The sequence below is a fragment of the Lissotriton vulgaris genome, chromosome 7, assembly GCF_964263255.1.
Source record: "Lissotriton vulgaris chromosome 7, aLisVul1.2, whole genome shotgun sequence".
NCBI lineage: Eukaryota > Metazoa > Chordata > Amphibia > Caudata > Salamandridae > Lissotriton > Lissotriton vulgaris.
The window spans coordinates 1,626,961,016-1,627,033,104 of record NC_141695.1 but is presented as its reverse complement, the minus strand read 5'-3'; the positions used below and the strand labels follow the sequence as shown (position 1 = coordinate 1,627,033,104).

The 72,089-nt window shown below is 46.8% G+C and overlaps 1 protein-coding gene across 1 annotated transcript; it reads left to right on the top strand.

Moving 5' to 3' along the window:
* The first annotated feature begins 13,584 nt into the window (after nt 1-13,584).
* Nucleotides 13,585-51,925, top strand: ZSWIM3 (zinc finger SWIM-type containing 3). Its single transcript, XM_086932574.1, has 2 exons — nt 13,585-13,942; nt 47,380-51,925. Exons 1-2 carry the CDS (start codon nt 13,788-13,790, stop codon nt 50,450-50,452), a joined length of 3,228 nt encoding a protein of 1,075 aa, XP_086788700.1. The 5' UTR covers nt 13,585-13,787; the 3' UTR covers nt 50,453-51,925.
* The last annotated feature ends 20,164 nt before the right edge of the window (nt 51,926-72,089 follow it).

Genomic DNA, 72,089 nt, shown 5'->3' with positions numbered 1-72,089 from the left:
TGACAAGACGCAGCAATGGCAAAATAAGACTACGCATCTATCAGGATTGGCTGTAGCTCAAGAATAAACAAATAGCCACTAACCTTTTCCAAACGCCAATCGGAGACAACGTGTGATGAAAGTCCCCTAATCCCCCGAAACACGACCCCCAACAAAGGCAAAATAAATACCTCTGCGTGAATTCGTGCCCCCAGGGAAGAAGGGAAAAGGGAAAAAATAATAAAGTAGCTGTGGTCTTGGTGTATCACTTGTAGTCCTGGCCAATCATCAGCGAAGACCCCAAAGTTGTGCACACTACAGGAGGATGACAAATAATGGGTATAAGTAATGTGAAGGAAAACCACTGGACTCTTATATTTTCTATTCTCCTCTCCCTACTCACCCATAGCTCACAGACTGTCTCTTGAATAATGCTCTCTGTTCTATATATATATTCAGGAACAGAAGACTTCCACTTAATCCAACTTCAGAAATATACTCTTCGAATTCTTCAAAACATAAACAGTCATTAAACAGCATAATAGACTAACAGCATTTCTTTCTTCATGAATGGTATTTTGTCATACCACACTAAACAGTTTTCGGCGTTGCTGAAGCCTTTCTCACTTGCACAATAATCTTCTTTCCAGATAATGTTTTAGTTAACTTAAACAAACAAAGTCTGCCACGGTACTAAATGCCTTGCAGTTCTGAATCTGTTTTATTTCCACTAAGAAAAGTGTTACAACAGAAGGCGTCTTTGCCTCAGACGCCCCTCTGATAACACTTTCACTATTTTCTCGCTTGCCCTTTTAAAACGTGTCTTCTGCGTTCAAAGCACAGTGGCTGCTCGGGACCTTTGTCAGTTGCAAAACTATTTAAAAAATGATTGCTTCCTCATGAAGCTTCCTTCCGACTCGAATACCTGGCAATAAACAAGTTCTACGCAGTCCTCCAGGAAACACAGTTCAACAGGTCGAAAAACACTAGGACATGGCTTTTCTTCAAAGTGAACTCCGGCGGGGAGCACCATCCGCCATTCCAAAACCTCGAGGTAAAATTGACAAGCACTCTCCTGTTCCCTGGGCGGCCCTTAAGTGTGCAACGCCTTCACTCTTCGCCAAGTCAAGCCCAGGGATGCTGGGACATGTAGTTTTGTGCACTTTTTCCCCAATATTGCGTTTTTGCACAGAATAACGGTGATGATGTTTCATACAACGCCAGGAAATCGCTACAGAACCCCCTCTTGAGGACCGCCGACCCGGCGGTCGACCTGGTTTACCAGGATACATAGCATGAAAGCTGTCCACCAACTCAGGACAATGCAAGTTACCCACAGGTTCCCATGTCCTTTCTTCAGGCCCATATCCCTTCCATTCCACCAGATACTGAACTCTACCCCTCACCATACGGGAATCAAGGATAGACTGAACATCATATTCCTCTTCCCCATCAACTTCAATTGGAAGAGGTTTCTCCTGTAGTCTCATACCAGGAAGACAGGGTTGGAGAAGAGAAACATGAAACACAGGATGAATCTGCCAAGACACCGGAAGGGACAGTTTCATTGCCACAGAGTTAATGACCTCCACTATATTGTAGGGACCCACATATCTAGGTTTGAGTTTGGATACCCCCTTGATATGGAGATTTTTTGTGGAGAGCCAAACCTTATCCCCCACCTTGTAGGTTGGTTCCTCTGTTCCGTGCCTATCAGCAAAATGTTTCTGAGATGTTTGTGCGGCAGCTAAACTACGCTTGGCTGCAATTAGTACTGCCCTTAGATGTGCGTGATGCTCATGTATGCTAGGCACAGGGGAACGAACAGGCATATCAAAGGGTAGTGAGTTAGGGTGATAGCCGTGTAAACAGAAAAAAGGGGAGCAACCCAATGTGGAATGTTGGGCATTATTGTAGGCGAATTCAGCCATCCATATCAACGTAGTCCACTCCAATCCGTTTTGCTGAGTAAAACACCTAAGGTACTGTTCCAGCGTCTGGTTCAGGCGTTCCGTTTTACCATCTGTCTGAGGGTGGTAGCTGGTGGACAGACGGGCATCAATATCCAAGGTCTTGCAAAGAGCCCTCCAAAACCAGGACGTGAACTGGGACCCCCGATCCGTAATCAGCACACAAGGAATACCATGAGCTCTCACTATGTGTTGAAGGAAGACTGCCGCTAGTTCAGCTGCAGTCGGTAAGCCAATCAAAGGAATAAAATGCACAATTTTCGTCAAATGGTCAACCACAACGAGGATCACTGTTTTTCCATCACAGGGTGGCATTTCAACTATAAAGTCCATGGACAATGTGTGCCAAGGTTGAGGAGGGATAGACAATGGTCTGAGGAGTCCAACAGGTTTTATGTGGAGAGCTTTTCCTTGCACACAAATAGCACAGTTCTTAATGTACAGCCGAACATCTTCACGGAGTTGAGGCCACCAAAAAGAACGCTCCATACTGGCAATAGTTTTATATATTCCGAGATGTCCACCCAAGGGGGAATCATGGGTCCAAGCCAATACTTGTTGCCAAAGAGTATCAGTCGGAACGTAAATGGCAGTGTGATGATATGCAAGGTTGTCTTTTTCTGAACGATGTTCTGGATCATCCTGTATCCATTCATGGACATCCATCTCTGCCACAGCCACTCGTACGTCTTCCAGAAATTCATGGGAAGATAACAAGGCCACTGACTGCAAAGGCTCCTCCACTTCAGTTAGTATCCGGGGAGGTTCCAAGTCTTTGATCTCTCTCTGTTCTCCTGTTTCACCAATACGGGAGAGAGCATCCGCCTTCCCATTTTGGGGTCCTGGTTTGTACTTAATTACAAAGTCAAAATCAGAAAAAAACAGGGTCCATCTTAACTGCCGGGGAGTCAGGGCCTTGGCTGTTTTTAAAAACAACAAGTTCCTGTGGTCAGTATATATTTCAACGGTATGCACAGCTCCCAAAAGGTAGTGACGCCATTCCTCACAAGCTCTTTTTATAGCCAAGAGTTCCTTGTCGGAAACGGAATAGTTGGCCTCACAAGGAGTGAGTTTCTTTGAGAAAAAGGCAACCGGATGTAATTGACCTGACACAGGATGGCGTTGTGACAGAACCCCTCCAACTGCATATTGAGATGCATCGGTTTCCAGTACAAAAGGGATCTGGGAATCAGGATGACGGAGAATGGGTGCCTGTGTGAAACGTTCTTTGAGATACCTGAACGACTTGTCTGCCTCCTCACTCCAGACAAAAGGAACGTTCGTTCGCAAAAGACATGAAATAGGATGCAGGGGTGGGGAATTCCTATCTCCCGACGCCCGAGACATCTAGATTTCTTAGGAGGGCAAGAGGTTTTAATTTGTATTTTGTCCAAAGGACAAGTAGACAGTTTTATGGTAATCCGATACACAGCTGTTCAACCCTGTAGGTCACAGCCAGTTAATAAGATGCTCTGAGCAGTTTATTGGCAGTGAAAGGGTGAATGCAAAAGCTGGGGCCTGCGCTTTAATTTCCCCAGAACAGAACAACAAAATAATAAAGCAGAGCTCGAAGTTGGAAATAGCTCGTGCTCGTGTAGCTTCCAGGCCCCATGTAAGAGGCTGCCTTATCTGCCTCTTGGCCCCTTGCTCTGACTTGAACTGTTTGACCCCTGCCTTGTGTTCTCTGCTCCACTCCTGGGCCTCATCTTTAACTCACTTTGCTTTCCCTTGTCATGCACCCCCTCCTTTGCACTTTGCCTTTCCTGTACACCTTATGTTACACCCGGTGCCTGAACCTGCTCACCCCACCCCCCTTAGCCGCCCTCTCTGACATCTCTGACCCGCTCCCCTTGGCCTCTCATATCTTACACATCGAGGGCTTACATTAAAGCTCATTAGTTTCCCCATGGGCTTTCATGCAGGCCTAAGGCCACCCCCAATTCTGTCCTTGCACTAGGCCTCTCATGTCACTTTGTGCCTGCACCAGGGGCATTGTGAACACACTGCTGTAGAAACTACAGCAGCTGTGAACTTTTTGATGGGCCTCTTCAGTCTGCTGGTCCGCAGACAAAGGCCCATAATGGACTTGAAAGGGTGGGTGGGTGAGTGAGCGAAAGGGTGGATATACAGATGCATGGATGAATACGTGCAAGAGTGGATGATAGATGCATAAATTAATGAGTGAAAGGGTAAATGGATAGATGCATGTATGAATAACTGAAAGGGTGGATGTATAAATGCATGGATGAATACGTGCAAAAGTGGATGATAGATGCATACATTAATGGGTGAATGGGTGAATGGATAGATGCATGGATGAATGAGTGAAAGGGTGGATATACAGATGCATGGATGAATACGTGCAAGAGTGGATGATAGATGCATACATTAATGAGTGAATGGGTGAATGGATAGATGCATGGATGAATGAGTGAAAGGCTGGATGGATGGATGAATGAGTGGAGCGTAAGGGTGGATTTTTAAATCCATAAATGGATGAATGAGTGACTGGGTGGATGGATAGGTGCATGTATGAATACGTGAAAGGGTAGATGTATAGATGCATGGATGAATACGTGCAAGAGTGGATGATAGATGCATACATTAATGAGTGAAAGGGTAAATCGATAGATGCATGGATGAATGATTGAAAGGCTGGATGGATAGATGGATGAATGAGTGGAGTGAAAGGGTGAATGGAAAGATGGATGAATGAGTGGATTGATGTAAGGATGGATGTGTGAGAATGGGAGGAAAAGAGCAAGGGTGAATGAAGGGATGCGTGAGTGAATGGATAGGTTGAAAGTGGATTGATGAGTGAAAGGATGGACGACTTACTGAAAGGGTGGATTATTGGTTGAGAGAGTAGATGAATAGATAGCTGACTGGGTGAGGGATGGATGGATGGCTGGGTGGAAGGGTTGACGGATGGCTTGGTGGGTGGAGAGTTAAGTGTAAAGGTGGATGGAGGGATTAGTGAAAGGGTGGATGGATATATGAGCGAAACGGAAGATGGATGGGTGGATGGATGAGCGAAAGCATAAATGGATGAAGTGAAAGGGTAGGTGGATAGATGAGTGAAAAGGAGGATGGATGGGGTGAATGGATAGAGGGATGAGTGAAAGGATGGATGAATAGGAGTGAAAAGGAGGATGTGTGGGGTGAAAGGATGGATGGATGAGCAAAAGGATGGATGAGTGAAAGGAAGGCGGGATGGATCAATTGGATCGATAGGTTTGGAGATGGCAGGATAGGCTTTAGCAGCTACAGTAGAGGTGGTGGAGCTCTTGATGGGCCTCTTCTGTCTGCAGCTTGACAGACAAAGACTTGTAATTAATTTGAAAGGATTAATGGATGTGTGGGTGAAAGGATGAGTGAGTAGAAGTGTGGCTGGCTAGATGGATGGATGGATGGATGGATGAATGAGTGACCGGGATGGTGGATGGACAAAGGATGTTATAATGAAGGAAAGGGTGAATGAGTGGATGGGTTACAGGGTGTAAGGATTAGAGAGCGAAAGGATGGATGAATGTAAAGGATAAATGGATGGATTGATGGATGGGTCGAAGGGTGGGTGGAAGGATGAGTGACAGGGAGGGTGGATATATGAAGTGAATGGAAGGGTATATAGATGGAGTGAAAGGGAGGGTGTATGGATGAGCGAAAGGATGGATGGATGGTTGAAATGGATAGGTTTGGAGATGAATGGGTAGGTTTGGATATGGATGAGTGGATCGAGAGACAGATGAACAGATTGATGAACAGATTAGTGAAAGGTAATGGATTAAAGAATGAATGGGTGCCAATGTAAAGGTGAAATGCTAGATATCAGTGGGTGAAAGGATGAATGGATAGATGCTTGGATGGAAGAGGCAAGAGAGCTATTGTGGAGAGGATTCCAATTACTTTTTTTCGCTTGCTTGGTGTCATAAGAACTTTGAATCAACGTGGGGGGTATTTAAATGTTCTGATTACTCACTTGGCCTACATTGTGCTCCTTTCTCTACCTTGGGATTATCTGGTAGGCATAGTGCTGTTTGCCAGCGAGTTCTTACTAGACAGCTAGTATTTGGTCTCATAAAGGCCACATTGCCCTAGAAATTCCCGGCACTGAACAAAACTACTTTGTAAAAGAGCAGAATGCTGTCACACACAATGAAGCCAGCTCACAGATAGGAAGAGATAGCATTTCAATCAAAACAAAAGGTCTTGGTTAACTCAAATTTCATTAGGGGCTCAAATGTTAAAGTCACGAAAGTGCACCCATGATATATGTCCTTGTATTAAAGGAGATTTACGTTTTTCATGAATTCACATGAATTTCCTTAAGTAGGCCAGAAAACCGTAGTCCTAGAAAATATTTGTGAATTGCATCTTAGCATGAGCAAATATGAATATGCCCCAGCGGAAATCTGTTGAGTGTTTACAAATTCACTTTTTCTCCAACCACATTTTTCCCAGCCCTGGAAGAAACTACTTCTGCCGTTGTCAGGGGTAAATTTCCGACCTTTCTCAGTATGGGAAAAGATTAGAGAAGAGCTGGTGAAAACCTCCAAAATTCAAATCCTTCTATAGCATTAGCCTGACATAACCAGAGAGGCTATTATCAGAGCTCTTCTACAAAGAGATTGCAGCCATTATTTGACGGTGCACTACATGGCAACAAAGGGACAAGTGGATTTTGTTACAGGACAAGTAGATTTATGAAGGTACTTGTCCCATGGACAAGTACATATTTCAATAAATTCCACACCCCTGAGGATGTATGATCTTTGAAAAATCCTTAATGAATCTTCGGTAGTAATTAGAAAAAACGAGAAAACTCTGTACCGCTTTGACATTCTTGGGGGTGCACCACTCTGTTATGGCTTCTACTTTACTGCTATCCATATGGAAGCCATGGGCGTTAATCACATAGCCAAGAAATGACACCTCCTGCGCATGAAATAAAAATTTCTCGAGTTTTGCATATAGCGTATATTGCTGCAATCTTCCAAGCACAGTTTTAACATGTGTTACATGCTCTGCCAGAGTTGAAGAATAAACCAAAATGTCATCGATATATACGACGCAAAAGGTTTCCAGACATCCCCGCAGCACCTCGTCCATAAAATACTGAAAAGCGGCGGGGGCATTGCATAGCCCAAAGGGCATCACCCGATACTCGAACAGCCCAAACTTGGTCCGAAACGCCGTTTTCCACTCATCCCCTCTTTTAACCCGTACCAGATGGTAGGCTCCACGAAGGTCAAGCTTGGTAAAATATCGGGCTCCCTTCAGTTGATCCATGAGTACAGGGATTAAGGGGAGATGATACCGGTTCTTTATGGTCACGCGATTGATGGCTCTATAATCGATGCAGGGTCTCAATTCTGCACAATCCTTCTTCGGAATAAAGAACATGGGCGAGGAAGCTGGAGAGGTCGAATGTCGAATAAAACCTGTAGAAAGGTTTTCTTCAATATAATTCTTCAAATACTCCGTTTCCTTTTCAGTCAGTGCATAGACCCTGCTGCACGGAATGTCAGCCCCAGGCTCCAGTTCTATCCGGCAGTCATATACCCGATGCAGAGGCAAATGGGTAGCCTTTTGTTTATCAAACACAGGAGCAAATTCACTGTACTCCGCAGGAAGGATGGTGGAACAACAATACCGCTCCAGAGAACAGGATGAAGCCAGACATACAGAAGGATTGATACCAGTGAAGCTGGTACTAAACGAGTCTTGAATGCAATGCTCTTTGCAATATTCCGAGGACAATGTAATGGTGCGCGCTGCCCAGCTGACCTGAGGATCATGAAGTGTCAACCAAGGCATGCCCAGGATAAGTCGAAACTGAGGGGTATCAATAACATCAAACTGAATATATTCTTGATGATTTACACTGGTCTGCATTAAAAGAGAACGAGTATGATATGGCACAGGGCCGGAAGATAAAACAGTTCCATCCACCACCTTGACCAACTCAGGCTTTTCCTTCTTTATGCAAACGATCCCGATCTTCATTGCGTATTCTTGGTCGATGTAATTACCGGTTGCCCCAGAATCCAACAAGGCATCAATATTCAAGGAATCGTGTGAAGTGATCCAAAGCTTGACCTTCAAGTTCATATGGGCCACAGCTGGATGCAAGGTATTAGCAAGTACTGGTGAGATCGTTGGAGAGTGGGAACCCAAGGCAGAGACCTCTTCCTGATTTGGGTTCATCAGTTTTCCGCCGGCTCACGTGCTTGGATACTGGCTTGGACACGGGGAACAAAAGATTTTCCAGGTACTGCATTACGGGCTCCACAATCCTTAATGAAGTGTCCCCCTTTTCCACAATACATGCACTGTTTCAGTCTTCTTCATTTATCTCGTTCTTCCTGTGAAAGGGGGCCCCGAATACCTCCTATCTGCATAGGTTCAGTACCTTCAGTTACCTTAGGATGTTCCTCCGCCGGACTCCTAACTCGGGGAAAGAAATATCGACCATCCCCTCTATTTCTGTCCCCTTTCCGTTCTAAGAGACGATGATCCAACTGAACAGTTAGATCTATCAATTCTTCGCAGGTATTGGGAAGTTGGACTACTTGAGACAGGACGTCCTTCAACTCTCCCCTCAATCCTTGATAAAACAAGGAAATCCTTTTTGCAGGAGGCCATTCGGTTTCTACCACTAATCTATTAAAGGTGGTAATATAGGAAAGTAGATCTTGTGTTCCCTGCCTCAGGGTAATCAACTCCCTGTCTAAAGTCAACATGTGGGATTTCCTATCGAAAAGTTTTCGAAGCTCCAAACAGAAATTAGGAAAACTATGCAATACTGGATCGTTTCTTTCTAGTAAGGGTATCGTCCAACTTGCAGCGTTCCCTCCCATATAGGACATCATAAAGGCAGTCTTGGCAGAGTCATCCTGGAATACCCCGGGTTTGCATAAGTAATGTAACCTACACTGATTCAGGAAGGTTTCAAATTTACGTGCATCCCCAAAAAAACATTCAGGAGGAGCCAAGGGTATTCCCATATTTTGAATTACATGTACCGTCTGAGCAGGGTCAGTGGGAGAGGATGTTACTTGCGGCGTTACAAAAAACCCACCCCCTTCTGCACCTAACAGAGCAGGGTACGTTGCGGATACTGGAGGAGGCAACGTAGCAGGCTTTATATAGGGAACCCCCCCAGTGCTTACTCGAGAAAGTCCTGCTACCTCCCTCCGGAGAATGCCTACTTCTTTATAAAAGGCCTGATTCTCTGATCTGGAAGCATTCACCTCTAGCTGTAAGGCCGCTAAGCTTTCCACCACAGAGGTCAACACTGTCTCGATCTCCATCGTCCAGGCTGGCTATATATACTTGGGCTTGTCAATCTATCAGGATTGGCTGTAGCTCAAGAATAAACAAATAGCCACTAACCTTTTCCAAACGCCAATCTGAGACGACGTGTGATGAAAGTCCCCTAATCCCCCGAAACACGACCCCCAACAAAGGCAAAATAAATACCTCTGCGTGAATTCGTGCCCCCAGGGAAGAAGGGAAAAGGGAAAAAATAATAATGTAGCTGTGGTCTTGGTGTATCACTTGTAGTCCTGGCCAATCATCAGCGAAGACCCCAAAGTTGTGCACACTACAGGAGGATGACAAATAATGGGTATAAGTAATGTGAAGGAAAACCACTGGACTCTTATATTTTCTATTCTCCTCTCCTTACTCACCCATAGCTCACAGACTGTCTCTTGAATAATGCTCTCTGTTCTATATATATATATTCAGGAACAGAAGACTTCCACTTAATCCAACTTCAGAAATATACTCTTCGAATTCTTCAAAACATAAACAGTCATTAACCAGCATAATAGACTAACAGCATTTCTTTCTTCATCAATGGTATTTTGTCATACCACACTAAACAGTTTTCGGCGTTGCTGAAGCCTTTCTCACTTGCACAATAATCTTCTTTCCAGATAATGTTTTGGTTAACTTAAACAAACAAAGTCTGCCACGGTACTAAATGCCTTGCAGTTCTGAATCTGTTTTATTTCCACTAAGAAAAGTGTTACAACAGAAGGCGTCTTTGCCTCAGACGCCCCTCTGATAACACTTTCACTATTTTCTCGCTTGCCCTTTTAAAACGTGTCTTCTGCGTTCAAAGCACAGTGGCTGCTCGGGACCTTTGCCAGTTGCAAAACTATTTCAAAAATGATTGCTTCCTCATGAAGCTTCCTTCCGACTCGAATACCTGGCAATAAACAAGTTCTACGCAGTCCTCCAGGAAACACAGTTCAACAGGTCGAAAATCACTAGGACATGGCTTTTCTTCTTTTCTTCAAGCTGAACTCCGGCGGGGAGCACCATCCGCCATTCCAAAACCTCGAGGTAAAATTGACAAGCACTCTCCTGTTCCCTGGGCGGCCCTTAAGTGTGCACCGCCTTCACTCTTCGCCAAGTCAAGCCCAGGGATGCTGGGACATGTAGTTTTGTGCACTTTTTCCCCAATATTGCGTTTTTGCACAGAATAACGGTGATGATGTTTCATAAAACGCCAGGAAATCGCTACAGCATAAATGTAAGTCATTTGAATAATACTGTTGTTGTTGGTAAATTTCCGCTTCCTTAACATTCTAAAAGTTTTTGCTTTAGTGAAGGGTGCCAAATAGTTTACAACAATAGATTTATCAGAGGTGTACCACCAGGTTTCACAGCATGAAGATAGTAAACAATATACAGCCTTTATTATCCCAGTAGAATACTATCAATACAAAAGGATGTATTTTAGTCTAGCATCAGCCGCTGCAGTTTTTCAATATTAATATATCAATTGTTTGGCAAATTACATTTTTTTAAACTGTTTCCAAGATGACATTTTGATATTTGGTAGGGACAAGGAAGAACATGATGATATTTAGTAGAACGTTTTCAACACTAGGGAGGATAAAGGGTTAACAGTCTAATATTCCAAGTGTAAATTTGCTATGCAATCTGTAACCTATTTAGGACATGTCCTGTGTGAAAATGGCATTAAACCTAAACCATCATTTGTGGAAGCAAAATGTAAGGATCATGCTCCATCGAATAAGGATGAGATAAAATCCTTCTTGAGCTTTTCGGAGTATTATGCCAAGTACGCACAGGAGTTTGCATATGACTTTTAATATTAGACAACTGTTAAAAAAAAGTCAAAATTTGTTTGGAGTAAAGAGTGCCATTGTGATTTTGATAATATAAAGAATTCTATTGCTTGTGCCTCAGCACTGAACAGTTTTGATCCTGAGTTACTGAGTATTGTTACCACTGACTCCAGCAATAAAGGGTTGAGGTGTTCTTATGCAAATGAATGGTGATAGGAAAGAAGTGGCAATAGCTTTTGCCTCACGTGATTTAACTCCAGTACAAGAGAAGTACTCAGTTAATAAGAGACTTTGGCCTGTGAATGGCCTTTAGAACATTTCAGGTCATTTGTCTGAGATAAACAGTGTGTATTATGTAACAATCACAAACCTTTAGTGACATTGGTAACCACTAAGGTTATGGTTAAGGCTTTTACAAGGATTGCCAGAATGTCCATGAGATTACAAGGTTTTATCTACACTGTAGTAGCATATGCTCCCAGAAAGAAGAACGTAACCAAGGATTTATTTTTTTCTAGGATGCCCTTGGATATTGAGGAATCTATGGCAAATGAAAGGGAGGATTTTCATATTGCCTTAATACATGATCAGGGTATGCTTGCTATTAATGAGAATGAATGGAAGGAAGAATATAGTAAAGAATCTATCCGTCAGGAAACTATCAGCTATGTTTTGAATAGTCGGCCGAGTAAGAGTGATTTGAGCCCCGCCCTGAAACATGTGGGAAGTTATGAATTAACAGTTCATGGTTTTTGGCTCAAGAGAAGCGATAAGGTGGTACCCCCAGAAACACGAAAGTGAATATTAAGTTATGCCAAGAGGGGCATTTTAGAGTTGTAAAAACAAAACAAGATTTGAAATAGTTTGGATGACCTGGAATGGATGTCAGTTTTCAGACCCTTTGAGGGTTGTCAAAATCCTTCGTAATGCTGTCCAGTTAAATGATAGAAAAAGTGTGGATTCTCAAAAGGATAGCCTAAAGGGTGACATGAATGTGTATAGAAAGGAATGAGTAAAATGAGTGTGGATTGAAATAGAACTCTTTAAGGGGGAAGGAAGGTCTACAAGATGCAGCTAACAAGAGGTTGGAGAACTCTTCATGTATGTGATCCACAAAATCAATGTACTTAAGAGTAACATGGTAGATCATCAACCTTGAAATTAGTGATCTTAATTTTAGTGTTTCGATTGTTTTTCTGATCATCTTTTGTACTTTAATGTAAATGTTGTTTTGTTTATAAGGGATGGAGGTGTGTTATATTTTGATAATGCATGCAGTTACTGTATGCCTGCTCAGCTCATATCTCTCTTATAATTTTTAAACCTGCTCACCTCCACTACCCAGAGCCGTCATATTCTCAAAAGGTCATAGGTGCCCCGAGCCCTGCATAATTTAGTAGCACTGCAGACAGCAGCGATAGGCCGTTTTTTTGTTGTTGTTTTTTTTAAGGAAGATTGAGATTTAATATGCAAGCTTCCTCATTTTGACACATACATTATCAGTTACAGGCAATGATAAGACTGGAAGCATTATGGATTGTATACACTAGCAAGGCATCTATCATGTCTTAACTCCGGTTAGAAATAACACCTGTAGAATAATGGCCATAATCAATTTCAATATTTGCATCAACATGTCAGGTTTCACAAATCTGCTCATGCATTCGATAAAATACATGAAGGATTTTAATATATAGTATATCCATTGGACAGTTGACAATTTCAGTCCTTCAAGTCTAGAAAATTACAAAGTTCAAATATAGATTAGGCATCAATATTTTAGGGAAACATATCCTCAATTTGCCATTTTAAAATGAGGCGCTCTGTGGTGCAATCCAACAACATGATTTGCATAATACTGACTCAGAACAATTTAACAGCAAAGTGTTATCTTTTTGGATAGCATAATATAAATACTCGTTAGCTACTGTTTAGAGAATTTTACATGTAAGTGAACACCTTTACGTAAGCCAAATACATAGAAGTCAACGTTAATTTTCACAAATGTTTGTCACACAATTTATTGAACTAAATTAAAACATCAGGCTAGTTCCCTGCTTCGCTAAAAGACCAAAAGGGCGGGAAACCAGTAACAACACCTCCCTCAGCAGTGATTGGTCGGCTGTAAGCTGTGAACTGCCCACTCAGCCATTCGAGAAGTCGCGGCGGGAAACCCGTAATAAACACCTTCCTCCATACGCCCACCAATGAGCAGCGGGTGTTCCTAGGACTCTAGCAGATGTTATTACCCGTTTCAAGTTTTAATATCGCTTGAGTTACTCTGTCTCCTAGACCGAGTTGACTCCAAACTGTTATACGCCCACTACTTGACGGAAGTTGTCTGCTGTGATGTAAACCTCAGCGACACATGTAGACTTCAATAGCCAATGAATACTCGTGAGCTCAATACAGCGCACTTTGATTGGTTGAGTTGCCATCGATCTGCCAATCCTATATCTTCTTACACATTACAAGTCCACAGAGTGCCAAGGCAAAATAGAATATGTTCAACCGTCGGGTTGGCTGTTATACGACCCGGAAGTATTGATGTTAACGAAAATGGTGTCCAATAAGAGAGAAAGTTTACAGACGCTGGTCTGGGCTTTGCGGATGTCCGAAAGTAGCGGGCTGAATGGTCGTCCCTATGTGCTGCTATGCTAACTCACATTACGCTCTCTATGCCCTGGCCCCCATGAGGAGGTGGTACGTGGAACGTTGAAAGCGTTTTGTTATGGAAGTTGGCAACTGTTTCCGTGACTACGACGACTTTAAAGAAAGCTTTGTGTCTTTCAAGAAGGAATCAAAATGTCAGTATGGTTTACGAAACTGTGTAACCGTGAGATGCTACAACAGAAAAAATGGAACCTTCATCAGGGACGAAATCACGTAAGTACTGTCTTATATGTTTAACACAATTTTAAAAGAAAGCTACACTTCCTCGTTCACATCCCCGACGAGTGTCTTAACCGGGCTGAATCTGCATTCAGGACACACAATTGTTAGCTATAGTGTGCCTATCTCCCTTGGAGATGGGGCCTCAATGATCGCCTCTTACAACGTATTTTGCTGTTCATCCAGACATGGAAGTGCTTTAGAAAAAAGTATGTAAACTGCGATCCTGAGTGCAGTGGTAGCAGGGACGCAACATTTTTTTGTTGTCCTTTCACCGTTTGTGTAAACACATATAAAATATAACCTAGAGACCATCAATGAAAAATAAATGCATGTTGGAATCAATACCTTTTGAGTTGTTATAACTGTTGTTCATTTAATTCTGGTTGGTGCAGCGGAGAGTAGTGACGTGTTTTCATAGCGCTGCGAAGTTCCACCCTGTGACAGAAAGCACTATATTTGGGAAAATGGGGACCCCTACAAAAACAATAGAACTTCCTTGCCGCAGGGAAAATAACACTAGGGAGAAAGAAAGATGCTAAACGCAAGTTATTCAATAATTATAGGTTATGAGTTTCAGGCTACTTAACAAAATTGATACATAAAACAAGTGCATTAAACGTATACATATGACTGTTGTTAAAGTATATACGTTTGTCAAAAAACTCTTCAATGGATTTTTGTTGTGTACTGAATTTGTTGTTAATCAGTTTCAAAATACATTTTCATATAGATTTTCTGATAGATGATAATACATAAAACATATTGCAACATAATCACTTATCCATGAAAAACATATGTACAAACCTATAGAATCCATAAAACAACCGATTGACTTCATTATGTATTGGACATACAAATGGACAGAGAGGATGAACTGTAAACAATTGGAAGGCTGGCGGTTGATGGAAGCTACACGTGTTTTGGCTGGGGCGCCGTCATCAGGGGATAATCTCAACTTTCTCTGCATCAAATACATAATGAACGTGGACTCTGGAAACCTGCATAAAAAATGATCGTAGCCTGCAATAGAAACTCTTATGTGCGCATGTAATGCTTCTTCTAGAAGACGTAAACTTGTTCAGTGCAAATACTTCAAGGGAAAGTGACCCTATATACAGATTTAAAATATTGCTAAGATAAAAACACATGCCTCATTTTTGTATTTTTATTGTGCAATATGGCAAATAACACCACTAGTCACAGTGCTATACTGTTACAAAAATAGCTCCTTATATCCCCAAAGAGTGAGATGTTTTTGAACGATGCATCTCCGTGACATTGTGTACAGGCTGTTTATGGGCAACTGTCAAGGTCTGCACACTTATAACCTTGCAATGTATCCTTTTGTGAATCAAGATCTAAGGCAATTGCGTGTGCAGTTCATGCAGAGCGCTATGATTACAGAAGGGAATATTACCCATTTTCTTTCATATATATCGATCAGGAATCAAGATCGTTTCTTGCGGTTCCTCCCAGTCAATTTAACAACATATGAGAATAGTCCTGGGTACACGTGGTAAGGATATCATACAGTATGCGTGTCTCATGTAATAACAATGTGGCGGTCAACACCAGAGTATGTTTGAAAAAAGTATTTTATATATCACAAGGCTACGACTGTATTAAACCAAACAACCAGCCGACACGTGTTTCGTCACAAGGAGTGATACTGTGACTCTTCAGGGCTGTTCCGTGTTTGGAAACAAGAGGAGAGCAGGCACCATGTGACCAGTGATAATTCCAACCTGTTCCGGGGTGTGCCGAGCGTAATAGGATGGAGTTGTATGAAAGCAAAACCTGTTCGAGAGTCCCGCGTTGAGTTTCGTAAGCGGGTGCGACGTGGGAGCCCGAACAAATAAGTTGTTGGCCGAGGAATCCGTGGAATAAGTCAAGGCAGGTATGCCGATGCAACCGGTATGTGTAGGGCACCCAAGGATGCGTGTGTCTGAGGTCCAGTGTCCGGACGGGGAGCGGGGTAGGACGCCTGGTATTGGTGGTAGTGGGAACGCTGCAATGGCAAAGGATGTAAAGCAGGGCGGTAGTGGGAGGAGTCTGGAAGTTCCTTAGTGAAAAATTGAGAACAGAGACTTGGCCACATGTTTGGGAGAAATGGCGATCCCCGAAGATTGTAAAGACAAAGGTGGGTGCGCCTGTATAAGAAGACGGACAAGCTCTCAGGACAGTGGAAAAGTTGCGGTACCCGTCAAGTGGGGGCTGAGAATTAGGGGTGCTTAAAAGCGCTTTTTCCTATGTTAATTCCCATAGTATAGTTAGACACTACTACAGCTTGAACGGTTAAATGGAATTACAACAAATTTGTCAGGAAGGTAGTTCCAAGAAAGTGGCATTTTGGGATTTGGTGCAAATCCATTCAGTTGTTGTGGAGAAATTTAAAGACCTTTCCAGGTTTTGTGTGTGTGTGTATATGTATCTGTCAAAGGATAATGAGTTTGTCGGGTGGGGGTGACGTGCCTGAAAGGGGGCGATGCGTAGCAAGGGGAAGAGGGAGTCAAATGCATCTAGGTTGTTGTTGTTGGCTTGGATCAGGACTGTGCCGTTGGAGTAGATGGTCGCCAAGGTGTTTCCACTGCACATAGGGCGGTTATGGAATGAAATTGTCAGTTTGCAGCTGTGGGGAGTTTTAGTTGTTTTGTATATGTGGAGATGTAATCGGTGTGATACATACATACACACACAAAACCTGGAAAGGTCTTTAACATAGGAAAAAGCGCTTTTAAGCGCCCCCTAATTCTCAGCCCCCACTTGACGGGTACCGCAACTTTTCCTCGGGGATCGCCATTTCTCCCAAACACGTGGGTAAGTCTCTGTTCTCAATTTTTCACTAAGGAACTTCCAGCCTCCTCCCACTACCGCCCTGCTTTACATCCTTTGCCATTGCAGCGTTCCCAGCACCACCAATACCAGGCGTCCTACCCCGCTCACCGTCCGGACACTGGACCCCAGACACACTCATCTTTGGGTGCCCTACACATACCGGTTGCATCGGCATACCTGCCTTGACTTATTCCACGGATTCTTCGGCCAACAACCTATTTGTTCGGGCTCCCACGTCGCACCCACTTCCGAAACTCAACGCGGGACTCTCGAACAGGTTTTACTTTCATACAACTCCATCCTATTACGCTCGGCACACCCCGGAACGGGTTGGAATTATCACTGGTCACATGGGGCCTGCTCTCCTCTTGTTTCCAAACACGGAACAGCCCTGAAGAGTCACAGTATCACTCCTTGTGACGAAACACGGCTGGTTGTTTGGTTTAATACAGTCGTAGCCTTGTGATATATAAAAGACTTTTTTCAAACATACTCTGGTGTTGTAAAGCAATAGATGCCACATTTGCAAGAGTTTAATCTATTGTCATTTACAAGGCCAAATAGCTCAAACTCTCCTAAATACAAGACCTATGTTATTCCAAAGAAGCAGCCGCCTTTTCCCGGCTGCTTGAAAAGTGAAAGCAAACAAAACAGGTGATGGACCGAATGTGGATCAATGTCACACATTCATCCCAGTCCAAAGATCTGGGCCCAAATCCATAGTTTTTTTGCACTCCACACCACCCTGGGTTAGACAATGGCGATATGCAAATCAGCTCTGACCCTGTGCCCCATGGGAACAGTCCAGTCCGAACTACAAAAGCCATGTCCTTCCCAGAACGGAATCAAGCATCCGAGGACCGGACCGGTTTCGAGGTAACACCTCTCATCAGCCCGGCTAGCTTGACTCCAGTGGTGTGGAGTGCCTGGGACCCACGTCTGGGCATCCCCAGCGCACTTATGGCGGCAATTGCAAACAAAACAGGTGATGGACCGAATGTGGATCAATGTCACACATTCATCCCAGTCCAAAGATCTGGGCCCAAATCCATCGTTTTTTTGCACTCCACACCACCCTGGGTTAGACAATGGCGATATGCAAATCAGCTCTGACCGGTTTCGTGGTAACACCTCTCATCAGCCCGGCTAGCTTGACTCCAGTGGTGTGGAGTGCCTGGGACCCATGTCTGGGCATCTCCCTGAGTGTACTGGGGTAGCTCAGCCGTGGGTCCCAGGGCCTCCACACCACTGGAGTCAAGCTAGCCGGGCTGATGAGAGGTGTTACCTCGAATCCGGTCCTCGGATGCTTGATTCCGGTCTGGGAAAGATATGGCTGTGTAGTTCTGACTGGACTGTTCCCATGGGGCCCAGGGTCAGAGCTGATTGGCATGAAGCCATTATCTAACACAGGGTGGTGTGGAGTGCAAAAAACGATGGATTTAGGCCCAGATCATTGTACTGGGGTGAATGTAAGACATTGATCTACATTCTGTCCATCAAATTGTTTTTTGTAATTTTCTGAAAAGTGAAAGCAGGCATGGCGCGCTGAATGTTGCTGCAAAGCACGTCGTGCCTGCAGTAAAACAAAACTCACTAAAGAAATGGTGCTTATGGACTAAATAACCCAGATGGTGTAACAGAAGTAAAAGGCCCACTCCTCATGGGAGATAACAAATGAAGACAAGGCGGTGCTAGGACTAACAAGCCAATTTACTGAATCCGAAGCCAGCATTTACAAAGGACAAAGACACAAGCCAATGAAAAATATGGGCGAAGAGTGAGCAGAGCTTCAAGTGCATACTCTAATACAGCATGCCTCGCAGAGCAGTGCATGCGCTGCCCAAGCTCAACCTAAGAATTGAAATAAGGTGGTAAAAAAATATTGTTTTTCAACTCTGCGCGTTCTTGAGAGCTGAGGTGATGTTGAAGAGCAGACCCTTTGTTGAGGTCATTTTTCAGAAATAAAAAAGACATTTTCTTGCACAGCACTTTACCGCCACCCCCCCCCCTCCCCCTCCAAAAATAAAAGTTTCTATATATCAGGGGTACTCATAGCATGGCCCGCGGGCCTGGGGCGGCCTGGCAAGCCTTTCCTGGCGGCCCGCGGACCCCCAAGACATCATACCTGTGTTTTACGGGTTTTTTTAAGTGTCTGCAGCAGCGCGAGAGACTCTGCTGCTCTGTGGGAGCTGCTGGCCGGGCGATCCTAGCAATGGCTAGAATAAAGCTGCAGGGGCCTAGGAAGAGGTGAAATACAAAGGCCACATTAACATGCAAATGGTCTTTTAAAGACCTGTCAAGTGCTGGGGTGCGGCTGTGAGTGTGTGTGCGCCCCGGCTGGCACACAGGCAGGGTGAGATGACAGAGGGAGTGGGAAGGAAAGGGAGGAGAGAGGGAGTGAGTGAGAGGGAGTGAGTGGGAGGGAGAGAGGGAGGGAGTGAGTGAGAGGAAGTGAGAGTGTGAGAGGGATGGAGTGAGTGAGAGGGATGGAGTGAGTGAGAGGGAGTGAGTGAGAGGGAGGGAGTGAGAGGGAGGGAGTGAGAAGGAGGGAGTGAGAGGGATGGAGTGAGTGAGAGGGATGGAGTGAGTGGGTGAGATGGAGAGTGAGTGAGTTGGAGGGAGTGAAAGGGATAGAGAGGAGGGGGAGGGAGGGAAAGTGAGTGGGAGGGGAGGGGGATGGAGTGAGTGAGGGGATGGAGTGAGTGAGAGGGAGAGAGGGAGTGAGTGAGAGGGAGGGAGTGAGGGATTGAGAGGGAGAGGGAGGGAGTGGGAGGAAGGGAGTGAGGGAGAGGGATGGAGTGAGTGAGAGGGATGGAGTGAGAGAGGGATGGAGTGAGTGGGAGGGATGAGAGGGAGTGAGTTTGAATGAGAGGGAGGGAGTGAGGGAGGGAGGGATTGAGTGAGAGGGAGGGATTGAGTGAGAGGGAGGGAGTGAAAGAGGGAGTGAATGAGTGGGAGTGAGTGAGAGAGGAGTGAGAGTGAGTGAGTGGGAGGGATGGAGAGGAAGTGAGTGAGAGGGATGGGGTGAGTGAGAGGGAGTGAGTGGGATGGAGTGAGTGGGAGGTAGTGAATGAGTGAGTGAGTGGGAGTGAGTGAGTGGGAGTGAGTGAGAGGGAGGGAGGGAGTGAGTGAGTGAGAGAGTGAGTGGGAGGGAGTGAGTGAGTGGGAGGGATGGGGAGAGGGAGTGGAGGGAGTGGGAGGAAGGGAGTGAGTGAGAGGGAGTGAGTGAGTGGGAGGGAGTGGGAGGAAGGGAGTGAATGAGTGAGAGGGAGTGAGTGAGAGGGAGTGAGTGAGAGGGAGTGAGTGAGAGGGAGTGAGTGAGAGTGAGTGAGTGAGAGGGAGTGAGTGAGTGAGAGGGAGTGAGTGAGAGAGGAGTGAGAGTGAGTGAGTGGGAGGGATGGAGAGGAAGTGAGTGAGAGGGGATGGGGTGGAGTGAGAGGGAGTGAGTGGGAGGGAGTGAGTGAGTGAGTGGGAGGTAGTGAATGAGTGGGAGGGAGGGAGTGAGTGAGAGGGAGTGAGTGAGAGGGAGTGAGTGAGAGGGAGCGAGTGAGAGGGAGCGAGTGAGAGGGAGTGAGTGAGTGGGAGGTAGTGAATGAGTGAGAGGGTGAGAGGGAGAGGGAGTGAGTGAGAGGGAGTGGAGTGAGAGGGAGTGAGTGAGTGAGAGGGAGTGAGTGAGAGGGAGTGAGTGAGAGGGAGGGGTGTGAGTGAGTGGGAGGGATGGAGTGAGTGGGATGGAGTGAGTGAGTGGGAGGGAGTGAGTGAGTGGGAGGGAGTGAGTGAGTGGGAGGGAGTGAGTGAGTGGGAGGGATGGAGTGAGTGGGAGGGATGGAGTGAGTGGGGAGGATGGAGTGAGTGGGAGGGATGGAGAGGGAGTGGGAGGAAGGGAGTGGGAGGAAGGGAGTGGGAGGAAGGGAGTGAATGAGTGAGAGGGAGGGAGTGAGTGAGAGGGAGGGAGTGGAGTGAGAGGGAGGGAGTGAGTGAGAGGGAGTGAGTGAGAGGGAGTGAGTGTGAGTGAGTGAGAGGGAGTGAGTGAGAGGGAGTGGGTGAGAGAGAGGGAGGGAGTGAGTGAGTGGGAGGGAGTGAGAGGGATGGAGTGAGTGAGAGGGATGGAGTGAGTGAGAGGGATGGAGTGAGTGAGAGGGATGGAGTGAGTGAGAGGGATGGAGTGAGTGAGAGGGATGGAGTGAGTGAGAGGGGGGGATTGGATTGAGGGAGGGATGGAGTGAGTGGGAGGATGAGTGAGTGAGTGGAGTGAGTGAGTGGGAGTGAGTGGGAGTGAGTGAGTGGGAGTGAGTGGGAGGGTGTGAGGGAGGGAAAGGGAGTGAGTGAGAGGGAGGGAGGGGGTGGAGTGAGTGAGGGGGATGGAGGGAGTGAGTGAGAGGGAGTGGGAGAGGGAGGGGATGGAGTGAGAGGGAGTGAGAGTGTGAGGGAGTGAGTGAGAGGGAGTGAGGAGAGGGAGTGAGTGAGAGGGAGGTGAGTGAGAGGGAGGGAGTGGGAGGAAGGGAGTGGAGGAAAGGGAGTGGGAGGAAGGGAGTGAGTGAGTGAGTTGAGAGTGAGAGCGAGAGGCTGGACGTGAGTGGAGTGAGTGCGTGAGAGGGAGTGAGTGAGTGGGAGGGAGTGGAGTGGCGGGAGTGAGTGAGTGAGAGGAGTGGTGAGAGTTGCAGTGAGTGGAGTGAGTGAGCGGGATGGAGTGAGTGAGAGGATGAGTGAGTGGTGAGAGGGATGTGAGTGAGTGAGTGAGCGGGATGGAGTGAGTGAGCGGGATGTAGTGAGTGAGCGGGATGGGAGTGAGTGAGCGGGATGGAGTGAGTGAGAGGGATGGAGTGAGTGAGAGGGATTGAGTGAGATGGGAGGGAGTGAGAGGGAGGGGGGAGTGGTGGGGTGGGTGGAGGGAGGAGGTGAGTGTGAGGGGGTGGGTGTGGGGGGGGATGTGAGTGGGGGGTTGAGTGAGTGGGGGGGGTGGGGGGGGGGGGGGGAGAGTGGGTGGGAGGTAGAGAGTGAGTGAGAGGAAGGAGTAGTGAGTGAGTGGGAGGGATGGAGAGGGAGGGAGGGAAAGTGAGTAAGAGGGAGGAGGGGGATGGAGGGAGTGAGAGGGAGTGAGTGAGAGAGGGAGTGAGAGGAAGTGAGCGAGAGAGGGAGGGAGTGAGTGATGAGGTGGGAGTGAGAGGGGTGGAGAGATAGTGAGTGAGAGGGATGGGGAGAGGGTGGGAGTGAGTGAGAGGGAGGGAGTGAGTGAGAGGGAGTGGAGGTAGTGAATGAGTGGGAGTGAGAGAGTGAGAGGGAGGGAGTGAGAGGGAGGGAGTGAGAGGGAGTGAGAGGGAGGGAGTGAGTGAGTGACAGGGAGTGAGTGAGTGAAGGGAGTGAGTGAGAGAGGAGGTGAGAGTGAGTGAGTGGGAGGGATGGAGGAGGAAGTGAGTGAGAGGGATGGGGAGTGAGAGTGAGTGAGTGAGAGGGAGGGATGTGATGTGAGAGGGAGGGAGTGAGTGAGAGGGAGTGGGAGGTAGTGTATGAGTGGGAGGGAGGGGTATGAGTGGGAGAGGGAGTGAGTGAGAGGGAGTGAGTGAGAGGGAGTGAGTGAGTGGGAGGGAGGGAGTGAGTGAGTGAGAGGAAGGGAGGGAATGAGTGGGAGGGAGTGAGTGTGGGAGTGAGTGAGTGAGTGGGAGGGAGTGAGAGGGAGTGAGTGGGAGGGAGGGAGTGAGTGAGAGGGAGGGAGTGGGAGGAAGAGAGTGGGAGGAAGGGAGTGAGAGGAAGGGAGTGAGAGGAAGGGAGTGGGAGGAAGGGAGTGGGAGGAAGGGAGTGGGAGGAAGGGAGTGGGAGGAAGGGAGTGGGAGGAAGGGAGTGGGAGGAAGGGAGTGGGAGGAAGGGAGAGGGAGGGAGTGAGAGAGAGGGAGTGAGTGAGAGAGAGGGAGTGAGAGAGAGGGAGTGAGAGAGAGGGAGTGAGAGAGGGGGAGTGAGAGAGAGGGAGTGAGAGAGAGGGAGTGAGAGAGAGGGAGTGAGAGAGAGGGAGAGGGAGGGAGTGAGAGGGAGGGAGTGAGTGAGAGTGAGTGAGTGAGAGGGAGTGAGTGAGTGAGAGTGAGTGAGTGAGAGGGAGTGAGTGAGAGGGAGTGAGTGAGTGAGAGGGAGTGAGTGAGTGAGAGGGAGTGAGTGAGTGAGAGGGAGTGAGTGAGTGAGAGGGAGTGAGTGAGAGGGAGTGAGTGAGAGGGAGTGAGTGAGAGGGAGTGAGTGAGTGGGAGTGAGTGTGAGAGGGAGTGAGTGAGTGTGAGAGGGAGTGAGTGAGTGTGAGAGGGAGTGAGTGAGTGTGAGAGGGAGGGAGTGAGTGAGTGTGAGAGGGAGTGAGTGAGTGTGAGAGGGAGGGAGTGAGTGAGTGTGAGAGGGAGTGAGTGAGTGTGAGAGGGAGTGTGAGTGTGAGAGGGAGTGTGAGTGTGAGAGGGAGTGTGAGTGTGAGTGAGTGGGTGGGTGTGAGCGGGTGGGATTGAGTGAGTGAGTGGGTGAGTGAGTGGGAGAGGGAGAGACAGATAGGGAGTGAGACGGACGGGGAGGGAGTGAGGTGGAGATAGAGAGGGAGACGGAGAGGGAGGGAAAGGGAGGGAGACGGAGAGGGAGGGAAAGGGAGGGAGACGGAGAGGGAGGGAGACTGAGAGGGAGTGAGAGGGAGGAAGACGGAGAGGGAGGGAGACGGAGAGGGAGGGAAAGGGAGGGAAACGGAGGGAAATGGAGAGAGACTGATGGGGAATGACATGGAGGGAACGGGAGGGAGACTGATGGGGAGTGAGATGGAGGGAAAGGGAGGGAGACTGATGGGGAGTTAGATGGAGGGAAAGGGAGGGAAATGGAGGGAGAGGGAGGGAGGGAGACGGAGAGGGAGTGAGAGGGAGGGAAATGGAGGGAGAGGGAGGGAAAGGGAGTGAGACGGGGAGTGAGAGGGAGGGAGAGAGAGAGTGGGAGGAAGAGAGAGAGTGGGAGTGAGAGAGAGGGAGTGAGACAGTCAGAGTGAGACAGAGGAAGACAGGAGAGCGGGAGAGCGAGCTAGAGAGAGGGAGAGAGAGCTATAGAGAGAGGGAGGGAGACCGAGAGAGAAAGAGAGAGAGAGATGTGTGTATGCCGGGACAGCTCAGTGGAAGAAGGCGTCCGCTGCAGGGACCTGTGATCAACCTCATGGTCAGATTTATGTTGTTGCTCTAGACCCGCCCCTCCCCCACTGACCCCGCCCCCCACCAATGCGGCCCTCGCACACAAACCAAACTGTAAATTTGGCCCCCGAGAGAAAGTTTGTGAGTACCCATGCTATATATTCACCCATTTCTCTGTCCCTTCCAGAGGAATTTTAAAACTCTAAGTTTCTTTAAAATCTTCAGCATGTGGCAAAAGAGGATTCTGATTTAACATGGATTCATTTTGTGGAAAAAAACATAATGGATGCTGAAGAGCAAGTGCTCGATCACAAAGCAGGCTCCCTATGTGGAGGTGGGGGGAATATGGAAAGACAGACCCTCATCAACTTTAGGATAAAAGGGCCCCTCTTCTACAATGCGTCTTTATATTAGCACACCCTGATTATATGACAATGTAAACATACACAATACTGCTTATCCCCCCTATGTGAGCATTAGTGGACCTCTCCCTGTATAATCTGTCTTGCGCTACTCAATTTCCCACCAGAGGTCTGCAGCACTTCGCGGTGCGTATAAGGAGACGCAATTCTTTGAGAATCATGTGTACACATACATATGGAGTGGTACCCAATGATCACACGACTTAGTATGCAGAGAGAATGACTTTCCCAGATTCGCACCTTCATTTCTCTTCTGGTTGATCAAAGTTGCAGATCTGATTTACACAGACATGTAGTAGTTATCACCCCCGAAACAGGTCATAGTATTAATCACAAGGCCCCTTACACACACCATCTTAATTTCTGCACAGAAATCTGTTTTTTGTATGGAAGCGTTTGCCTTCGTAGGCAAGGAGGACGCCAGGTTGAGGGGTGGGAAATGAACATGGATAATGGCATCTTAGGGTGGTGACAGAACAAAATCTTGTTAACACACATAAAGGTGGTACTTTGTATGAATTGCGAAAACAGTGAATCCCTTGAAAATGCACCAAAAAAGGAAGGAGAAGGAATGTTTGAAAGTACGATGATCCAGGTGGGCCCTGGGGTATAGGAGAAGGGATTTCGCCATAATTAAAACATTTTCCATATAGAGGTGAAACTGGCCTAAATAAATAGCCAAATCTAAACCGGCTGGCTGTGTGCATGCTGGTAATCAGCCTGGTGTAGATGCAGGGTAGGAACACAATAAATTAAATAAATATAATAAGGAGTCTTGCATCAAAAATCTGAAACATCTTACATTTCAAGTGTAGTACTGGTGAATACGCGTGAACCCCCAAATGAGGGAATCTCCAAAGTGCGTTGACTTAAGCATGGGCACCTAGAGGTGCTTTTCTGAGTGAGATTCTGTGGAAATTTGCACATTCAGTTCAGTTCATACTAATGTCAAAAAGACCCTTCTGCATTCCTGAACATTAGGTATGTCTCTGGCCTAAACATCCTGCCTGTGGCATTCCAGTGAAAGCTATCATCTCCTTAACTTGTGTTCTTTACCAGCTCCAGGTAAAATATTTTCATGAGTGGCATGTATTTAAATCTTTCCAGGCAAACCCAGCCCCATTTAGTTACATACATGCAGTGAAAAGACTGGAGAGGGTTTAGGTGTTATTGTGGTATTCATCAATAGAAAAGCCATACAGAGGCCATGAGTCGCAATTAAGCCCCTTTCGCAGTTTGAATGAAAGAGGCAGGCATCGTTTTCCCAAATTCCTCTCCCACTCACGGCTTCCAGTAATATACGCCTCATGGCTTCCCACAATCATAAGTTATTTCACAACTCGCAGCACTTCCGGTCTGCTACTAAAGCATGATGACAACGACTGCTCATAACAGGCACTGTGAGCTCAAAGTAACCGAAGGTCCATAACTTGGCAGAATAGCAAGTAGAGGGAAAGGGCTTGGGGCCAGGTAGCAATGTGCTCTCGCAAGTAGAGTCTCTCAGGGTGCCAGACTACAAACATGGCTAACAACATAGCGACCTCTGCGCGGCCATAGAGGCCTTCCGAACTGCTAGCACCAGCTCGATTGGGAAATTAGTGCATGCACTACATGGTAGGAGTTTAAAGAAAGTGCAGTGCTTAATTTGTACAAAAATAATAGCCAGTGCCTTTGTCAGGAGGCCACCTCAGCTTGCACCCCCACTGCACCTGCCAATGACAGTACTTAATCAACTTACTAGTCATCATACTGTTAAAAGTGTGGCAATTACAGCTATTTGAGGCCCCCTAAAGCTATACGAATGGCTTTGGAGGCAGGTATTAGTTGTTTTTACGTCTATTTGCTTAAAATACAACTGTTGTTGTGCTCATCTCTGTAATTCACAAACAGATCCACCATGTGGTAGCTCTTATTAGTCCTGCTTTTGTCAGTTAAATGCAGGTGCCAAGCACTGGAAACCACCGGCTCAAATTATGCATCAGAAACACTGAGGCGAAGGAGTGGCCGTTATTCCAAGACAAGCAATCTAGAACCATGATGCACATGTCTCAGAAGGGCCACGATGGGGCTCCCGTCATGAAGGATCAAAAAGAACATTCAAGGGAAGGTGCAACAGGGATTCCACCTTCAGAACCCTGCCTGTCCGGCAAAGGAACATAACTCCATGGCTGTAGATGGGGGCACTCGTCTCCGGGGAGTAGATCAGACTGACTTCGTCCATGTGAGCGCCATGGACATAGTAAGGCAGCCCAATCATAATCCCTGCCCTCCTACAGTGAGCGTGTATATCAAAAAGAACAAGGACAGGAGTATTCAAAGCACATACATACGTGGCATCCAATGAGCAGAGAGAGGAGGATGACAGTGCAGCCTTTGGGAGAAAAGATGTAAGGAGAAAGGTGTACGCTCGTTGTGCTGATACACCGGAGGGAGGGAAAGCGAAAGCACGCCATGCACGCGTCGAGGGAGCCGTACGTGTGCACATGTCCTGTCTTGCCTACGCATGCACATGACATGTCACCCTTCGGCCAAGAAACCAACAACAATAGGTCTTGACAAGGTCCGCAGTGCATGCGCTACGTTGCTCGGCGAGACCTAAAAAACATTGAGGAGGGGGTATAGCAATCATACACAAGAACAACATTTCTGTGACGGAAACTGACACCTTCAATTCCAACTCCTTTGAATGTCTAACAAGCAAAACACTATTCTGCCACCTCCTCTACCATCCTCCTGGCAACACCACCGTATTCGGCGAACACCTGTCCGACCTGATAACTCACTGTTCACTCCGAGACACCAACAACTTAATTCTAGGTGACCTCAACCTACACTGGAATAAGGAAAACAACTCGCTGATCCAAACCCTGAACAAACTTTTGCACAACAACAACCTTACCCAACACTGCGCAGAGGAAACCCGTAACAGAAGACCAATCCTGGATGCCATTATTGCCCAACCTGACAGTCACGATCGACCCCATCCTGCCAGTTGACTGGTCCGACCACCACATCATCCTATTCCACATCAACCAAACAATCCTAGGCCAGCCCCCCCCCCCGCAGGACCCCCCACTGGGTGAGGAATCTAACTCTGATTTCCCTGGCTGACCTGGAGGAAAGGGTAAGCTCTCTCCTTCCCATCTCCACAGAGGATTGCCACAACCAAACTCACCTATCACTACAACACAACTATGACTGCCATCCTCGACGAAATAGCCCCCATGAAACAAAAGAGTCAGAAACACCCCATCTTGATCCTGGTTTAACACAGACATTAATTCTGAAAGAAGACAACTAAGAGTTGTAGAAAGGCTCTGGCAGAACAACCCATCCACAATCCTCTGCAACCAACTCAAATCAATGCACAGGAAGTACAAAAAAAGTATCAAAAATGAAAAGACTTCCTTCTTTTGCAATTCTCTAGACCACGCAATAAACAGCCTCAAGCAACTCTTCTACCTCATTAGGCAACAAACTTCCAGGCCCTCTTCATCCTCCGTTCAGGCCTCCAAAGACCTTTGTGATAACTTCACCAACTTCAACGACAAAAACACCAATATTGAGCTCTCCCTAGATGACAACCACAGTCCCCCTCCCGCCTCTACAGGAGCACGTCCCCGGGACAGAAGCTATCACACTCACTCTCCCATCCCCCCCCCCCCCTTCCCCCCAAACACTGGAAATCCATCAACCCCATCTCCAAAGCAGTTATCTCCACTTCCAAACCCACACCACACGCCTTGGATCACCGGCCCAACTGGCCATAAAGCTCAAACTCTCCATAACCCCGCTCTGGACCAAAATCATTAACAGATCCCTGAGAACTTACCGGACTGCCTCAAAGTTGGCCAAGTCAGGCCACTACAAAAAAAAAGGGCTTGGGCACTAATGATATGAATAACTTCAAACCTGTCTCGAATCTCCATGCCTAGCTAAAATCCTGGAAAGGTGTGTTCTCCTCCAAATGACTCAACACATGGACAGCAACAACCTTTTAGACCCCCACCAATCAGGTTTCAGAAAAGACTGCAGCTCAGAGACAGCGATCCTTAATGTCATTGACGATTTACACAAGTCACTCGATACGGACCAATGCTCCCTACTCATACTCCTGGACTTATCGGCTGCCTTCGACACTGTTGACCACAATCTACTCATTAAGGTACTTCAAGAAAGAATAGGTGCAGAAGAGGTGGTCTTGCGCGCGGGGGCGCATTCCTTTTTAGCTCTCGTCTACACCATTGCTTTAGCATTGCTTTAGCAAAGCTTGTTTGGCGAGATTATAGTAAGGCTTTTAAAAGTGAACCCAAACTGCGGATATGGTACAGTGCATGTGAGCCAGGCGCATGCACATCGCACACCATTTGTCTGAGCCTCGGCATCAGACTTCAAAGGAATCCGCTCCCCCACCCCCATCAGACTTCAAAGGAATCCGCTCCCCGGCGCCCCTTCCCGCCACTCAATGCCGAGAGCTTGTGTTTAATCTCACTTAAAAGCCCTGCAGCTAGATCAAACTGCCACCAAGTTTCTTCTCAGTCCTCTATATGCCTCCACCCTAGTTGCTAATCCATGCAGCTGTGCCCTGATGTCGAGCAACGAGCGAGCATGAGGAGCCGCCACAAAAAGTCTGTACGTTTGCCCTCTCCCCATCCATGTGAAACTCTCCAGTTATTCTCCGTGTGGCACCACTCCTCTTCTTCCCATCCCCTCCTATGCCATCTGCCCCTCCATTCACTCCCGAGCCAGAATGAATGTCCAGTTATCGTAATTACCACTTCTCGCTTGGTTTGATATGCAGCACAGAGAATGGGTTGAAATTCTTTTATTTTTGTCTTTTATTCCTTGCGTCCATTGTTTTGATGATGCTGTTTTTGAGTCCTGAAATGTTACGAAAAATCCTTTTGCAACATGAACCCGCTGTCGATTGATTTGCTTAGCACACGACTGCCATCTAGTGGGTTCATCCAGTTTAGTTATATATATATATATATATATATATTTTTTTACGCACCACACCCTCTGTAAATTGACGGACGAATTGTTTACAACCAGACTTGGCCGAACTTCATCATTGGCTCTGTTTAAACACATTTTCAGAGAGTCCCCCGGCACTATCGGTGTATATCTAGGCTGCCTGCCTCTACCCATGTTTCTCTATGTATTGAAACGAACACTACTTGTACAGTGATCAATGTTTGTCCCAGGAAGTAGTTTCTCCAAAGCCTCTCATGGCCAATCTTGAGTCCGTCTACAAAAACCTACAACTGGCCCTACTAGAACGAATCCAAGCGATCTACACTGTTGCAATTTAGAGCTGATGCTACCATGTGGTCAGAAAGTTCGTTCGAACTGTCTCATGGGGAGCAGCACTGGTTCTACAACTTCTGCTTTGCTATGCCCCAGGCCATCGTTGGAATTATTAAATGGCTTACACTCTCGGGTCCGAACGAATAAGAGCAAAGTATGTCCCCAAATTTGGGCTGGTCCTCGACTCTTCCCCCATACCTATCATTCAACGCGGAATGTGTCTCTGCCACCTCCATTTTTTTTTTACCTCAGATGCACCCAGACACCTCTTCGATGATGATCCTTTTATTAAAAAAGCAAAAAAAGATCATATCGCCAAAATGCCTGTGTTCACCCACACTTTATCACATTTTACAATCAACATAAAATAATTCACAGCCTCACTTACCCATTGGACTTGCCATTCAAGCAATGGCTAGAAATATCAAACTATAACCAAACCGAATTGTCGCTAACTATCAAATAATGGTTTACACTCCCTACTACACTGTCTGGTCAGAATTTGTTATGGGCAGTGCACAAATGTGTAATGATAGTTTTGTAAGCTTTCAACTCATTTGTGTAGAGATTTCCTGACATTTACGAAGGGAGCACACCATCACATGTGAATTTGTGGCACAATAGCACAACTATCAAACGAGGAATGGTTATATTGTTGCCTAATAGAATCAATAAAGGGTAAGGTGCACGTTTCCTTGTTTACAGTTAGCGAACGGGGGAATTTAGTATCTAAAAAACATGTCCAATAAATATGAAAACTAGCGGGCAGGAAGGATTCTATATTGAACTTTGAAATTGCAGTACTGGTTTTTAAACCTGCACTTTTGTCAAAAAAACACTTCCAAATAGCTTACAGACTTGTCTGAGATCATGCCTGCAAGTTCATTGAGGATGAAATGTTGGAATTGAAAGACTAAATTGTGATGTTTTTTCATGGGCGTGGTGAATTTCATACTACTTTGTGATGTTCAAATAAAGGAAAACCTGAAATCTCGATGACCTATTCTGTGCCACTTCTGCATCCAATTGCTTCGGACTCAGAACTGTCTGTTAAGGATGATGCTCTGTGTGTATTTATGTGTCTGCACAGCAAAGAACATAGCCGCAATGTACCTCGCTGGTGTCCTAGATTAATCATAGATCGTTTGCCGCAAAGAAGGGGAGTTGTTGGATGAGTCGAGAGGAAAAGTGCTTTTAAACCCTTCCATGCTCATGACGGAACGGTTCCGTCATGAGCGTCGGTCGGCCTGTGCTTATGACGGAACCGTTCCGTCATGGTTCTATTGGTTCTTTAGAACCTTCAGCACCGCAGCGAAATTCGCGCAGCGCTGAATGGGTTAACATGTTGAGAGTTTATTCTTGGATTTTGTCTCTTGTCTGGCAATGTCCTGGTTGTGAGTTGAGACCTGCTAGAAATGGTTACATTTGTCAGCTAAATAGACATGAGTACAGTACATGTGGTCTTGCGGATGATGTGGTATCGCCCTCACTCTGTCTATCGCCCTCACTCCCTCACTCTATCTATCGCATCACCACAGCATCACTCGGGGGCACCACAGCATCAATCTGTGCAACCATTTAACAACTGGTTCAAATATGTTCTCTCAATATTTAGAGCTTTATTACAAATGTCACAAAAAGCTGTTATTATTTAACTTCTGCTCTTGGATTTTCTTCACAATAAAATACACTGAACATAATCTTCACAAAAGTTATTTACACATATTTAAGCTATTGCCATTATAAATTACGGTAACTTTTATTTAAGTATTAATTATTAAAAAAATTAAAAGCCGTTGTTATTTGTAATATCAATACATCTAAGTCACGTAAATACAACATATATTGCATTACAACACAATGCTATAGGTGTCACATTTGTGAAAGTTATAACTATTGGCATTGTAAATGACAACGCTATTAATTTAGCTTTTTTCAAAATCAAAACATAAATAAAAAAATTGTCATTACAATAGCTCAAACTTTCCTAATGCGAGACCTATTGCATTGCAAATGCTTGTTTACATGTATTTTAGTAGTGAGGTCCACTTTAAGTATAGCAGCCACGCGTACTTATATAAACTTTTTTTTGTGTTTACTAGCGCCCATGCAGCGCTTTCACATTCATGAAGGCTACGCGCCTTTCTTTAGGCAAGCCGCGTCTAAAGAAAGGTGCGCACCAACATTAAAGTGCAAGCGAGGCATGGGCATTTTTATCCCCTCCCACCCCAAATCAGTTTTTTGTCAAAGAAATGCATTTTTTTTGGTCAAAGCCCCCATGCCGCGGTTTTGCTTTAATGTCTGGCACGCCCATTTCTTTAGACGTGGCTTGTCTAAAGATAGCGACGTGGCCTCCATGACTCTGAAAGCAACACATTGGCGATAGTGATGCAATAGGTCTCACATTTGTGAGAGTTTAAGCTATTGCATTGGCAATAGCTTAAACTCTTGTCAATGTGAGACCTATTGCATTGCAAATGCTTGTTATACTCAATGCGCCATTGCTTTCCACTTAATTTGTATTCTCCACTAACATCATAAATGCAAGGTACACCAATCTACTTACGGACATTTTTTTTTTATTTTAAAGATCATTGCATTCGACCCAGCAGGTGTACTTCTGAAGTTGCTTCTTACCTTTTAATCATTCTTTCTGATACCAATGATGCTATAACGCCCCAAATGTGTTTTCTTATCGGGCAGACCCACACTAAGTGGTAAAGATTGACCTCCAATCTGTCACACTTCGAGCAGCATCTTAAACCGCCTCTTCAGGGAGAGGAATGTTTAATGTAAGTAGTTGAACTATATAAGGTTCTAGCAAGCATTTTTGGTGACCATGTTGGTATTTTGTCATACAGGTCCAGTCCACGAAATCAACCAATATAATTTCTTTGCTCACATTGACCTACTGGAGAGAGACGAATTTGCAAAATGGATAGAAAAGAGAAGTGATGAAGAACTGCTACAACGTTTTTAAATTGAGAATAGTAAAACCATTTCCACTGAGTATTTGCTAGGAGCAGAGAAAAATACTATGGTTTATAGCTTAATTGTGCCCAAAGTCAGCTGTTGGTAATGGCTGAAAAAAAATTGAGGTTTAATCTCTTCTCGCATTTCAACAGTACATAAGGAGCAGATATTAATAAGCACATATCATAAGCCATAGTACTAAAAGTGACGCGCATTTTCACTTGAAGCATGCAAAGAGGAGTTTAAAGGCCTTCCACCTAGGATACCTTATGTGAGTCTCCGGCTTTTTTTTTTTTTTTTTGACAATCGACTTTATTGATTTTGAAGAACAAAGACAAGGTATTCTGTATTTTGCCTTTGTGCCACTCGTTTTTCTGGTATTTCTGTGCCCTTTTAGTCTTCTGTGCCACTTGATTTTGTGCCCCTTTTTCCTTCTATTACCTTCGTTGTCCCTCGCCGCTGCGGCCCGCCCCCTGACTGCCCACTGCCAATTCGCTGCCCCCGCCTCCCAGCTGCTCCTCCCTCCCACCTCCCCATATATGCCAGCCACTGCGCGGCTGCGCCAAAGGCGTGCCTAAGGCAAGCCCGCCTGTGCCCGTCCGCACCTGGACCTCGCCAGAACCCCTGGTCCCCGCAACGACGACCGCTGCCACTATGACGCCAGTAGTCTGCACGCTTTCAACTCCGGACAGAGCCACACCTGCTTCAAGGTCACCACGAAACGCACACACGGCCCCTTCACCTGCCAGAACTGCAGCTACACCAACCTCCAAGCCGATGAACCACCTGCCAAGAAAGACCCCAACCACCTCCGATGCATACTACTGAACACCCGCTCCTCACGCAAGCATGCCGTCGTGCTCTGGGACCTGCTCGACACAACATCCCCGGACGTCGCCTTTCTGACAGAGACCTGGTTTAACGACTTCTCCGCACCCAACATCGCCATAGCCTTCCCAGACGGCTATAAGATCACCCAAAGAGACCGCACCAACGGAGCAGGAGGAGGAGGAGCCATCGTCCACATGAACAGCATCAGGGTCTCTGCTAGCATCGACGACGTGCTCAGCACCGCCAAACACTTGCATTTCCAGATCCACACAGACCCTAGCCCCACCCCCAGTTCAGCAACTCCATCGCCGACTTGATCAGCACGCATGCACGCCCAGACCTCCATTGACTACATCCTCCTCGGAGACCTGAACTTTCACTATGAGAGCAACAACAACTCCACAACCCTGATCGATAACCTCTCTAACCTCGGCCTGAAGCAACTCCTCACAACGCCGACCCACTCCGCCGGCCACCCACTCGACCCCGTCTTCTCCTCAAGCCCGCACGTCTCCGTCAGCCACACCACCGAACTCCTCAGGACCGACCACTGCTGCATCCACTTCACCTTCCAGAAACCCACCACACACAACCGCACCCAACAGATCCCCCGCCGCAACAGGAGCAAAATCACAAAAGACCAACTACACACAAACCTCACTCTCAGCTCACCCACCGAACCCTCCAACACCGACGCTGCCCACAGCCTCATACGCTGGATCGGAGACTGCGCCAACACCCTTGCCCCGCTTAAGAAACCCCCTCCAGAGAGACACCAGCAAGAGGGCCAGCTGGCTCACCCCAGAACTCCTAGCCTCCAAGCAAGCCTGCTGTAAACTAGAGACGAAATGGCACAGTGAACAAACTGCGGACAGCCATGCAGCACACAAGAACGCCATCTGCACCACCACCACTTCATCGGGTCAGCCAAAAGGACCTCCTTCAAAGACCGCCTCAACAACAACGCACGCAATAGCAAGGAGCTCTTCAACATCGTGAAGGAACTCTCCCACCCCACCCCAGCTCCAACACCGACATCCCCCCGTCGCAAGCCCTGTGCGACTCCCTCGCCACCTTCTTCCACCGCAAGATAGCAGACCATCACGACAGCTTCAACACCCAGACAGCCCCAACAGACAGTAACACAACAGACCCTCCGCACACCATCGACCACAACCCCCTGCTAGGCTGGGCCAGCGTGAGCATCGATGACACCATCAAGACCATGCATTCAATCCACTCCAGCTCTCCGTCAAACCCATTCCCGCACCACGTCTTCAACAGAGCAAGCAGCTCCATCACACCCCACCTGCGCAACATCATCAATCTCTCCCTCGAGACCGCGACGCTCGCAGCGATCTGGAAACACGCTGAGATCAACGCCCCACTCAAAAAACCTAAGGCAGACCCAAGAGACCTGCAGAACTTCGGCCCATCTCTCTCCTACCCTTCCCGGCCAAGGTCCTCGAGAAAACCGTCAACAGACAGCTAACCCGATACCTCGAAGAAAACTGAATACTGGACCCTTTCAAGTCAGGGTTCCGCAGCAAACACAGCACTGAGACTGCCCTCATTGCCGCCACCGACATCAGGACCCTGCTGGACAACGGCGAGACAGCAGCACTCATCCTCCTAGACCTCTCTGCCGCCTTCGACACAGTCTGCCACCGCACACTACGTACACGCCTCAGGGATCCGAGACAAGGCTCTGGATTGGACCACCTCCTTCCTCTCCGGCAGAACACAGAGCGTCGGTCTCCCCCATTTCGTTCCAAAGCCTCCGAGATCATCTGCGGCGTACCCCAGGGATCCTCCCTCAGCCCAACGCTGTTCAACATTTACATGGCCCCGCTCGCACACGTAGCTCGACAGCACAACCTCAACATAATCTCCTACGCCAACGACACTCAGCTGATCATCTCCCTCACCAAGGACCCCATCACCGCCAAAGCCAACCTCCACAAAGGAATGAAGGCCGTGGCCGACTGGATGAAGAGCAGACGCCTGAATCTGAACTCTGACAAGACGGAGGTCCTCCTCCTCAGCTCCAACCCTTCAGCCTGGGACGACTTCTGGTGGCCGACTGCACTGGGGGCAGCCCCGACACCCACCGACCACGCACGCAACCTGGGAATCCTCCTCGACTCAACGCTCTCAATGACCAAGCAAGCCGTCTCCTCCTCCTGCTTCAACACCCTCTGCATGCTCCGCAAGACCTACAGATGGATCCCGACCGATACAAGAAAGACAGTCACCCAGCCTTCGTCAGCAGCAGACTCGACTATGGAAACGCCCTCTACGCGGGAGCCCCAACCAAGCTCATCAAACGACTGAAACGCATCTGCATGACTGATCCTCGACGTACCACACCACGGCCACATCACCCCCCACCTGAAAAACCTGCACTGGCTCCCCGTCAACAAGAGGATATCCTTCAAGCTCCTCACCCACGCACACGAGGCACTCCACAAGACCGGCCCAGCCTACCTCAACAGACTGCTCTCCTTCTACATCCCCAACCGCCAGCTACGCTCCGCCGACCTCTCACTCGCCACCGTCGTGCGCATCTGAAGAACAACCCTCCCACTGAGCCTACGACAGATCCAAGACCTGCTGACCTCAGGAGGATACTCAAAACCTGGCTGTTCGATCAGTAGCGCCCCCCAGCGCCTTGAGACCCTCGCTGGTATGTAGTGTGCTTTACAAATGATTGATTGATTAGTAGTATAGACGGCACAGTGTGTAAGTTTGCACGCATAACAATATAAAGCATCCGGTATGAAAAAAATACGTTGAGCACAGTGGACAAACGTTTGACATGAAAAACAAGGGGGATAGTGTGACTAGACCATGCGTCCTTCCTCTCGCCCCCGTTAACCCATTTGGTCTGTCCATTTTTCCCACATGCTTTGGTATTTGGCTGAGCAGCCCCTGGCCTCAAATAAGGGTTTGAGTCCACCCCTTGGCGCCTTCTAGCGATCGTGGGGGGGGTTGTGCCCAGACCGTGGCGATATCTCTTAGCCACCATGATTGCTGCCCCAGGAATAGTTAGTCTGCGTAGGACCCACCTTGACCATCAGTAACGCCCAGGAGGAGACGCATGGGATCATGCGGTACATGCTGGCCCAGGATGTGTAATGGGGGATCCTTCCTGCGCTCCAAAATTTATCAGAATTCTAGGTACCTCGGAATCAACATCATTATCAAATTTAGAACAGAAATTCAAACATCCTAAAAGAAAAATCACAGTCACGTGACCACAAATAATTGATCACTATCATGCAAGGTCCATTTCTCGTATAGTCCGTTCAATATTACAATAGCTTAGCTAGCTGAAAAATATAATCCAAACGCTGTCAAATCCAAAGTCAAATTTTTCTTTATTTTCTTGCGTGGTGTTTCAGAAACTTCATTACATCCATATGCAGCCAACACGTGTTTCGTCAGGCATCCACATTTGCCAATGACTTCGTGCCAGCACCACCACAGCATCACTCGGTGCCAGCACCACCACAGCATCACTCGGCGCCAGCACTACCACAGCATCACTCGGCGCCAGCACTACCACAGCATCACTCGGCGCCAGCACTACCACAGCATCACTCGGCGCCAGCACTACCACAGCATCCCTCGGCGCCAGCACTACCACAGCATCCCTCGGCGCCAGCACTACCACAGCATCACTCGGCGCCAGCACTACCACAGCATCACTCGGCGCCAGCACTACCACAGCATCACTCGGCGCCAGCACTACCACAGCATCACTTGGCGCCAGCACTACCACAGCATCACTCGGCGCCAGCACCACCACAGCATCACTCGGCGCCAGCACCACCACAGCATCACTCGGCAACACCACCACAGCATCACTCGGCAACACCACCACAGCATCACTCGGCAACACCACCACAGCATCACGCGGCAACACCACCACAGCATCACGCGGCAACACCACCACAGCATCACGCGGCAACACCACCACAGCATCACGCGGCAACACCACCACAGCATCACGCGGCAACACCACCACAGCATCACTCGGCAACACCACCACGGCATCACTCGGCAACACCACCACGGCATCACTCGGCAACACCACCACGGCATCACTCAGCAGCACCACCACAGCATCACTCAGCGCAACCCCAGGTTATAGGTGTCACATTTGCGAAAGTTATAACTATTGGCATTATAAATGACAAAGCTATTAATTTAGCTATTTTCAAAACCAACACATAAATAAAAAAATTGTCATTTACAAGACCAATAACTCAAACTTTCCTACTGCGAGACCTATTTCACTGCAAATGCTTGTTATGTTTTTTAGGACTGCTACACTCCCTGCACAACCCCTCAACGTTACAGATAATGCTTGGTGGTGCCCCTGCATCTTTTAGGGACACCACAAGTATGAAGATTTGCAATTTAAACATTCCGAAGGGCATTCTGGAGCGCTGCTTCCTAGGAGCATTTATTAGTAAATTCGTTTTTTAGGGGGGGGGGGTGTTGGAGTTTCTATGGGCTCAGCAGACACCCCAGGGAAGGGGGTGCACAGGCCACTCCATGAGCCTAATAGAGCCCCGGGCACCCATCCGTTGGCTTTTTTTTTTTTTGCTTTCTTTTTCTTAAATTTGATTTTAAATCTGAGGTGGGCAGGCGACCCTTCTCCCTGAGCCATTCCATATGGCCTTTCCTTTTTAGGTCGAGCTGGAGTTAGCATCCGAAGGATGCGTCCAGTCTCGACAGCTTTAGCCGCCCGTCTCATGGGAATGAGGGACAAGAGGGTGTTACGAGCTTTTCTGCCGGATTTGGGTGCGCGAACGCGCACGTTCCGTCCCGCGCCGTGCACCTCCCTCCGATTTCTTGAAGTTGGCACACATGCGCGCGCATATACACACAAAGACAGACAGACGCTCGCTCACACACACACACCCCGCCCCCCATAGTCATCGGCCTCTTTTAAACACACACACACACACACACGCATACACACACGCACGCTCACACACATACAGAGCCCCCCGCCGCCGCACGCGCACACACACATGCCCCCCGCCCTCGCAGCTCAGCAACAAGGCGAAGCCCCACTCACCGGCTTCCTTGGTGCGGCGGCTCTCCTCTCATCGGCAGCTGCAGGGCTCCTCTATGCCGGTTACCACGGGCTCTTCCTCCCTCCTTCTCAGGGCGCTGTGTCATGCTCCGTCACTCCGCCGCATCACACTGCTCCCGAACTTCCATTTTCGGGCCGGGGGGAGAGGCGTAACCGGAAAAGGCAGGTCTGATGGGCGGGGCAAGAGAAGGGGAGGCGGGCCTCTTACCCGCTGACAGGTGATGGCCACGCTTTTGCATGCACAGATCTCTCCCCCATATCACTTCCTTATCCTTGTTTTTACATAGAGCATACAATACAGACGTTACTACGTTATCCCAATCTCCAGTCATCAAAACTTATTAATTTCCCTTTCCGTGTCGTTTTAGCAATAAATCGTTTCTCGTGCAGCCTATGTTGTCATGAAAAGTTCGAGGTAGGGGTGGGGGCACGAAAGAGATGGGGAGGCATGAACGCGCATGCCCTGTAAAGTTCCTCCGAGCTATGGACTTTCTGGCAGCCCGCCTCCTTCTCGGAAATCAGAGCCTTCTCTGACCAATGACGGGGGACGCTGTATGAAGAAAGCACAAGGAAAACGAGGAGTCTGGGGGGCCGGAGCGCGCATTGGTGAAACAGGTGAGGGCAAGGTCTCTAGAAGCGACGCCACGTGCCTAATTGTTAATCAAATAGTTAATTGTTGGACTGGCCTACTTGTATCAGAGGGGGGGAAACCTTTATCCCATACAGACTGAAGTGTGCAACCCTAGGATCTCGAGAGGCCCTATTGAGTGAATCGAAGTATTTCTTTCAAAGACGTCCGTGCCACTTGGAGCACTAGCAGTCCCATTTCCGCCTTTGCCCCGCAATTTCTCAATAAACCCCATCCGCTCTCTTGGTGACAACATGCGCTTAAACATTGTTTGACGCCATGCATCTGCTGGCACCATGCTTTAAATCTTCTGCAGATAAAGGAAAGGTCCAACCATTCTTTCCTAACACCATGTACCTAGACTTTCCTCACACCTTGCACTGCCTAGCCATGCTGACAAGTCCAGTGACCAAATGGAATGCTGGCCTTACTATACAGTGGCATTAGTACTTTTCTAAGCACACTGCCTCGATTTCCCTAGGCACGGTTTGCACACATTTCCCGTCCCCTGCTGATTTTATGCCTGCCTTCTGGTTATCACTGTACCTTCCTTGCCTTCACTGACAACCCTTTCCACCAGGGCTGGACTGGAAGCTAAAATCAACCCTGGCAGAAATGTTCAAAGTAGCCCGGCATTGTACAGGGCCGTGATAAGAATGGGTCATGGCAGACCATCCTGTGCCAAAAACAGCCACTTACCCTGCACCCTGCCGGGTAAGAAAGTGTCAGAATTGCAAATCCAGAACAACATCGTCCCTCTGCTGGTACCAAACACCATCCACACTTTGCTTATACCACATCCTGACTGTATTGCCACATAACCAGTCTGCTGACACAAGGCCCTGTCACCCTCTGCTGCCACTAAGTTCCATGCAGGCATTGGTATCAGCCAGTTCCACTGAGTGCCAGTCCTGTACAACTTGCCATCTGATGCCAGCACGCATGCAACGCCATGGCTGCCCATTCACTCCTTGATGACGTTATGATTACCAGTTTACCCAAGGCCAATGTCATGCCCACCCCATCTGCTGACACCATGCATCAGGAACATCTGTTGATTAAACCCTGCAAACTGCTCCTAATCCGCCCTCTGCTGAGGGTCTGCTGGCCCTGTGTTTACATCAAGTTATATCTACCCACTGCTGAGAATATACCTCAGCCACACTTTCTTGCCATGTTGTCTTGACAGATGCTGGACATTAGTTTTGGCAGAGTTTTTAAGACTTAAAGCCCATTTCTTATTTTCAGCCCAGACACTGCTAACACATCCCACCTCCCTGCTGACAGACCCCTTTTTAGGTCTGGCCCAGAGATAGCTTTAGGTTTGTCTCGAGCTTCAAGTAATAAAATGCATTCAATAAAAAGTGCAAAGCTCTATACATATACAGTGAGTCTTTGGGTCAGTATCCCTCCCAATGTGTTTCTTTGTTTAGCTCTCATTCATATTTTGCTTATTCCCGCTACATCATAGGGCGGTGGGTCAGCCTCCTTTAGCCATTGTTTTTCTTGCACGGTGAGTGATGGAAATTCTCATGATCACATGTGCACATCCTCCTAAAAATAACTGCACTTTAGTGCTGGGGCTGGTATGCCAAAACTTTACGTTGTCAGTGTTTTTATTCTTGACATTTATTTTTTGAGCCATACTAATATCTTTAAAGTTAAAGTTATTCAAACTCCATAGTACCCTATGTTTGTGCCAATCATATGTTCCCGCTTAATAAGTGTTTCTGTTCTAAGCACATCTGCTAGAAGCACTATACAACTCTAATAAAATGCTATGCAATAGTTGATGTTTTTTAATTTTGTTTGCACGCTATACCTGGCACCTTTTTGTATTTCTTGTTTTTATGTTTGGTGTATATGCTTATAATGAGAACAAAATGGCACCTGTTGGTCATGGTCAGGCCTAATGGATAAGCCAATGCTTTTTACTTTGCTTGCACCCTCCTTCCTGCCCGCAGACAGCGCTGCTCTCTCTTGAAATTAGCTCCACCTCTACAGTTCATCAGCCTTTACAGGATTCCGTGGGTGTTTACATGAAATTAACTTTTCCCCATAGGCTAACTTTTAAATATTGTACACCCACATATATTTGTGCAGAGTGATTTTTATTTGTAAAAAATCGTAAGTCTGACTGCAAATGTATAACCCTTCAGCTAATTCATGCACACACATTACTAGACGTCAGTGCACGCTTCCACCCGGCAGACACAAACAGCCGTCAGGGCACACTTTATAGGCAGGCACACAGACACACACACACACACACAATTAGCGTCAGGCATCCACAAGCATCAGACATTCACAAGCGTCAGGCATTCACAAGCTTCAGGCATCCCAAAGCATCAGACATACACAAGCGTCAGACATACACAAGCGTCAGACATACACAGGCGTCAGGCATCCACAGGCGTCAGGCATCCACAGGCATCAGGCATCCACAGGCATCAGGCATCCACAGGCATCAGGCATCCACAGGCATCAGGCATCCACAGGCATCAGGCATCCACAGGCATGAGACATCCGCAGGCTTCAGACATCCACAGGTGTCAGACATCCACAAGCGGCAGGCATCAGACATCCACAAGCATCGGGCATCAGACATCCACAAGCGTCAGGCATGCACAAGCGTCAGGCATGCACAAGCGTCAGGCATGCACAAGCGTCAGGCATGCACAAGCGTCAGGCATGCACAAGCGTCGGGCATGCACAAGCGTCGGGCATGCACAAGCGTCAGGCACCCACAAGCGTCAGGCACCCACAAGCGTCAGGCACCCACAAGCGTCAGGCACCCACAAGCGTCAGGCACCCACAAGCGTCAGGCACCCACAAGCGTCAGGCCCCCACAAGCATCAGACATCGGGCATTCAAAAGCATCAGACATCCACAGGCGTCAGACATCCACAGGCGTCAGGCATCCACAAGCGCCAGACATCCACAGGCGTCAGACATCCACAGGCGTCAGACATCCACAGGCGTCAGACATCCACAGGCGTCAGGCATCCACAGGCGTCAGGCATGCACAAGCGTCAGGCATGCACAAGCGTCAGGCATGCACAAGCGTCAGGCATGCACAAGTGTCAGGCACCCACAAGCGTCAGGCACCCACAAGCGTCAGGCACCCACAAGCGTCAGGCACCCACAAGCGTCAGGCACCCACAAGCGTCAGGCACCCACAAGCGTCAGGCACCCACAAGCATCAGACATCAGGCATTCAAAAGCATCAGACATCCACAGGCGTCAGACATCCACAGGCGTCAGACATCCACAGGCGTCAGGCATCCACAGGCGTCAGGCATCCACAGGCGTCAGGCATCCACAGGCGTCAGGCATCCACAGGCGTCAGGCATCCACAGGCGTCAGGCATCCACAGGCGTCAGGCATCCACAGGCGTCAGGCATACACAAGCGCCCCTTTCATCAGATCTCTGCCATCCTCGTTAGCTTCAAATGTTTCTAGTTCCTGGCCCCTCCAGCTCTCGCCTTGCTACATTTTACATTGCCACAGCATCACTCAACGCCACAGCATCACTCAGCACGACTGAATGCCACAGCATCACTCAGCACGACTGAATGCCACAGCATCACTCAGCACCACTCAATGCCACAGCATCACTCAGCATCACTGAACGAGACAGCATCACTCAGCACCACTGAACGCCACAGCATCACTCTGTGCAACCATTCAACAACAACTGGTTCAAATATGTTCTCTCAATGTTTCAAGCTTTATTACAAATATCTCAAAAAAGATGTTAATATTTCACTTCTGTACTTGGATTTCCATCACAATAAAATACACTGAACATAATCTTCACAAAAGGTATTAACAAAAGTTTAAGCTATTGCCATAAATTACAATACCTTTTATTTAATTATTTAAAAAAATTAAAAGCCATTGTTATTTGTAATATCAATACATCTAAGTCACGTAAATACAACACATATTGCATTACAAATGCTATAGGTGTCACGTTTGCGAAAGTTACAACTATTGGCATTGTAAATGACAAAGCTATTAATTTCGCTATTTTCAAAACCAACACATAAATACAAAATTTATCATTTACAATACCAATAGCTCAAACTTTCCTAATGCGAGACCTATTGCATTGCAAATGCTTGTTTAATTTGAAGAAGGCACAGGCCTCCCTCACTGATCCAGTAGTGGGCCGGAGACCACATCCCTAGGGCTTTACATTGGAGCGCCCATGCCATGCACCATTTGGGGCTTAGGTGGGAGCCCCACGGCCCATGCAGCCTGCTGGCTCTCTGCATGCACCCTTCCTGGTTGCTAGCGTTGCTCCCATTTGGCAGGAGAAGGTGTTTTTCACTGCTCCTGCTGGGTGGGAATAATCGGAGTTTCCCTGTCGGCAAAGCTGTGCAGGCAGGGAAACGCATGTCTGGTCTCGCCCTTTGGGAAGCATTTTTAGCTCCCCCTGTAGTGGGGCAGACATGCCTTCCCTGTCTGTGTGCCTGCGGGCAGGGAAACTACTGTGTCCCATTATTAGGCTCCCAAGGACAGGTAGTAAGCTGGCCCTGAGGGATGGTGTCCTTGGGGCTAATCTATGCTCTGGGAGAGAAGGCTGTATAGGAGCCCTGGTTTTTTTTTTCTTTCTTAAATCTTGCTGCAGATTTGTGGATCCTCCACAGATTCGTATTAAATGAAAGAAGAAAAAGTTTTGGGCCCAACGCAGAGCCCCCTCCCACATGTTATTTGCGTTGTTTGTAGGACTCAGGACTAGGTCCTGAGATGGTTCATGCCACATTGTTGTTTATGTGGTGGCAGTTGATCAGATCTCTGCTTTACATTGGCTCTGCAGGTCTAAAAGGGAATGAAATATGCAACGTTTTTGGGCCTATATTGCTCAAACTACTGAAGGATGTGCACTTAATCACAACAAAAGCATGCTGTAAGGACCAAGATCGAGCTTTCTGCCAAATGTGGCATAAATCCATTCAGTAGTGTGGGCTGTAGCGGTTCATAATTTTCTTTGGGAACATGAATCAGAAAAACGTGTTTAGGGACACCCCCCATCAACGCTTTTTCTTGACCAGTGCTGATAACACTGCAACTTTCCCAGAAGGACCTGAGGTGAATAACATGTTTTTTGGTAGATTTGTCAAACAGCGCCACAGTTATTAGGAAAACAATGCTTTTCCTTTGGAAACGATCTTAACTAACTATTCAGTGGAGATTGTCACTGGGTAATAGAAACACATATATACACACCTCTATTAGGTTTCTCCAAGATGTACTTTAGTAGTCCTGTGAAAGATTCCGATTACTTAACCGATATTTTGGCTGAAATTTAAAAGGAAACCAGCATTGGCATAGCCAATAGGTCTCCTCTTTGGGAACTTATAAGTGTTTAGCCAGAGATATTGACTTTACCTATGTCTTTAAGCTGCCCTGTACAGAAGTTTGCAGCACGCTGGAAAGTTACAATAAAGAAGTGTCAGAAGCATTTTTGTTACCTTGGATATTACCAAAAATGCATTATGTACAACTAAAGGACCATATTAAAAAAAGTATTAAAAACAATGCCTTGAGTTTTTTTGTCCTTTCAATGCTGGCAACTCGTATTTGCCTGTCCCAATGGTTGGTTGCTTGTGTTTTTTGTTGTTATGGGGGGCATAAATAACAGGAGGGTGAAGGTCAGTCAGTCATTCAGTCGGAGTGAGTGAGTGAGTCCGTGAGAGTCAGTCAGTGAGAGTCAGTCAGTCAGTCAGTGAGAGTCAGTCAGTCAGTGAGAGTCAGTCAGTCAGTGAGAGTCAGTCAGTCAGTGAGAGTCAGTCAGTGAGAGTCAGTCAGTGAGAGTCAGTCAGTGAGAGTCAGTCAGTGAGAGTCAGTCAGTGAGAGTCAGTCAGTGAGAGTCTGTCAGTGAGAGTCTGTCAGTGAGAGTCTGTCAGTGAGAGTCTGTCAGTGAGAGTCTGTCAGTGAGAGTCTGTCAGTGAGAGTCTGTCAGTGAGAGTCTGTCAGTGAGTCTGTCAGTGAGAGTCTGTCAGTGAGAGTCTGTCAGTGAGAGTCTGTCAGTGAGAGTCTGTCAGTGAGAGTCTGACAGACAGACTCTCACTGACAGACTCTCACTGACTGACAGACTCTCACTGACTGACAGACTCTCACTGACTGACAGACTCTCACTGACTGACAGACTCTCACTGACTGACAGACTCTCACTGACTGACAGACTCTCACTGACTGACAGACTCTCACTGACTGACAGACTCTCACTGACTGACAGTGAGAGTCTGTCAGTCAGTGAGCGTCAGTCGGTGTGAGAGTCTGTCAGTCAGTGAGAGTCTGTCGGTGTGAGAGTCTGTCGGTGTGAGAGTCTGTCGGTGTGAGAGTCTGTCGGTGTGAGAGTCTGTCGGTGTGAGAGTCTGTCGGTGTGAGAGTCTGTCGGTGTGAGAGAGTGAGTGAGTCAGTGAGAGTGAATGTGAGTGAGTCAGAGTCTGTCTGTGTCTATGAGCAAGAGTGTCTGCGTGTGTCTGTGAGAGTGTCTGCGAGAAAGAGAGGCTCTTTAGTCGCGAGTAGGGTCAGGATTTAATTAACAGTAATAGATGGAAACCCTGAATGCAATACGACCATGCCCAAAAGCAGGTAGCGCTCAAGATTGCTATTGAGAACTCAAATAGCAAAAACCACCAAGTAATCACGCAAAAACAGTCACTGTGGTTGCATAAATAATTAAAGATTGTATGTTTTACGGTAATATGTGCTAAGTGACAAACCATGACAGACCCATCAATTCATGACATCACAACAGAAAAACGTATATTATAATTGAGGAGATAGGACTGTGATGTGCACCTGCGGGAGCTTCATTGGGAATCATACACAGCTAAGTTCGGTCAGTCGAGAAGCGCTGGAAGGGAGGCAGATGGCGGCTGCACGCTAGCACTAGGCCACCAAAAGCCTGCTGTGTCAGCACTTTGAAAACCCAGATGCTAAATGTCTCGGAGCAGTGCATGCGCTGGCTCAGCGAGACCTAAAAACAGTAGCAATATACCTTGAACTTTTACACCTACGGTTAGGCAGCTGGATTTTAGGCTATTGGGTTCCCCTAGCCTTCAGTTCGAAAGTGGATGCCTCCAAACTTCCAGTGAGACACAATGTACATCTCGGTCACAAGTTTAGGAAGGCAGTTGAACACAAGTTATGTACATGTTCCGAACTGTTTATACACAGAAAGACTGTTGTTTTTAATATTCAACAAGGCTGGACTAAAAAGTACACTTGCAGGTGTAGCAATGTATTATAAAGGGGTTACTAACCATTCACTTGGCTTAGTGGTCAAGTTGTTTCAACAAACTGGAAACTCTGTAGAAGAGTGTGATGGGCAGTTCCCCTTTGGGGACAGTTAGTTTTTATTTATTTCTCCTGTTCTGGTGTGTAAATGCTCGTGAATCGTAGCTAGTTGAATCTTCCAGTCCTCTGAGCTATCTAAAGACTAAGATTAACCATAATGCTACAAATTCCAGTCATAGATGGGTCTAACTGAATAAATAGGGGCCATACCTAGCCCAGATGGGCACAGGCAGACTTTCTATTGGCTCTATGGTGGTATACCTTTTGGGTGAGGGGCTACTGTGGCGCACGACCAGACTGTTATCACACCCATTAATCTTTATTCCTCTGCCCCTTACTCAGCAACTAGAGCAACCATTGATGGAAGCCAGAGGCAAAAAGACAAAATGTAAAACAGAGCAGATTGGAATTAAGCGCACTAAGATGTGTTACTAGTTTTACAACCTGAGCTCATACTTTCCTATCAAAGTATTGTGTGCCATTTTTTCCACAAGTAGAAAAGTGTTTTTCCTGGTAGAAACAGAAGGTCCTAATCACCATTTCCTGTCATATCATAGCATATATACTAGAAAATACACTCCCCCCGCACAGTAGAATTCCCGTGTATATCTGAATTCTGGGTAATAATGTTACATTATCATTTAAATTAAAAAAAATAATTCCACTTGTCAACTTTCTACTTGCCATATTTTTTACTTTTAAATGTCAAGAGTTGAAAGGTGTAATTAATTGCTTTGAGAGGTATGTCATAGGGGTAGTATTGTTTCATGTACTGGGAAGCGATAGGAGGGCTATGCAAAGCATCACTTGAGCAAGTTGTAGGATTAAATGCTACAAATTAGTATTTTTAATCTTTCTTTTGGTTTGTCCTACAGGTTTACTCATGTGAAATATATATGTGTTGAGCCACAGAGCAACAATAAGAAGAAAAAGCAGCTCTCTAATGGCTGTCCAGCTTATCTTGTTCTGGAGTACAGTGAGGAATTGGACCGTCTGGTGATCAAGGAACAGAACAGCAACCATGTCCATCTTGGCCTGAAGGATTCTCCAAAATTAAATCAAGCAACTTCAAAAGTACGAAAAATTTCACACCAGCTCCACAGCAGCTCACCTCGGAAATTACCCATTCAGAGGCTGCGACAAAGAACACCCGTGAAACATTGTCTTGTCAAAAAACGCAATCGCATTGGTATTCATGCAGGTTTGGGAGTGTTGCAGGCCAAGAAAAGAGCTACTACTGCAAATGAAGAAAGTACACCAAGACGCAACTCAACCTTTTCTCAAAAATCAACCAAAAGGAAACTTCTGCCGAAGGATCCTGTGGACCATCTACCGATCAAAGAACTTAAGTGCAACAGCAGATACGTGGACTTAGGTGATAACATTTTTGAAAGCACCATTTTTTCTTCAATACAAGAACGGTCACCTGGGCCTGTGGACAACCAGGTGAACAAAGAGCACAACAGCATTCGTGCTCCTATTGATCAGAAGGAGTCCCTAAATGGTAGTGCATCTTCTCCTTTATGGGACTGTGCACTGGGGCCAGACAAAAGCCCACCTCAAAGACTACTAAGGAAGAGGAATGGGCAAAACCTATGTTTGGAAACCACTTGTAATGAGCAAAAAGTAAAGCTTCTTCCATCTGGTAACCGTCCAGCTTCTCCTGTTGAATCAAATACCGTCTCTTTGTCTTCAAAGGAAAAGGTCTCTAGCTTCTCGCTTGAACGGGTAACAGATGGCGTTAAAGAATTATTGCGAATTGACATAGGCTCCCTTGCCTCATTTAGTACGGATACCATGGAAAACCTTGACATGCTTAGCTTCCAGACCAGCAAAATGTGTGCCCTTTTCACAAAATTTCCAGAGAGCCTGCTGCTGCACCGTGTTCACAGTAAGTGTGGTTACATACTTTATGCATTCTTAGTGGAGAGTAAGGAGCGAGTCGGCAAGGTAGTGCACTTTGCGGTGCTCAAAGAAGAGACTGCAGAAAGTATGTCCAAAATGCTAAATGTCTTCGCTCAATTCAACCCGGAGTATTGGAAAGTAAAAGTTATTTTTACAGATGCAACCTTTGCTCACAAATCTACTTTACAAGAAATATTCCCAGCATCACAAGTTCTGCTTTCAGTTTATCACATAGTGCAGCTTATTGAGAAGAAGGTCAGGGCACTGTCAGGTTTCCGGGAATACCTAGAGATGACTCTGAGAGATGTAGTCTTCTCTCCGTGTACTGAGAACCGACAGAGCCTATCTAGGATGCTAAAACAGTTGTTAGATCCTCAGTTTCACCAGTTCATAGAGACTCATTGGATCTCCTGTGAAATGCTTTGGTACATGCATGTCAAGAAGGGACTCCATTCTTGCAGCACCTACATGGACAGTCTGCAGATGATTACTCACAATATCACTAGTGCCTACAACAAACAATCATCCTTGGAAAACAGTATCTTATACATTGTGGAATATGCAGATTGCTTCAACTCCAGAGGTTTAGAGAATTTTAATCAGGGTTCATTATACAGTACAAAATTAATTCATAGAAACGTAGTTCCCAAGAAAGTAGGCCGGAAACCCAAGGACAGTAGTACAACCAAATCTTCACCTTCCCCTGATGTCCTGCCACCAAAGTCTAGCACGAGAATTTCCTCTTTACCTTCCTCTTCTGTGCTGCTGCCTAAACTGGCACAGCTGTTGCCAAAGTCTGCACCATCAATGTCCAGACCAGAACAGCCACTGCCGCCTAAATCACAAACCTCAGTGGAGCCTGAACCAGAATCCACTCTGCAGCCCGAACAAGATTCCCCCATGCTTGCAGAATCGGAACCCACTGTTCTAGTGAAACAAGAACCTGTTCTACCGAAACAAGAACCTGTTCTACCTGAGACCAATTCCCTGCAGCCGAAAGGAGAATCCCTGCTACTGGAACCTTTGCTGCCCAAAACAGAACTGTTACTATCTGAATCAGAAGGTCTGCTCCCCAAACTGGAACCTTCCTTAAGGAAATGGGACCCCTTTCTGCCTAAATCAAGCACTCTGCTGCCCAAATCAGAGCCTCTGCCCCAGCCAGAACCCTTGTTACCTAAACTAGAGCCACTACTGAACGATTGGGATCCCTTGCTGGGAAAATTCCTGTCCAAACCAGAACCTCGTTTGCCTCAACAAGAACTCATGCCACCTGAATGGGAACCTCTTCATCCCAGACAGGAACCCTTGCTACCAGAACCAGAATCAATGCAGCTAAAACTGGACACCCAGTTTCCCGAAGCAGAATGCCATCAACCAAAACTGCTGCACAGCCCCGCGCCCTCTCACTTTCCCCATCAACAATTGCTCAGAGATGATGATTCTGTGCTTAATGCCCTAAAGGAAACCTGCACAGAGGTGGCATATCAACTATGTCTAAGTGAGTGGGAGGTTGTGAAGACGTCCAGTCGGATTATTAAAATGTTCGAAGCCGCCACTTCTGTAAAGCTTGTCGAGGACATACATGAGGTTAGCCGTGACTGTCAAACATGCAGCTGCTACTTCAACAAACGGTATAGACTTCCCTGCCGCCATATTCTGACCATCCTGCACGTTCATAATCGTCCAGTGGAAGATGATATGGTGTGCCCACGATGGCAGAGAAAGTATCAGCATCCCACTTTGGCAGACAAGGATATTCTAGGCCTCATCAGGTGTTCTGCAATCAGTCAAAAGGCAGGTGAGGCTCGTTTTTCCAAGATTAAGAGCTTGAGTAAGGAGCTAGAAAACCTGCTGATGCAATGTGAGGGACCTGAGCTGAAGGAAAGGTGCTCCACCCTTCATTCAATACTGGCCATGTGGAAGAAATCTCAAAAACCAGTAGAAAATGGTGTTGTGGTGGAGGAGGAGGAGGAGAAGAAGATGAGCAATCTTGGGGAGCTACCTCTGCTCTGGAGGATACAGGATTATGGAAAGTTTGGGTAATGACCTGCAGATCAGGCCCGAATAGGGGCGGACATCTCTGCACTGAAATGGTGAGCCTGTTTTAATTCTGATAGTAGGCACTGGTGGGGAAAGTTAAACATGCCTTCAGATGACCAAAGTACATGTTCCATAAATGCCAAGGAGGAGACGTGGCATTCACATCTTGAATATAAAGACTCCACTAGAATGGATCTTTGAGGTTATTTGTTAGGCAAGCAATGATGTGTGGGCCATGGCACCTAAAGGGTGGCAAGTCTTATCCATTTTTTTTACTCTTACGGCTCCCTGCCTATTGGATGGTCCATATTTTATTCCTCATCCCCCTGAAAATGTGCTGTTACTCTCTAACCCCTTTCACTGCCGTTCTCACTGTTTCTATATAGACACACTTGCAAAGACTTGTTTTTCATAAGATTTTGAATTAAAATTAGGGGTGCATCACAACATGGCTTCTATAGATTATGGCGGTGGTCTCCTGTTCCATGCACCGAAAACTAAACACCCGGACTGTGCTTTCTATTCACAGGTTTTTAACTTGCAGTTTTGCACAGCTTTCCCGATGTGTAGTTCCTCATTTTGCAATCCAGCACTTTGACTTTGCATATGACTGGGAAATCCTACTGTTCTGCTGTAACAATGGATTCCCATATGATGCCAGATGTGCATCTCAGGCGGGGAGGACACTCCACACAAGTCTTCAGTTCTTTTCCAGTAAGAGTGTTCCTGTTGAAAATGAGTGCTGGTGAGCTTGTGTCATACCCATGGATAAAAGGACAATTATGTGTTTTTGTACACTGTATCTTTATTTAATGTAGTGAAGGATACGGAAAAGCCATATTCTTTGCCTAGGGGACTGGGCTACAGCAAGTCATCTATTCTGGTATATGATAACCAAACAAAGTACATTTAAAATAATGTAACATTTATTAACTGTTGGCTGTCACCTGTGCATTAATTTCAGAGAAATGGGCCAGTTGGGGGTGTGGGCATGACACCATGCCAAAAGACTGCAGGATGAGCAACTTTGGAAGAAATGGGTGGAGTAACAGTAGAATCTTAGTCATCACTAGGACTGGGCTGTGAATGTTGTAAATCATCCCCACTGTTCATTCACTTGATCTTTCTGATTTGTCTTACGTTCATTCGCTGTGTCCCATTTTTCTGCATGTGATGTGCCAGCAAGTGGTTTATAATGAAGTACAGAAATTATTTCTTGCTGCCGTGTCTTGTTCTGTTGAAGATTAGAATTTACAAGCCTTTCGTATGATTGTTTTCAAATGGATAACCTTTTGTTAAATTTATATTATGCCAGACTCGATCTGATATTTTTTCCAGCCATACTTGGTCACCTTGTTAGCTGGCACTACACGGATTCCAGAGAAAGGCACACAGTACCCTTGGAACTTTTCTTTAAAATTGTGGAGCAGGTCTCTTTTCAAGTAATTAAACTTAAAGCCCTGTGTAATGTCTAAATTTTAGCTATATGTAGTGAATTTCCTTAAGCCGTGTTTATGGGGGTTTTGCATCCTCACTTGAGCTGAAAATGTGTGACAGTCTGCCTTAAAAAAAATTCTAAGGCCTTTAAAGAAAGGGAAGACAAACTCATGACTACTTTCATGGAAAGGTAGTCTAGCTTTGCCTTCCAGAAGGAGGACTTGCTCCCCTTCACACACTCAGTCAAAGTTGTTCCACTTGTCTGTGTCACAATAACGAGCATTGGCATAGCCAATAGGTCTTGCTTTTTAGACCGTATGTGTGTGGTCATGCAGCACATTATACTAGGTGCTGTGCAGCCATGGGTTGAGGGGAGTGGGTGCTGCGGGAAGCTGTCTTGTCTGTCTCTTTGTCTCCTAGTTGCCCTTGCCTGACCATACTTATTAGAGCACCCTATGAAAACTGCACTATTTAAATTCTGCAGTGTTTTGCTGCACTGAGCTCAAAATGCACTATTTACAGAGTTTGTTTCATGTATGCGGTGAGCACATGATACCAATTGTACAGGAATAATTATCCCTGCAGCTACACCAAGCTGACAATTCATATTATCATGGAAAAAGAGCGATACCTATTGGCTTTGTCAGTGCCCAGCCTCTCTGTTAAATGGCAAAATAAGCAGATTGTAATGTTCCCAGTCGCATATATAGGAAGGGGACGGGTGTGTCTTGCTAAAGTGACACGTGGAAGTAGTGAGCTGTGTGTGAGAGCAAAGATGGGGGAGCTAGAAGCAGCATTTCCTGTTCGTGTTCCGTGAAATGCCAAGGTGGGCGCAGCTGGGCACCACAACGGACACACTGTATGAGCGAGGGAGCCAAATCTGTCTTCAGTGTCGGCATCCATTCAGTGCCAATTGTCTTTTTAGACACTGACGCTTCCAAGGAGTGAGACCAATAGTACGCCAACTGCTATAGGCTAAGGACAGTCTTATTCACCAAGAAGAACTTTGATCATCTGCCCCGGGACTGCAACCATCAATTTAGGCGTAAACCGATTCAGACTGTCCTTCAACAGCACGTGGTCAGTCACCTCTACAAGGACAGAATTGAATGTAGGAACAAGCAACCATCTTCTGATTTCTGATGGATACTTCTACCTGCAGATTCCTCACCTGTAGAATAATTCCAGACGTCAGACTGGATCCGGCAATGCCAAAGCTTTCAATTTTGGTCTTGACACCTCACCAAACAAGCATTTACAATGCAACGGTCTCGCCTTTTTTATTTATGTGTTGGTTTTGGAAACAGATAAATAAATGGCATTGTCATTTACAATGCCAATAGCTTAATCTCTCGCAAATGCCACACACAAACACACAGACCCACACACACACACAGCCACACACACACACACACACACACACACACACACAGCCACACACTTTCTTGAAATCCTACAAATCTATCACAAAAAGCGGTACTATTAATGGAAGATTTACCAAATATAAATATCAGTGTCTGAAATTAAAAAGTCTGGAAATATCATACACAAGACTGCTTGTATTGCGGATTAGGGTATTTTGACAGCACTCAAACATTCCCATTAAGACCCAGTGCAGATCAGCTCTACCTGACCATGGCCAAGTCTCTAGTGGTACCACTACTCAAAGTGTTCCACAGCACTACAAAAGGGACAGCATTCAACATTTTCAGGCAAATGTGTTTGTGTGATCTCAAGCGTGCAACAGGTTCTCTCAATAAGTGAGATGTGCCGGTGCCATCAAGCTTTAAAAAAAAAAGACAATGACTGGGGAATTGCACCCCCCCCCCCCCCCCCCATGACAAAAAACGAGATTACTGCCCCAATCACTATGCTAAGAAGTTGCTTGAATATTTCCAGTTCACACTTACAGCACTCACAAGCAGAGCTGGAAACCAACAACCCAGCTCTCCTCATTCAAAAGGGTCGTTATGTCACATTTACATTTTGCTTAATGAAATCGGGATCTCTGCAACATTCACCCTGAAAATTGCTCCACAACCACTAATACACCCCGCAACCTAGGAAGGAGGTGTCTGCATGGACAGTGAGCAGCGAACAGCGGCAGCTCCTTTTCGTTTAGATTCCAGTGGTAAATATGGAGTACAAGCTCTCCCTCACTCATGCGATGGAATGGCCCTCGCGCTGAAAAGTGGCACTCTAGTGCCTTGTTATTATAGCGCGCTGGCAGGAGCAGTTTCTTTCCACCGGACCAAGTTCATCCCACCAGTCCCCCCTCGTAATGAATTAGTATGGAATTTAACAACCCCCTCCCCCCCACCCCTCAAAGGGGATACAAAGCAGCAGCCTGCCCCGCAGACTGGAAATGCCAGTGAAAGCGCACCTTACCCTCTAGCTCCCCCACCAACAACACCAGGTAAAGTCAAGCTGCTGCCACTAGTCTATTGCGGACCCGCCACTGCTTGGACAGTTCCCGGTGTTCGGTGCAGCGCTCGCAGGGGGAGGGCTGGACGCAGGCGTTCGCCTGCCCCTCATTACTACCGCACTTTTCACCCACTGGATCAGAGGCGGCTGGGCCGGGCCTCTCTTCTCTGATTTACTTTCATCCTCACCATAGCTGTGGCAGGCAATTAAATCCGGTGGCCGATAAGAGCGGGCTGGCGGCTATCGGGGCCTTATCTCAGGTGTCAACCTGCCCTTATCAGGCGCGCGGTGTACCCCGAGCTTCATTGTTTGTTTAAGTGATGCTCGGCGGCCGTCCCCACTGTAAACACGCCTCACGCACCGGCCTTCAGCGGGCCCGCACCCTTGGAGACTGCCTCCTTGGAAGAAATGCAATGGCGCTTGTCCGCTTCTGTGTGTTTGTGGTTTGTCACTGCGTGTTCCTGTTGTGAACGTGTGTGCCTGTGATCTGCGTGCTTGTGTGCTTTATGTGTACATGTTACAAGGGGACACATGAGTTCCAAACGGTGGTACAGGAACAGTTGTAATAACAAGCATTGGCCGCGCAGCAGTAAAACTGCACGGCCGTGAAAGGATAATCTGCATTTAAAAAAAAAAAAGGCATCCTGCAACAAACAAACCCAGCACCGCCCCTCACCTACCTCATCCACCGCCCATGAACTCACCGGAATTACGGCACAAACGAAACCAAAAAAAAAACGGGGCGGAAACAGGATACTGAATCCCGCCCCTCCAGGACTCCATGACATGCCTCATGGTTGCCAAAATCGATTTACAAAAGGGGGTGGTGATGAACAGAGTGTCTGAATTGAGCAGACCACTCTTACCCAGTCCAAAGATCAGGGCTTGATCCATCACCGTTATTTATCTCACTGCCCCATCCCAGCTCAGAACCTGACTATATGCAAATCAGTCTGTCCCTGGCCCAGTGCATCATGGGAACAGGGCAGACTAAACTACCAAGCCAATTCTTTACCAGAAAGGAGACAAGCTACCGGGGACCGGTTTCTGGCATTTCAGCCTCTTCGGCCCGGCTTGCTTGAATCCTGATGGAGCAGTGAGAAAGGGACTCATGTCTGAGTATACCCTGCCACACCTATAGTGGCCAAAATCGATTTACAAAAGGGGGTGGTGATGAACAGAGTGTCTGAATTGAGCAGACCACTCTTACCCAGTCCAAAGATCAGGGCTTGATCCATCACCGTTATTTTTCTCACTGCCCCATCCCAGCTCAGAACCTGACTATATGCAAATCAGTCTGTCCCTGGCCCAGTGCATCATGGGAACAGGGCAGACTAAACTACCAAGCCAATTCTTTACCAGAAAGGAGACAAGCTACCGGGGACCGGTTTCTGGCATTTCAGCCTCTTCGGCCCGGCTTGCTTGAATCCTGATGGAGCAGTGAGAAAGGGACTCATGTCTGAGTATACCCTGCCACACCTATAGTGGCCAAAATCGATTTACAAAAGGGGGTGGTGATGAACAGAGTGTCTGAATTGAGCAGACCACTCTTACCCAGTCCAAAGATCAGGGCTTGATCCATCAAGGCAATATTTCTAAAAATATTGTCGTGCTACCGTAAGGCAGGTCATGGAGTCCTCGAGAGGCGGTATCCAGAGCAGACAAATCTGCTAAACAGAAGCTTTTTCAAATGCAGGCCTCCGTTTCGAGAGGCCTGCCAATTGGAAAAAGGGGCGTGGCTTCACACCATACTGAAATGCCCTCCTCACAATATCTCTTTGCCTGCAGCAGCGCATGCGCTGCAACGCAGGCTTCGACCTAAAAATGGAGATGAAACCTAACCACAGTAGTATTGCCATGCCATTCCAGAAAGGCAGTAAAAGTGCTGGACATACAGCACTTGTGATGTCAAGACTGATTACCATACCAGGTCCTTCTTCTGTCTGCACCAACCTCTGAACGCCTGCTTTCTTTAAATGAGGACTTGGTAGAACCTGACATGGCAGCAGCTCACTACAGCTGGCGTTCCCTAGTAAAGTGCACTACATGTGCCAGGGCCTGTAAATTAAATGCTACTAGTGGGCCTGCATCACGTCTTATGATACCCACTTAAGTAGCCCTTTAAACGTCTCGCAGGCCTGCTATTGCAGAGCCTGTGTGCGCAGTTTTAACCTCCCATGTTGACCTAGTAAAACAAACCTTTTGCGAGGCCCAAATATCCCCATTTAATACATATATTTTATCCCTAGGCTAGGCCCTAGACAGCACGAAGGGCAGGGTGCAGTGTATGTAAAAAGTTGGACAAGTACTTTTACATTTGCGGATTAACTCATAGCTGCAATTGCATTTCATTCAGCCAAGCAGGCACCCTGGTATGAAGGATTGTTTTACCTGTCTGCCAGGCCTCTTTTTTTCACAGCAGAGGATACTCCATTAACTTCAGCAGAAGCATTTTACTGATCAGAATGAATCGTCCCAGATGGTTGTCTTTTTCCAAAAGGAAAAGCCCATTTTCAATTCCAGGCAAGGTCTGGAAATGTCAAAACCCTTTCCATGACTCCAGGGCCACCCCGGGGGTCGCGCCCCACAGATTGGAGACCTCTGCCCTAGGTACTCTTAATACAATTTCCTAGGGACTTACAGGGTGCTGAAGGTATGAGCAAATAGGGAACAATTGTACAGTTTTAGGTAATAAGATGTGTACCTGGGGAACTGGTTTGCAGAAACCCAGTGCTTTTTTTGTGTACAAATTGCATCGCATATCAGGCAAAAAGTGGGGGTGACAATGTCAAAAAGGGGCACTTTCCTACACCATCTACGTCATGCATCAATCTGGTGCTTACTTGTTTAACACCCTCCAGCCAGACCGAAGGACTCTTTAGGTGTGCCTCAAAACCCACCAATGGAACTTTGCGACAAATAGAAGGACCTTTGCAGAAAGAACCTTGACCAAAGAACTACTTGCTGGCTACGCAACTGCAAAGTGTATAAAAACTATTTAGTGAGATTCAGAAAACTGCTTTTGTGTTAACAAATCTGACTCACAAATAGAATGTTGTGTAAAATCTTCTATGTATCAATGGTTTATGACTGGATTGAGGACTCCATAGCATTTAATGACTACAGTAGCCCGAGGGGGAAGAAATCCATTTGCGAAATTGGAATTTGTCCAAGTGGGCTAACTTTCACTTTGTGAATGCTGAATAGCGGCTCCCGGCGGAGAAATACATGTTATAGAGGACCACAACATGCTCCCACCAGTGTCAAACGTTATATGTGAAAACAATGTTTTTAAAGGCACAGAGCCTTGTTTATGTCGGGAATATGAATGCAGTGATCATTCATATGAGGTTGCAAAAGTCAGGAGATTTTGCATCCAAATAATGTACATTTTGCAGTGTATTGCAAAAAAAAGCCCTGGTCACAAACGTTTTTAAAAAAAATATAGTCTCACACACAACTTCTCTAAGGTATTGCTTTCAGAAACTGATATGTTACATGTATTAACCCTAAACGTAGTGGCAATAGTACAAATGAGGCATTGCAAACTGCTCAAGAGGCTAAATAAAGCTTTAAACATTTGACTCTACTTCGGATAAGACTTACAGGACTAAATGCAAAACTTCTTATATGGTCCACAATGACTTTTCCATCTGTAGCAATACTACAATTGAGGCATTAAGAACTAGACCGAGTACTCCTGATGTGACCTCAGGCACTTGAGAAAGAACCCCAGATGTGGCCTCCAGAACTAGGCACAATACTCTGACAGATATGACCTCAAGAATTGGACATAATAGTCCATATGAGACCTTCAGAACTGGACACAATACTCCACATGAGACCCTCAGAACTAGACACAATACTTCATTTGAGACTTTCAGATATGAACATAATACTCCATATGAGACCTTCAGAACTGGACACAAAACACCTGATTTTGATAGAAACACAATGCTTTAGATGAGGCCTCCGAATCTGGACACTAAAACGAGGATCTTGCAACTGAACATATTTTAGATATTCCTTAAAAAAATACTGCAGCACTCTATATGTGATGATTTACCAGGGATTTGTACACTTTTGAGTGATATCAACTTTCGACTTCAGCACTTCATATGAGCATCACAAATAACATTCATTTTATTCTGCAATAGTTCATTAGCTCATTTTTCTTTTCTCTTAACCGAGACTTCTTACCTTTTTAGTTTCACAACCCCAAATTTCAGTGACTTTCGGATTCAAAGGTTGGCCACTTTTTATTTTTTAAACTCTTCCGTAAAGAGTAGGGGAGAGGTGCTGTGTGGTCTGACTTGTTAGATGTTAGCCTACAAGATCTTTGGAAACTGTATTGTTGCCCCATTGTTTTTTTTAATACTGTGGGTTTTCTAAGCTAATTTTCTTTATGTGCCTCTGCTTTGTTAAATCACTCGGAGAAATAATTGTGTGGCTCAACAAGTATGCTGTTTAATTTGAGCAAGGATACTAGTATTCAATTTAGCAATGTTGACAAAAGTTTGAAAGTTGTTCTTTAATTTGCAGATCACTTACTCCTGGGCTTTGACAATGTTAAATACCATTCCTTCATGTTCCTTTAATAGTATCATCAGTAGTATAGCCTTAAAGCCTGTCGTAGTGGGCTATATCGGCTATTAAAGGCCCGCTCGGCGAGGGCCTTTAACAAGGGAGTGGGTCTTTAATAGCCGGTATAGCACAGTTACAAAGGACTATAAGGTTATTAGAACATCCTGACACTAGAGGGCAGAATGTTCTAACAAATTAAACACATGCCTCTCGGACCCGAGGGGATTGAAATCCCCTCTATCTCCGAGAGGCCTTTGTTTAAACATCATTGGAATGTTGCTCTGCGGGCCTTTACTGGCCCATAGAAGCACGGAGCACTCCATTGTCTGCAATGGAGTGCTCCACGTTCTAATACTTAATAGATGAGGTCACAATCTGTGAAATCAAATGAATAAATGCTTCTATTCTGTTGAAGAGTGCATGCGTAATACTGCTTCGTAACATACAGCTCCCCCAACAAGTTAAAATAGATTTTGAATATGAATACCAGGTAACCTTTAAGTAAATATAGGACAAGAAGACGAATATTACCCTGTACCATTGTGTAGAGGGAGATCAACAACACAGGAAACTGGAGAAAGCAGGGGACAGGTAGTTAGGATGAGGCCCCCTGTATCAGTGTAAACTTTAGCAAATATTACATAAACCCAAGCAAACAGATAAATGGGAAACCATCACTAATCTTGTGTTACTTCTGTCAAATGCCCAGAGTCACTGAGAAAGACACCCTGAGACTTGGGGTAGACGGGGCACAGTCCCAGCAGCAAGATATCTACTGGATTTGGTACTAATAACTAAATAGAAATGAAATAGAAGACAAGCGTTCTTAGTTCCTCCGGTGTATAATACATAGCGCTAGGTCGCTAGGACGCCTCTTCACAGGTAGCTGTGCGCTCTACAAATGGATTGTATTGTATAAAGATATCCATTGTGAATTTTAAAGAGCTACCAGAATAACCATAGGAAGACAAGTTAATATTTGAAAATGGCTAATACCAATTGGACATTCATAATTCACGGTGTTTGTGATACAGATGTTTTCTTTTCTACCTGCAATAGACTGTTTTTATAATTGAGTTAAATGTGTGCATGAAAGATGATTGGAAAATTAACAAAATACCTAAAAGCAAGAAACATAACCGATTCAGACTTGCCCTGATGAAGCTAGAGGCAAAAAGCATGTTGGCATGTTTGAGTCATGATTAGAAGTACATCATCTGTAATTAATAGTTACAGACAAGGGAACGATTTGCTCCTACATCAAGCAGGAATGAAAAGATCGGTGCAACAACGTCACAGGCAAGCAACCAATTGTACAGACCCGGGGAACAGGACTAAGTGGACTGCACCAGAGGAGCGCAGATAATCGTCCATGATTAGCCCAAAGTACAGGATATTTCAATTTTATTGCGTTGAATTCATAACCGCATTAGCATGAAAAATGTGTTACATATTGTGCACATTTTATTTTTCTTTCGTATCACAGCAGGGAGTATACCGGAATTTCAAAGTACAATATAAACACATATGACAAGTGTCGGTACAATATTATTTGAGATGGGTGGGTGAAAGTATTACACGATATACATACATAACTCAGTTTCTTTCCTGAAAAAAGTACAAAGTTCAAAATAAGCGAATGCTGGAAACAATTTTTATGTTATTCCCATTGCTTTTCTCTGGCTTAACAAACAGTAAAGCGAACTGGTCAGCACCACACTGACTGCAATTACAACAATCAGCAAAAACACACCAACATCCTGCTGAGAATATCTGAAAGAAACCCGTAGTGGTAGATTCCTTACCTTCGAATTGCCCCCAGGTGTCAGACTGGATCAGGAATGGTTTTGTCAGCAGTACCCCTGCGCATCGGAAGGTGGCGTTGTGCGGTTCCGCGTCAGTCATTGGCGTTGTGGTTGCCAATATGACGTCGTGACAGCTAATTAGCCGCTGCCCTCGCGCGCTGTCAGTTCTTTCTTTTTTTGTGCCAGCAAGCGCAGATCCGAGAAGAACAAGTACCCCCAGTCACTTTTTGACTGAGTTTTTTCGAGGCTTTTTCCTCAATTCTTGAGTTGATTGACTCCTGGTGTCATAGGGATGCCTGGCTTCAAGAACTGCGGGGACTGTCACCGCATGATGTCGGTGACGGACCCGCACCGCGTGTGTCTCTACTGTCTGGCGCGCGACCACGACTCCAAGTCGTGCCCCCGCTCCTCGCAGCTCAAGGTCCCGGTCTCGTGGGAGTTCGAGGGACAGGTCATGGAGCCGTCCCCATTGTTTGTCTAGTTCTAAGTCTTTGCACTCTGGGTCGGGTAAGTCGAAGCATTCCAAAAAGAAATCGAAGAAGCGTCGTCTCTTTTCAACTTCTCCTCGCCCATTGTGGCTGAGGGTGTGGGTGGTGCAACCTGCAACGTCGCTGCCGGCCTACCCGCCCTTTCTGGGTCTGTCAGCAACGCCTGCTCGGGTGCATGACTTTCTTGCTGCCATGGGCCGACTCTTTGGTCCGCCTGGCCACGCCGGTGCACCTGAAGGACCGACTGGGGATCCTGCCCTCCCATCGCCGGCGACTTTGGCACTGCTGGATCCCCCTGGATCTGGGCTTGGATCCCGGTCAACGCTGATTGACCTCATAACACCTCCACCAATGTCGTCACCCCCCTCGTCCCTCCCCCCCCCCCCCCCCCCCCCCCACCACCACCTCAGACGTTGTCCGGTGCTACCACTGACGTCTGCCCCGGTTTCTGCAACCGCGGACACAGCACCGGATCGGCATCGCTTGATGGCGATTCTGACGCCAATGGGATTATTCTTCCCCATGTCCTTCCACCTTATTTTTAGCCTATTTCGCAGACTTTGGAGGAAGGGGAGGACTACGAAGGGTCTGAGGACCCTCTCACAACAGTGTGACTATGATCCGGACTGGACAGAGGAATTGGGGGATGCCAGCGGTCTTGACACCGCACCTGTCTGCCATGCTGTCTCCTCCAACCGTGGCTACGAAGGAGGAAGCAAGTTGCACAGTGGTGTTGCGTAGGGCGGCCGAGGCCCTCCAAATCGAACTCCCTAAAGTGGCCACCAGGACTAACCTCCTTACAGAAGTGCGGCAGCCTCTTCGGTGCCCTTGCTGCCGTATAATGACTCACTTTCGGACGTTCTTTTGGGCACTTGGTCCAGGCCCAACACAGGGGCTCCTGGGAACAGGAACTTGGCCCATCGCCCGGCTCTGGGGGACCCCCTCTTCCTCTCCCAACATCCCACTCCTGAGAGCTTGGTCGTTCAAGCCTCTGCTTCCCAGAGCGCGTTCCCTTCCGCACCTCCGGATAGGGTATCCAAGAAGCTGGATCAGCTTGACATCAGCCAGCTTAGGGCTGCAGTCGGTAAACTCTGCATGCCTCTTGGGCCGGTATTCCCACTCTGTGTGGGACACGATTGCGCAGGTTCTGCCTGCCTCTCCGGAGGAGGCCCGGACAGTACTCTTCCCAAGCTATAGCAGCAGGGAGAGATGCAGCTAAGTTCACCATTAGTTGTGGCCTTGATACTGCCGACTCGCTGGGCATGGCGATTTCTACGACGGTGGCGCTTCTGCGCCACACCTGGCTGAGGACAACTGGCTTCTCAGGGGATGTCCAGAACACTGATGATTCAGAAAAGGGGGTGGTGATGAACAGTGTCTCTGAATTAAGCAGACCACTCTTACCCAGTCCAAAGATCAGGGCTTGATCCATCACCGTTTTTTAGCTCACTGCACCATCCCAGCTCAGAACTCGGCTATATGCAAATTAGTCTGACCCTGGCCCAGTGCATCATGGGAACAGGGCAGACCAAACTACCAAGCCAATTCTTATACTGGGAAGGAAACAAGCTACCGGGGACCGGTTTCTGGCATTTCAGCCGTCTTCGGCCCGGCTTGCTTGAATCCTGATGGTGCAATGAGCAAGGGACTCACATCTGAGTATACCCTTCCACGCTTATGGTGGACAAAAATGATTCAGAAAAGGGGGTGGTGATGAACAGAGTGTCTGAATTAAGCAGACCACTCTTACCCAGTCCAAAGATCAGGGCTTGATCCATCACCGTTTTTTAGCTCACTGCACCATCCCAGCTCAGAACTTGGCTATATGCAAATTAGTCTGACCCTGGCCCAGTGCATCATGGGAACAGGGCAGACCGAACTACCAAGCCAATTCTTATACTGGGAAGGAAACAAGCTACCGGGGACCGGTTTCTGGCATTTCAGCCGTCTTCGGCCCGGCTTGCTTGAATCCTGATGGTGCAATGAGCAAGGGACTCACATCTGAGTATACCCTTCCACGCTTTAGTCTGCCCTGTTCCCATGATGCACTGGGCCAGGGACAGACTGATTTGCATATAGCCAGGTTCTGAGCTGGGATGGGGCAGTGAGATAAATAACGGTGATGGATCAAGCCCTGATCTTTGGACTGGGTAAGAGTGGTCTGCTTAAATCAGACACTCTGTTCATCACCACCCCCTTTTCTGAATCTTTTTTGGCCACTATAGATGTGGCAGGGTATACTCAGACATGAGTCCCTTTCTCACTGCTCCATCAGGATTCAAGCAAGCCGGGCCGAAGACGGCTGAAATGCCAGAAACCGGTCCCCGGTAGCTTGTCTCCTTTCTGGTGAAGAATTGGCTTGGTAGTTTAGTCTGCCCTGTTCCCATGATGCACTGGGCCAGGGACAGACTGATTTGCATATAGCCAGGTTCTGAGCTGGGATGGGGCAGTGAGATAAATAACGGTGATGGATCAAGCCCTGATCTTTGGACTGGGTAAGAGTGGTCTGCTTAATTCAGACACTGTTCATCACCACCCCCTTTTCTGAATCGTTTTTGGCCACTATAGGTGTGGCAGGGTATACTCAGACATGAGTCCCTTTCTCACTGCTCCATCAGGATTCAAGCAAGCCGGGCCGAAGACGGCTGAAATGCCAGAAACCGGTCCCCGGTAGCTTGTCTCCTTTCTGGTGAAGAATTGGCTTGGTAGTTTAGTCTGCCCTGTTCCCATGATGCACTGGGCCAGGGACAGACTGATTTGCATATAGCCAGGTTCTGAGCTGGGATGGGGCAGTGAGATAAATAACGGTGATGGATCAAGCCCTGATCTTTGGACTGGGTAAGAGTGGTCTGCTTAATTCAGACACTCTGTTCATCACCACCCCCTTTTCTGAATCAGAACACTGATGGACATGCCCTTTGATGGCATTCACCTTTTTGGCAACAAAGCGGATAGTGCGTTGGAGCGTTTTAAGAACTCACGGGCTACAGCCAAGTCCTTGGGCCTGTTGGCCACTCGCCCTCTTCTGCCTTCCGCCCCAACACTTTCATTTCAGAGCCACAGGCCTGCGCAACAGCAACCTCAGTGCGGTTGCAGGAACCGCTGAGGCGGTTCCGGGGGCCAGCAGGCAGGTCAGTCCACCTCCACCCCCTCAGTATGCACTTCAAAGCCTTCCTAGTCTGAACTTTCAGGCCCATCAAACGCCAGTGGGCGGCAGGATTCGTCATCATCTCCACTGTGGCGCAACAACACCTCGGACAGGTGGGTGCTGCAAATAGTCAGAAGGGGCTACTCCCTCCCCTTCGAAACTACACCTCCAGCCATGCCACCTCAGTACCACTGCATGTCGGGGGTGACCAGCTTGCTCTTCTTCAGCAGGAAGTCCGGGCCCTCTTGGCTAAGGGGGCCATTGAGCGCATTCCTGGATCAGAAGTATGTTGGTGTTGTTATTCTCACTACTTTCTGGTCCCCAAGAAGGACAAGGGCCTGCATCCTATCTTTGACCACAGGAACGCCAACCGCTTCCTCCGGAAGGAGAAGTTCAAGATGTTGACGCTAGCTCAGGTCTAGTTTGCCATCGACACTGGAGACTGGATGGTAGCCTTGAACTTGCAGGACTCCTATTTCCACATCCCCGTCCTGCCGGCCCACTGGTGTTACCTATGGTTCACGGTAGGCCACGAGCACTTTCAGTTTACCGTGACCCCTTTGGGGTTACCAGTGCGCCTCAGGTGTTCACGAAAGTCATGGTGGTGGTCGCAGCTCATCTGTGCAGATCAGGTGTTCCTGTCTTCCCCTATCTTGACGACTGGTTATTGAAGGCGGGCTCGCCCCGGGCAGTAGACTCCCACCTCCAGACTACAGCCAACCTCCTGCATTTGCTGGGGTTCTCCATCAACGTGCCGATTCTCACCCGATTCCCTCTTAGAAGCTCCTCTTCATCGGAGCGGTTCTAGACTCGGCGCAGTTTCGGGTTTATCCACCCGAGCAGCGACTCTGGGATATTCAGGCTAGGATTCCGATCTTTCAGCCTCTATCCCGGGTTTCGGTCAGGATGACCCTCCGGCTCCTGGACCTGATGGCCTCCTGCATCCTGCTAGTGAATCATGCCAGATGGCATATGCAGGCTCTGCAGTGAGATCTGATGTTTCAGTGGGCACAGCATCCGGGCAACCTGTCCGATCACGTCCAGATCTCGGAGGGCACTGCATGACAATTGCAGTGATGGCTCACAAATCGCGATTGGGTCAATGGCAGATCCCTCTCCCTTCCCCACCCAGAACACAGTTGAGAAGGACTCCTCCCTTCTGGGATGGGATGGCCACATGGGAGAGGCGGAGATCAGAGGCCTCTGGTCTCCGGCGGAGTCTGAACTCCAGATCAACCTTCTGGAGCTTCGGGCGATCTGGCTTGCACTGAAGACATTCCTTCCCTCTGTTCGGGAAAGAGTGGTGCAGGTGTTCACGGACAACACCACCGCCATGTGGTACTGCAACAAACAGGACGGGGTGGGGGTCGTGCCTTCTATGTCAGGAGGCTCTGCGCCTCTTTTACTTGGCTGGAACACCAGGGCATTTCCCTGGTGGTTCAACACCTGGCAGGTTCTCTGAACGCCAGGGCGAACGAACTTAGCTGCCAGTGCATGATGAATCATGAATGGCGTCTGAATTCGGATGTGGGGCAAGGTCTCTTTCAGCAGTGGGGAGAGTCTTGGTTAGATCTATTCGCCACCGAAGAGAATGCTTAATGTCATCAGTTCTGCGCGTTGGAATTTCCAAGGCGGCACTCACTAGGCGACACTTTTAATTGTGAGTGGAGTTGCGGTCAACTATACGCCTTGCCACTTCTACCGAGAGTGCTGAAGAAGATCAAGCACGACCGGGCCCAAGTTGTTCTTGTTGTTCCGTACTGGGCTCGAAGAGTATGGTATCCCAAGCTACTTAGCATGGCCATCGATCTCCCGCTCTGACTGCCTCTTTGGGAGGATCTTCTGTCGCAGCAACATGGGACGGTCCTCCACCCGAACCTGTCAAGCCTCCACCTCCTTGCGTGGAGATTGAGTGGCGGCAGTTGACGTCTTTTGACCTGCCTTCTGAAGTTTGTGATGTAATCTTGGCAGCCAGGCGTCCCTCCACTAAGACGGTATATGCCTGCAGGTGGAACACATTTGTGGCATGGTGCACAGCAATGGCTGTGGATCCCCTTTCTGCCTCTCTTTCAGAGGTCCTTCTATTCCTCCTTTCTTTGGCCCAGCAGGGCTCTGCTCTGGGCACTATCAAGGGCTATCTCTCAGTGATTTCTGCCTTTTTACAGCTTCCAAATCAGGCTTCCCCTTTCAAGTCCTCTGTTGTAAGTAGATTCTTAATAGGCATTACTCATCCTTTCCCTCCTGTCCTTTAATAATGCCTCAGTGGGACGTGAACCTGGTTCTGACATATCTGATGTATGCTCCCTTTGAGCCACTTCACAACTGTCCTCTTCGTCTTCTCACTTGAAAGACTGCTTTCCTGGTTGCCATCACCTCTGCCAGAAGAGTGAGTGAGCTCCAGACTCTTTCTTCTAAACCTCCTTGTCTCTCCCTGTCCACCCGGACAAAGTTGTTCTAAAGACTCCTCCATCTTGTCTGCCAAAGGTCATTACTGCCTTTCACATTGGGCAGACCATCACTTTGCCCACCTTATTTCCGCCTCCGCATTCCGTCAAAGAGGAAGAGGCTCCACCGGCTGGATCCAAAACGTGCGCTCTCATTCTACCTGAACCATACACATCAGTTCCAGGTGCATGGCCAGTTCTTTGTTGGCTACGTGGGCGCCAAGAAAGGTCGGGCCGTGCACAAGCGGACCATTCTCTTAGTGGGTCGTTCTGTGCATAAAGGCTTGTTATTCTGTGGCTCAAAAGGAGCTTCTGGGGCTACGTGCCCATTCTACCAGGGCGATGGTAGCCACTACTGCTTTGGGACGGGGAGTTCCCTTGCATGACATCTGTCAGGCAGCTACGTGGGCCTCGCTGCACACGTTTACCAAGCACTACTGCCTGGACAGCCAAGTCCGGAGAGATGGCTTCTTTGGCCCTTCTGTTCTCCAGGACTTTCTGGTGTGATCTTGGTTCGCAGACCCACCACCGGGTTTGGTATTGCTGGGGTATCTATTCTAAGGTAAGGAATCTTTGTCACTACGTGTTTCTTTAAGATGCACAAGTTACTTACCTTCGGTAATGATATATCTGTAAGAAACATTAGTAGTGATAGATTCCTTACCGCCCCACCCATCCTCCCCGTTCTGCAAACTGATTTCTAGGGTTAAGGTCATCCCTTTCATGGCCCTAGTTTCAGGGCACCAGTGGTCAGTATCATGCATGGCTCTGTGTTCCTGGCGCCGAAAGTCATGTACAGAACTGACAGCGCGCGAGGGCGGCGTCTAAGTAGTTGGCGCAACGTCATTTCTGTGACCACGGCGCCAACGCCAGACACAATCGCACAACGACGCCTTCCGACGCGCAGAGTTACTGCTGATGAAAACTTTCCGGATCCAGTCTGACGCCTGGTGGTAATTCTAAGGTAAGGAATCTATCACTACTAATGTTTTTTACAAATATATTGTTACAGATGGTAACTTGTGCTACAGGTCTGCTGTGAGACGCATACATTAGGGCTCAGCCTTACTGCAGCCAAATATTACGAAAGCACTGTTTCAGATCATGTGTTTATCTGTCATGTTTGTGCTTAGTAGTTTTTTTTTATTTTTTAAATTTGCATTAGGGTTAGAAAAGAGTAGTATCTGGAATGTTGGACACTGTGCTTCTTTGGCTCGTCTGTCCACATAGAACAAAGTCCGACATTACGACCAAGACTTACTTGCTCACCTCAACCTTCAGCTTGCTGTAGCTTTTTAACCTGGAGCACTGGAATCTTTGAGCCTATCCTTTCCATGTTTAAAGGAAAACGAATGTAAGTACCACAATGGAAAGCCCTAGGCTTAAAAAAAACCAACCATCGGCAAAGCCAATAGTTCTCGGCAATCTGAGAGCTACTTGCATTGTCAATGTCGCTGTGTACCTGAGACCTATACTGAGCATTTAACAACACATGGCCAATACACCAAATTTAGGGAAAGTATGTGCCTAGATGTAGTACACATTCTCGCACAAGGAAAAGGAAATGCTGTTTTTGGACGTACACGACCTCTCAACAAGGTGCTCACTGGAACCACAGCAGCCTTTGCACTTAGGGGATAGAGCAAGTGAATGGAGAACATCGAACCACTGGGCTTTAATATACTCCCAGCATCCTGGTGCAAATACTTTTTAACAACATTAAGGGTCTAAAAATTGCCAGTTACTTTCCCTTTCAACTAAACTGAGAGCATAAGAACCAAAATTTACTGATTCCTTAAGCCGAGGTTATTTACACAAGGCATCTGGCTGATACAGATGCTGATTCTAATACTAAGAAAACATGCCGCGTTCTGTTAAACTGAGGCATGCATATTGGCTACTTTGCAAACCAAACAAATGATGTAGGTAGCCTCTCCCGCTAAGATAATTGCTTTAAATACATTTTTAAAATTCAACTATTTTTCTCCAAACATCAGCTTTTGAGTTCTGAAAATTCGCAATTTCATTTTGAGTGTGTACTTTTAAATCTTGGTATACATATATTAACTCAGCCAAGCTTTTGCTCTGTATTAGTAGGCTGGGCTGCACACAGGAGAGCTACTCACAGGGAGCTGAAGAGCTACGGGTAGCTCACAAGCTACTCTTTGGAAACGCCTGTAGATGATACAAACTGCATTGCTACCTTCCGTAACCACTCAAAGGGTGCTTTGGGCCACACAATGAGTAGGAAAGCAGTATACATACTCAAATAAATAAATAATAAAATACAATGTCAGAACCAGGGTCGGGTCTCTGAAGCAACCGTAGTAATTGCCTGCCTCACCCTATTCTACTGAAATAAAGTGGATGCTTCAAACACATGTTGAAGCATACAACGTAAAAAATGTAAACTGAACCACCACTAATTTGGCACCTTGTGTATGAAGGGCAATAAGTAAGCACAAATCACGTTGATTCCCTTGAATAACCTTACTGATTAATTTTAAGTAAACATGCAAAGCTAAACCAAGCATAGGAATAGCAAAATAAGGCACTTACATATATAATACATTTTTTTGTATAGGGCAAAATCGTGGCAGACCCTGCATAGATTAATCCCACCTCCAAAAAAAAGACTCTTACGGCTGCATGTTCAAATCCAAGGCCGCAAATAAGGACCGGGCGTGGGGCTTAATATATACCACATTCTCGAAGTATAGTTAGGCGCACACAAAGAAAGGGCATGGTACTCAATAAGGACAGCTTCACAAATAGCTAATTCTGTACTGTATTTAAGGTACATGCCTGCCAGGGAGAATCCTTGTAAAGTGGAGGCAGTGGTAAAGCACAACAACCTCTAAGATAAATGCTCAGTGCAAACACGTTCACAAATCTGGACGAGGACATATAATCATCTAGGTTTCGGCTCAGCACCTTCATCCTGCTAATTCAACAGTGTAGGCATTGTTGTATGCAATGTGGGTCAGGAAGGGTCAAGGTTCAGCCATTGATCTGACCATACCTAGGCCATCTTGAATGGAAACCACTTCAATGCTTAGACCGGCCTCTGAAAGAGAAAAAGCCGAATGTGGCACTTTCCTGCATTGCATTTAGAATGTGAAGGATATTTTACACTACACTGGAGATTTTCGGTTATTATTTTTCAGAAACTATCATGAAAGAAATGAAAGTATTGGGTTTTAAAATTTCATGGAGTTAAATTGAAAATACCATTCTATTACAAAAGACAATATTGTTTTTTTCTGCTTAATTTCATGTGCACATTATCAACACTGGTTTCTAAGAATTTGTGAGAGACATTGCTTTCAAAAGAGCCACTTCCTTTCAGGATTCTGTAAAAGTCTGCTCTCTAGTTTTATGGTGTACCGATGTGGGTAACCCTCGGTTTACAGTTGACTGCCGCTGTGTTTACAGGGGACGCAACAATGGCCACCATAATAGGGAAACATTCCCATAGAGCAGAAACAGTGACTCTAAACAACAATGATGATGGCGCCTGTGGAAACGTTTTTTGTTAATCAATGTCTCATGCATTTCTGGCAGGTATTGTTACAGCAAAAAAAGAAAAAAAATTCTAATGCAGAACCTAAGCCTAGCGCTGCCTCCTGCACTTATTGCTAAATGGAAGCAGTCTTAATTTACACCCGCTGTCTGGGTTATGTTTGGTTATGGATATTCACACTCTTTTAACATGCCTAGACGAGGACATAGTTTCCATGTCTAAAGTGATTCCAGGGAGGGGATGGGGGCGGCTTAAGCAGCGCAGCAGGATGGGGTTGAGGGACGGGCAACCAACACCAGGAGATAAGCCAAAAAAAACCTCTCAGTTTGTAGTCAGAGCAAATGTGACGAGATGAGAACAAGATTTACAGGCGTTTTGAGAGAAACGGAACTCTGAACGACTGAAAACATGGGTTCTTGTATTAAGTGTTCAAAACAACCAAAAAAGTAGTTCCTAAAACACTTCCTAAAATGGAAGCAGTGGATGTCTAGTAGTAATTAGTCCATGCTCTCGGAGAGGGCGAAATACATTAGGAGGCATGACACATGCATGCCATGGATAAATAGCGTGAAAGAATATAAGAGCGAGAATGAAGCCAGCAAATGGGAAGCCTATGGGTGGGCTGAAGCCTACAAAGTATATGCAACATGTCTCTTTGAGACGGCGCATGCGTGGTCTAGAACCAAGATCTAAAAAGGACTGACCGGTGTGATGCTACTTAGGCACATTTGCTGCTGTTCAAAAATGGGAAGATGTGCTGCCGATGTCCATGTTGTACCTGTGCATTGCTGTAATGAAGCTTGCAAAAAAATGTTTTATTCACAAGCCAAAGCATTTTCTTTCTCGTTTCCTTTCTTGCTTTCTCCCCCATTCTCTCCTTTCTATCTTATTTCTTGTTTTACACTCTTGTTGCATTTCCTTTTTCTTTCCATTACTGCCCTTGTTTCCCTTTTACTTTTCTTCTCTTCCTGATGTGTTTAGTTCTTTTTGTTTCCTACTGCATGTATTTTCTTTTCCCTTCTGTTGTGTTATTTCCTTTTAATTTGTACGTTTAGTTTAGGTTTTATTATCTATATTTAGTAGTTTGTGACTTTAGGCTGTAATATGTGACGTCAAAGTAAACAGACTCCATTCCTTCAGCTCATTACTCGCATCCTGGCCAAACAGGAACGTCAAAGGTGCATTTCTGCAGTGCTCTCTGTCCAGAAACACCTGCCAGAGACCAATAATAGTTTAACCCAATAAGCTCTGCTCTCTCCAAATCATGCCCCTGGTTGGTCCACAGTACATTTCCCTATGTCAGAACTACTACAGACTCTAACAAAGCATAATTAAATGTTTCCAGGTCGCAGTGTGAAAGAAACCAGGTGTCATACCACATGACAAGCTTGGAGTGTTGGAGACGCCAGTGACTGAAAACCTCACCTGCTAAACATAGCTCTCCCAGTGGCCTGTATCCTACTGACGCATCACGCCTCTGAGAGCTAACAGAAGGCAATCACAAGCCATTCGACAGTTCCAGCACCATTCTGGGTTGCTTAAAGATGGACAATGTTGGTGACTCGCTTTAAAATCTACCCCTTTCCACCAAACATAGCGATGTAGGAGTGTAGAGGTCCTTCTTTTTTTTTTTTAATACTTGGTTGGTGAAGAAATGCTTCCGACACTGCTCAACTACGGCCTCGACCCAGGCTACAAAGCGGCCATAACAGCAAGGAAACACAGATTTTGAACACTTTGTGCTATGCCAAGAACAACAAAACTTGATGTAAACCATCAACACGTTT

Excerpts from the sequence above, each read along its gene's own strand:
- ZSWIM3 (XM_086932574.1), top strand. The coding sequence starts at position 13,788 with ATGGAAGTTGGCAACTGTTTCCGTGACTACGACGACTTTAAAGAAAGC. Across the intron at positions 13,943-47,379 it reads TTCATCAGGGACGAAATCAC|GTTTACTCATGTGAAATATA; the intron begins GTAAGTACTGTC and ends TTTGTCCTACAG.